This window comes from Lygodium microphyllum, chromosome 7 (genome assembly GCF_053477565.2).
Source record: "Lygodium microphyllum isolate KBCC chromosome 7, Lygodium_microphyllum_v1.1.10, whole genome shotgun sequence".
Taxonomy (NCBI): Eukaryota; Viridiplantae; Streptophyta; class Polypodiopsida; order Schizaeales; family Lygodiaceae; genus Lygodium; species Lygodium microphyllum.
In genome coordinates, this window is record NC_141141.1 from 144,777,786 (window position 1) to 144,849,874 (window position 72,089).

A 72,089-nucleotide genomic window follows, 5' to 3' on the forward strand; every position below is an offset into this window, starting at 1 on the left:
GTGCATTGGAGCTGGCCACTGATGAGTGGTCACAGGTTATGGTGGACCCACACGGTGGGTTAGAGAAAAGATAGTTCACACTTCCACCTATATGACCCGATTGGGCGCCTGTGACTAGAACTCACGCATATCAGGGTTAGACTCGCACACAGAAAGGATTGATGCCTTGAAGTGTGGGCTAGATCCACCAGAACAGACAGTTACAATCAACAAGATGGCATGATCATGAAATGCTTGTATAATGTGCATGTGTGGGCTGAAAGCTTGAAATGCACATTTCTTTGCATAGGAAAGTCACATGAAGATTCGGATACCATTTTTGCGATGTACACGGAAAAAGCTTTCATATGATACCCATATTGGGGGGGTCCCTAAATTCTAGGAGATCCCTAAATTTTAGGAGGTCCCTAAATTTTAGGAGCCTCGAATTAGCCTAAAAATGCTAGTCTTAAAAAATAGGGATGTCATTCTAAAAATAGTAAGTTCTGTACTCTGACTGTGCTTACTAAATTTGGTTGTTTCTATTCTTGACAGTATTCAACCCAAAAAGGAAGGCCATAAAGAAGAGACAAGTGTCAAGACACTTGTCACACAAGTTTCCAAGTGTCCCACCACTTGTCACATCTCATGACATGTGGCTGGACACTTGTCTTGTGCTACTCCACTTTCCCCTTTTGTACTAGCTCTCCCCTCTCCTATAAATAAGAGCTCGTTTTTTTTCATTGAGCATCATTTTTCTTTGCTGTAAACTCATGTACAGCACCCACAGATAGCCAGAAACTGGCCCCATCCATCCCCATCATCATCCCCCACTTCTCCATTATCAAATTCCTCCATATTCCCTCTTCTATCACTGCTGTTTTACAAGACAACAAGCCTGTAAATTCATTACAGCACCTCCTTCTTGAGCTCTTTCTTCCATTTTAGCTACAAGAAGCAAGCTCTATCCCTGTACTGCTGATCAACGATGGAGAAAGGCTGAATTCCCCTTTTTCTTCTCTCATACTGTAAAGAAATCAGTTCTTATCATTGCATAATAGATCATGCATGTGTGTTTGTACATCTTTGCATGATCTTGTGAGAGTGAGAATTACTTCTTCTCACTCTCAGGTTGATTGTAACTGAGCTCTTCCCTAAGGGACTTGGGTTGAGCAGAAATACATTCCTTCGGGGGGGGGTTCCCCATCTTCAACCCTCAATCTTGTCTCCATTACTTTTACATTTTTATGGCTGTAATTTTGTTAGTAATTTTCATTTTCAGCTTTAAGTGTTCATTCTCTTTTCTATTAAATCTCGAAAACAAGCAAATATCATAATTGTTAAGCATACTACGTTGTTCGAGGCGTTTACAGTGGTATCAGCTGATAAGGAAGATCTTCCAAAAAACAATCTTTATACTTTTCCAAGAGCTGAAGTTGCTCTTGGTTTTCAGCCGCATTGACTTAAAGAGTGGTTATCATCAAATTAGGGTAATACCACAAGATGTACACAAAATTGATTTCCGCACTTCATACGATCTTTATGAATTCTTGGTGGTTCCTTTCGGATTAACCAATGCACCAGCCACCTTTAATCGAATGATGGAGCGCATCTTTAGAGAGCATCGACAATATGTCGGTACTTTCTTTGATGATATTCTTGTCTTTAGCAAGAATGAAGAGGAGCATCATCAACACTTGGAAATTGTTCTACAATTACTACAACAAAATCAACTCTTGGTAAATGGTAAAAAGAGTGAATTTTTCATGCATAAAATAAATTACATTGGGCATGTCATCTCTTTTGAAGGGATTCAGATGGATCCTGAAAAGATCAGGATAATCCAAGAATGGCCTCATCTTCGTGATGTACATGAGGTGCGATCGTTTCTTGGCTTATGTTCTTATTACCGCTGCTTCATCAAGCATTTTGCACATATGGCTTCTCCACTTCATGACCTTACAAAGAAGAAGATCTCTTTCCAATGGAAGGAAAAAGAGAAGGCAGCCTTCACAAGGCTGAAAACAGCTCTTACTTCTGGACCTGTTCTTATCATTCCAGATCTGGTAAAACCATTTGTGGTGGAAGCAGATGCTTGCGGTGATTGTATTGGTGCAGTGCTAAATCAAGAAGGCCATGCCGTAGCCTTTGAAAGCCGCCGTCTAAATTATGTGGAGAAAAGGTATGACATTTATGAAAAGGAGCTCTTAGCAATGGTTCATGCTTTAAAGATATGGAAACATTATCTTTTAGGCAATGAATTCCTTATTAAAACCGATCATCAAAGCTTGAAGTATTTCAAGACTCAAAAGCATTTGCAGGAGAAACATGCAAGATGGGAAAATTTCTTGTCTATGTTTCATTTTTAAATTATGTACACTCCAGAGAAACAAAATGTAGTTGCTGATGCACTTTCTAGAGTGCCTCGCATTGCAACTATTACAGTGGCTCATCATGAAGATTTTCAAACGATGAAGAATACTTATGATGAAGATACTGATTTTGCAGCAGTTTGGTCAAATTTACAGCAAGGAGGTTCTCATCCAGATTATTCCATCAAAGATGGTTACCTTCTCATGAACAATCGCCTTTGTGTCACTCTTCCTGTTCGACAAAAGGTGCTTAAAGAAAGTCATGAACCCCCTTATGCAGGGCATAGAGGGAGGGCAGCCACTCTAAGTGCAATTGAGCGCTACTTTTATTGGCCAACATTACGAAAAGATACACATAACTTCATCGAGGCTTGTCTGGTATGCCAAAAATCCAAATATGATAGGCAGAAGATTCCAGGATTGTTGCAACCTCTTCCAGTGCCCAAAGATCCATGGGAATCTATCACAATGGATTTCATCTCAGGTATTCCAAGAACACCTCAAGGTCATGATATGATTTGGGTCATAATTGATAGATTCAGCAAACAATCACATTTTATTCCATGTCATAAAACATTGAAATCCGCACAAGCTGCAAGACTTTTCATTCAACATATCTTCCGATTACATGGTATGCCTTCTGAGATCATTTCAGATAGAGACTCCAAATTCACAAGTAACTTTTGGCGTGCTTTATTTGAGAATTTAGGAACCACTTTAAAGTTCTCCTCAGCTTTTCATCCTCAAACTGACGGCCAAACAGAGGTGATGAATCTCACTCTTTTGGATATGTTGAAAGCTTATGTTAGTGAACATAAGTCACAATGGGAGAAATATCTTCCATTATTGGAGTTTGCTTACAACAATACAGTGCACTCATCCATAGGGAAAGCTCCAAATGAAATAGTACAGGGTAAAGTGATTCCTCCTCCAATTATTTGCACTAAAGATAATATTTTTGCTGCTGATGAGTTTGCTTCAGATTTAAAAACCGCAGTGGATCAAGTTCGAGCCACTATCAAAGTTGCCCAAGAGCGACAAAAGAAGCAAGTAGATAAACGAAGAAGACCTTTGGCTTTTGAAAAAGGTCAATATGTCTTGCTAAAGTTTGATAAAAGCAGGCTCAAACAAGGTTCTCGTCAAAATTCATCTTTTCCAAAGCTCTCCAGTAGATACTTTGGACCCTTCAAAGTGATTGAGAAAATAAATGAAGTTTCTTATCGACTTGAGCTTCCTACTCATTGGAAAATACACAATGCTTTTCATGTAAGTTTGCTAAAACCTTACATAGGACCAGAACCAAAGGAACCCATTACTGAAGATCCCCCAGAAGTTGAAGAAACAGAGCAACTCTTGGAACCTGAAAAGATTTTGTTTCTCAAGGATCGAACCACGAGAAGTGGCCTTGTGACACAAAAATTCTTGCTAAAATTCAAGAATCTACCCACCACAGATGCACAGTGGGTAGATGAAAAATTCATGAAGGATTACCCAAATATTCTACAACAATATCAAGAAGATTTTCAGCTGAGGACAGTTGAATAAAAGCCAGAGGGCTGTCACAACTCTATAGAAACAGAATTTGTATCCTTTTTCATTAATTTATCTATATAATGATTTATTAAATTTATTTCCTTTGCACTAATTAGATATAAAGAAAAGTGCATTGGAGCTGGCCACTGATGAGTGGTCACAGGTTATGGTGGACCCACACGGTGGGTTAGAGAAAAGATAGTTCACACTTCCACCTATATGACCCGATTGGGCGCCTGTGACTAGAACTCACGCATATCAGGGTTAGACTCGCACACAGAAAGGATTGATGCCTTGAAGTGTGGGCTAGATCCACCAGAACAGATAGTTACAATCAACAAGATGGCATGATCATGAAATGCTTGTATAATGTGCATGTGTGGGCTGAAAGCTTGAAATGCACATTTCTTTGCATAGGAAAGTCACATGAAGATTCGAATACCATTTTTGCGATGTACACGAAAAAAGCTTTCATATGATACCCATATTGGGGGGGGTCCCTAAATTCTAGGAGATCCCTAAATTTTAGGAGGTCCCTAAATTTTAGGAGCCTCGAATTAGCCTAAAAATGCTAGTCCTAAAAAATAGGGATGTCATTCTAAAAATAGTAAGTTCTGTACTCTGACTGTACTTACTAAATTTGGTTGTTTCTATTCTTGACAGTATTCAACCCAAAAAGGAAGGCCATAAAGAAGAGACAAGTGTCAAGACACTTGTCACACAAGTTTCCAAGTGTCCCACCACTTGTCACATCTCATGACATGTGGCTGGACACTTGTCTTGTGCTACTCCACTTTCCCCTTTTGTACTAGCTCTCCCCTCTCCTATAAATAAGAGCTCGTTTTTTTTCATTGAGCATCATTTTTCTTTGCTGTAAACTCATGTACAGCACCCACAGATAGCCAGAAACTGGCCCCATCCATCCCCATCATCATCCCCCACTTCTTCATTATCAAATTCCTCCATATTCCCTCTTCTATCACTGCTGTTTTACAAGACAGCAAGCCTGTAAATTCATTACAGCACCTCCTTCTTGAGCTCTTTCTTCCATTTTAGCTACAAGAAGCAAGCTCTATCCCTGTACTACTGATCAACGATGGAGACAGGCTGAATTCCCCTTTTTCTTCTCTCATACTGTAAAGAAATCAGTTCTTATCATTGCATAATAGATAATGCATGTGTGTTTGTACATCTTTGCATGATCTTGTGAGAGTGATAATTACTTCTTCTCACTCTCAGGTTGATTGTAACTGAGCTCTTCCCTAAGGGACTTGGGTTGAGCAGAAATACATTCCTTCGGGGGGGGTTGCCCATCTTCAACCCTCAATCTTGTCTCCATTACTTTTACATTTTTATGGCTGTAATTTTGTGAGTAATTTTCATTTTCAGCTTTAAGTGTTCATTCTCTTTTCTATTAAATCTCGAAAACAAGCAAATATCATAATTGTTAAGCATACTACGTTGTTCGGGGCGTTTACACATCATACCCGTCGGAGTGCGGATAGACTTGATTACTTGCTTCACAATGCGCTCTTCTTTGGTAGACAAAACCTAGGGAGCGCGAGGAAGCTGCACTCCCCCTTCAGCACTCGACTGCGGCCAAAGCGCCTCCATCTTACCTACCTCCTTTAAATCCATTCGTGACCCTATAGTGTCTCTCTTTCCTGTGATGTGGTCCCATAGCAAGCTGCCCACATTTTTGAAAATATGCATGGGATCCAACAAGTGGTTGACCTGTAAGTGGGTCCAATATGGCAACTCGTAGAAAACTGAGAACCGCCGCATTCCATTTGGATGTGAATCCGGGTTTACCATTTTCAGCTCGTACCAGCTTGCAGCGTTCATACGTGCTGGAGGTCGTCCAAGAAAACCTTCCCTGAGTTCATGATCCTCTGGCACGAAAGCGGCGTGTCCTTGATATACCATCTTCTTCATGGTTCGTGACCTTCGGGAGTCTAACTGTGGCCCACACAATGGACATGCATGATAACCTGAGGTAACGAGACCTGCAAGGCGATCCACGACCTAGTGAATACTTGATTGAATGAAATAAAATATAGATATTACCGGCGAGAACAAAGGTCTGCTCACCTGAGCACTCTCCCAATCCCGGAAAGTCATGCATCGTCCACATGAGAATGGCTCGAATGTTGGCTGACCGCCGACCATCGCGCCTGCTCATATCTTGCACCGTGACCCCCTCCTCCCACAAAATCTTAAGCTCATCGACTAATGGACGAAGATACACGTCCATATTTTTTACTTTGTAGCGGCCCGGGACGAGCAAGCTAAGAATGAGATGTCCTTTCTTCGTAGAAAGCCATGGAGGAATGTTGTAGTTGACAAGCACTATAGGCCACACACTGTAAGAAGTCGAGCGCAGACTGAATGGGTTCACACCATCCATGGCGAGACCGAGCCGAAGATTCCTTGGCTCTCGCGCAAAGCCTGGGAAGGTAGAGTCAATGTGGCTCCATGTGTGCGAATCTGCTGATATTCGTTGCACTCCATCCGTGGACCTATTCTGCACATGCCACGTTGTCAAGCTTGCCATGGCAGACGTGCGAAACATGTGGTTTATGCGGGGGATGAGCGGAAAGTGTCTGAGGACTTTTTTAGGGATGGTCTGCCCTTGCAAGTCCTGTCGATACCTGTGAGCACCACACTTTGGGCATGTCTCCATAGTCTCGTATTCATCTCGAAACAATATGCAGTCGTTGATACATGCATGGATGTTATTGTAGTCCATGCCAAGCTTCCGTAAAACATGTCGCGCATCATCACGAGACTCAGGCATGGTGTTTGCAGGTGGCAATATATGATATTTCAATAACCTGAAAAAATCATAAAACACCTTGAAAAATCTATCCATGTTTGCAATAATACTGTTTAAAAAAAAAAACAATGAAGTCTGTGTGCAAGGTACCTGAATAACTCAGTCACACTCGTATCGCTCCAACCGTATTTTGCTTGCACACTTAAGAGTGCAAGCAATGTCTTCAACCGAGATACTCGGCACCCATCATATAATGGTATGGATGCTTCCTCTCTAAGAGGGTCAGATGTCTCAACATCCATGGGAATCAATGCATCGATCATTGCCTCCATCTCAGGCTCCAAGATTGTAGGCAAGTCGGGAAGGTTGTCTGTCTCCTCTGGCATTGACGGTATAGATGGGCCTTGCGAGTGGTCGATTGGCTCCTGCAATCCATCCATCGCACGTCCACGAACTCTTCTAATTGGCCGCAAAGGGTGCACTCCCCCTTGGGTCGAGACATCACCCCCCTGGATACAAAATTTACCAACAAGACCCAATCTTATTGTGTATGGTTTTCAATTAGCTTGAGAGTACAATGCATGAAAAATGCTAACTTCAAATTACCGTTTGCTAAAAGTCTGCAATCGCCTGATCAATGATCTCAGATTGAAACTCGCCAAATCGTCGTACGTGTTCTATAGACAATCGGCGTTTTCGTCTAATTGCCAACTTGCATTGAGAGCAAGGACATGGGACACGCTGATTAAGATACGACTCGCGGTCTTGAACAATAGGACCTTCTTCGTTTGCCATCTTATCTACATTACAGCAAACAAGGCTTAAATGGATAGCTTTATGGAGATGTACGTCAAGTTGCAAGTTGACCATAAACCTTGCATTGTATATAGTAGTCGAGAGATTTTCCGATGTTATATCTCGGCCTTGTATCATGCTCAACGATTTGTTTGTCTCGGTAGATAATTTTTTGTTATATCTCAGCTTTGAGTATAAGTAATCCATTTTAAAATTAATGCGCGCCATCTATGAAATTTTATAACTATAGTAATAAAATTTATTTCAATCAATTCTACTCATAGTCATAAGACCTGAGAGAAATTATCCTATACTCAATTTAAGGGTTTTTTCTTCTATAACAATAATTTTGGGTTCATTTTGATGAAGTACGTGGCCGTATGCAAAGCACATTGCATACCATTATCAATACGTATATTATCTTAAATTTCCTTCCCTTCCCTCTCCCTCTCTTTCTCTCCCTCTCCCTCTCTTCCTCTCTTTCTCTCACCCTCTCCCTCTCCCTCTCGTTCTCTTTCTCTCCCTCTCTCATTTCCTCCCTCCCCCTCCCTCTCCCTCTCCCTCCCTCTTTCTCCCTCTCCCTCGCTCCCTCTCCCTCCCCCTCCCTCTTTCTCTCCCTCTCTCATTTCCTTCCCCTCCCCCTCCCTCTCCCTCTTCCTCTCCCTCTCCCTCTCTTTCTCTTTTTCTCCCTCTCCCTCTCTATCTCTCTTTCTCTCTCATTTCCTAAACAAGTAAAAAATAAAGTGATTTAAACATCCTCCAAGCAAAAGGGAGAGGGAGAGATACAATGCACTCTCCCTCTCTTTCTCTTTCTATCCCTCTCTCATTTCCTTCCCCTTCCTCTCCCTCTCACTCTCTTTCTCTCTCATTTCCTCTCCTAAACAAGCAAAAAATAAAGTGATTCAAACATTAAACAAGCAAAAGGGAGAGGGAGGGAGAGAGAGAATGCACTCTCCCTCCTTCTCCCTCTCTTTCTCTTTCTCTCCCTCTCCTATTTCCTCCCCCTCCCTCTCCCTCTCCCTCTATTTCTCTTTCTCTTTCTTTCCCTCTCCCTCTCCCTCTCCCTCTCCCTCTCTTTCTCTCTTACTCTCTCGTTTCCTCTCCTAAACAAGCAAAGAAAAAAGTAATTTAAACATTAAACAAGCAAAAGGGAGAGAGAGAGAGAATGCACTCTCCCTCTCCCTCTATTTCTCTCCCTCTCTCTCCCTCTCCCTCTCCTTGTCTTTCATTTCCTCTCCTAAACAAACAAAAGAGAACGATTTAAACCTTCAACAAGTAAAAGAAAGAGAGAGGGAGACTCACCAATGAGATATGGCGAGCGTGGGCGGCTTCTCTTTGCAACGAGGGCTCCTCCTCTCCTTCACGAACAACGATGGTGGCGGTGGCGACGGCGGCGGCGGCGGCAAGTCTCTTCCTCCTCTTCTCTCACAAAGCCTTGGCTCTCTCCCTCGCTCTCTCCCTCGCTCTCGCTCTCAAAAGGCGAAGAAAAAAAAATGAAAACGGCGCTCTGGTTTCGGCCGCGCTTTTTTTCCCTACGGCGTCGCAATTGGCGTCACTATATGCGTCGCTATTTGCGTCGCTATATGCGTCGCTATTTGCGTCGCAAATGCGACGCATATAGCGACGCCAATTGCGATGCCTATAGCGACGCCGATATCCGCCGTCGCTAATCGGCGTCGCTATTGCCCCATTCCCTTGTAGTGTGACTTCGAGCATGTGTGCTTTGACTTTCTTTGACCTATCCTTTTAAGAATGCGGTTAACACTTGGACCACTTGCTTCTTACCTTAGCACCCTTCCAATCAATATTCCAACTCTACAAGGTCTCTAGCTTAATGATTCTCTTGGCCTCTAGGCCTATTGCATCTTTTCTTTTAGTTGATGACAGACTTCTAATCAAGTTTGTCGCTTTATTTGCATTCTATAAAGCTCTATGGGCCATTTGTACATTGTCGTGTATAATGAAGTGGTCATTGATGAATCCTTGACATTCACCACAATGCTGCTAATGAAGCTTTGTTGGTGTACATTGTTATCACAAATATCTTTTTACTTATCACGGTCAAACTACATTACTTTCAGTATCATCGACTCTCTAACAATGTTGTAGAGAGAGATATACAATAATAATGTGACCATGCATTTATTAGAGAGAGAGAGAGATGCAAATAGATCTCCTATCATCCACTCTATGAGAGAGAGAGAGAGAGAGAGAGAGAGAGAGAGAAGAGAAGAGTGTGTAGAGAGAGAGGGGAAAGAGGAGAGGGAAATGAGTGAGTGAGTGAGTGGGTGGGTGGGTGGGTGGGTGTGTGTGCGCGCACGCACAAGCATGCGCATGTGTGTGTGTGTGTGTGTGTGTGTGTGTGTGTGTGTGTGTGTGTGTGTGTGTGTGTGTGTGTGTGCGTGCGTGCGTGCGTCTGAAGAGAGCATAGATAGAGAGTATATATAATGATCAATAAAGAGAGAGAGGTATCCTCTCTAGTCCAATGTTGCAATCCTTCCTGTTGCCATCTAAAAATGAAAATATCATATCATGAAAACACATTTGAAATAATAAAACTATGCTAACCAAATGCATCATTTTTCTTTTTTATCATTAAATGTTTTCTATGTTAAATATTAAATGTTAGTAATTAATCTAAGGTAATATTCCATTCATATGGAAACTGGTTGAAATGAAGCTAGGGCTAATTGACTATTGTTGTTAACAATAATGGAAGCATAAATATTTTTAATGAGATAGACAATAAAAGAAAAGTGTGCAACAAGAATTCCTAAAATAAATTCAAATAGTACAAAATGCATCAACCCCTAAACTCACACATATGCATTAGAAAAAATATAATTTGCATACTGTTATGCTTGGGTGCATGTCACTTATGTTCGAGATAATCGACTATAAAAACAAAGTGTGCAAAAAGAATTCCTAAGATAAGTTTAAATAGTACAAAACACAACAACACCTAAAGTCACACATAAGCATCACACAAAATATATACTTCAGGTATTCCTATGCTTGGGTGCATGTCACTTATCTTCGAGAGGAAATCAACTTGGTGCTAAGCTTGCATGCACATTAAGTTACACACTCAAAAAAATGGGAAGGTGTGGCTGGTTTGGTCATTTCAAAGCTTATTAGAGCTCTCCAAGATGCCTTATATAGTTCAATGAAATATGCCACACATGTGTGATGAACTCGGTAGTACTTCATAATCCATGGCAAGGACATTAATGTCTCAATGGGGTTACCCCTATGATATTATCAGCTTGAAAGTATCATGTTCTTGTAGGGTAAGGGGGACCAACTATAGAACACCTAATAAAAAAGATGTATTTTTGGGGGGATTTGAATATATGAGCATGCGGGGGATATCAAGAGGAATAGAACAAGTCCAATATTTATTTTTTTATTTTTAAAATATTTTATATAATTTCAAAAATACACTTTTAAGAGGTAAGGGTACACTTGAGGGCCAGTAATGTAACACTTTTTGGCAATCAACGAGTGACACATAAGCAAGATTATAATTATACTCCTCTTTTTTTATAACATCACTAGCCCCATAGTGTTTTCTTTTTGGCACCCATTTTGCAATTGGCTCCCTTACCCTATTAATATTAGAATAACAAAATCAGATTAATAGTGTAACATGGGTGATCATTAAGGTCTCAAGCCAATTGAGTGGATTTCCTCAAAATCATGTCAATGTCTTTATGGTCTTCATTATAAGACTTACCTCCTCTCAAAGCGCCTCTTAGTGTCTACTTATCTTCCATATGCCCATTCTCTCTAGGTTTTTATTTGTACTAACAAGCCATAATTTTGAGAGCATTATTAGGAAAGTACCAATACATTGTCGATTGGTTCTAAAAAGGAATGTTTCTAAGTTTAGAAATAGGTACATAAAGCATTACAACCGTTTGTACTAGATTAGGTTGGACCCAATTAGAAAATGTTATGCCTTAAATTACACTCATCCTTTCATTCTACATATTCCAACAACATGCAAAACTATTTTCCAAACTTCATATGGACCCAATTCTATATTCCAAACTTCGTATGGAAAGATACAAAACATCAAATTATCACATGAGGAGAAAATCCAAATCGAATTTACATCTTCAAGACAATGGATTTTTTTAGGCCTGTGGCAAGCAATAAAAAGAGCAAGTTACCACAACTTTTTCTCGCAAGGTCTTAGGTGATACCCATTATAAATTGTAATCCCTTTGTAGATCTGTAGGTTTAAGAAAGCATTTTAATAATTGAATCTCATGTTGCTTTGATTTGCAACAAAAAGAGAGATATTATATCATAGGATTGAGCTTCTTTAGCAAACAAATCAAGGGATGAAAGTCTGAAACCTCCTGAGTTATATGGTTTTATACTTTTGCATATACATTAATTTTGTTTTTTTTTTTTAACGGACAAATGTCGTCACATCTTACATAGGAAGTGTTCAACTTTTTTCTATATCCCTTCATGTCCCTTTCATGCGAGCATGCTATATAAGGGAGCGGAATTTCAAGTCTTTGCACGTACATTAATATTACTTGTAGAAAATGAACAAAGCTCATCATATCTATCATATATAGGGACTACAATTTCAAGTCTTTGCTTTTTTGACACGCCCTTCATCATGTCCCTATCATGTGGGCATTAAGTCTTGTTGTTGTCAAACCTATTGTCTTTCAATTTTTCCCTTTTTTCCAATCTTATAAGGTGTAGGAGTAGACCTTTGATGATTAAGTTACAAATGTGGTTAATAACGAACTATATATGGAAGGTTCCATAAGGCATGCTTATTAATGTACTCTACATATTTTATTAGAAAGTACAACCTTTGAGTGATGACATTCCAATATTAGCCTTCTTTTCTTGTTTTACCATGTACCTTTCTCGAATTTCCTAGAAAAATCTCCCGAGTTCTCCATCATTCGTAAGCTCAAGATATGGTAAGAATGGGGATACCACCTACACCTTTGAACATTTAGGAACTAATGTTACACAAGGATAAGTTCTGATTTTGAATGGTTGTTGTTCCATGGCCCAATTGGGAGAATGGCAAGTTGAAAAAGTTACGTGTATGCTTGGTTAACCATTCGGTTCAAATTCACATTCTTGTAGGAACTTCTTATTAAACTCTTGTTTATCAATTGGCTAACATTGGGAGGAGATAGTAAGAATATGAAGATAAGAGTGAGAAGTAGCTGTTGTCATGCAAGTTGTAGCCTAGAGTGTACAAAAACATCGTAGTTAGATGGATTTTGATTCCCACATCCCATGTTTTCGATGTAGATATAATTGACATCTTAAGGGAAGGTGGTAGGGTTAGCTCATGGTGTTGTTTCAACCTCTTGGCGAAATGAAAGGGTTTTGGGGTATCACTAGGTGTATACTACTTACTTGCCACACCTTTTTGGAAGTATAGAAATCGAGTTTGCATGTGGTGTTGTTTCAGACCCTCCCTGGTGAGTGGTATGTGTTATAGGCATGATGACTGTTTTTATTTGGAAGCATAGGTTACCACAAGACTTACCATGGTTCAAGGAGGCATGGATGTCACATATTGCGTACGTTGGTGATAGTTGTTCGTTTTGAGGAATGCGGAAGTTAACGTAGAGTAAAGTAATATGTCATGTATTACGTGGCGTGGTGATAGATATTTTTGTGTTAAGGAATGTAGAAAAAGAAAAAAGCACTGTGCTCTAATATTTTTTTTAAAAGGAAAAGGTGTAAAGTGCTGGGTATCGTGCCGAGTCATAGCTCTGCCTGGCGTCATTCGTACCTTTGTAGGCTTATGCAGGCCGGCAACGCGCATCCACGTGGAAGGGCGTCGTACAGATTTTTCTTGCCAATCAAATGCGGATTGGATTTTTAGGCGGAATAAGACAAAATAACAGTAATGATGAGAGAGAGACCAAGAATGTACTGCCAGCATTGCTCGGTAATTAGTATTAAAAAGACGAAGAACGACATACAACTACAAAGCCACGCTACGGCTACCGTCTACGCTAGCCGATGCAGGAAATACCATGATAGCCTTCTTAACTGCGTTTGGCATTTTTGCGTCTGCCAAGTTCCAGAAACCCCCTCCGGAGTCCGGGCCCCACCCCCTCTCCCTGCCGCTCTTAAATTTCTTTGGTTTAAATTTCCATCATATCTGCTTTTAAGGGCTGGTTTGAATCCGAGATGTCGCCTTGATCCCAACGTGGCCTCGTCATCAATGAGCGCGGTCGGCGCTCACCGATCATCCTCTTTGATTGGATGAATCATCACCATCGTCATGACTCATCCACCACCATTATCACCCATCATCATCAATTTTCTTCTTCCACGTGGTCTTCCTTATCATCTCTTCCCCCATGACGTCCTCACATCTCTTTTAGTGCGTTCGCATATCCAAGCTCACCCTGGCCTTTGCTTTACTAGAACTCTTTCTTTTAGAATCTGACTTAACAATACTTTTAGCTTTTCTTAATACATAGTCTCGCATTACCTGCTTCTTTTTAAAAGCCTTGTAAACCTTGATGAAACCTCCCCCACCCTAGCACACTAGTCTTAGAGCCCCTCCCCACGCAAGTAAGCACACTTCCTCTGTGGACTTAGCCACTTTGTGGTCCCTATGCAACAGAAATAATAGGTGGACCCTCTAGTCGCATATGCGACACAATCAGCCAAACAATAAAAAAAGGAGGAGAGAGAAACTCATCTCTCTGTATACGAGAGAAGATCATATCATATTTGCAATAACCACATCATATTACCTTCCTTGAGTACATGAAGTATCACCAAATTTAGAGATACTTCACGAACCACACCAATTTCTTTTTTCTTTTGGGGATCCAACTCAACTGCCATGGCCTTTCACTTATCAAACTCGCTTCAATCATTTTAACTTGTGTGTGCCTTACATTAACTAGCATCTCTTCATTATATTGCAATTTTCTATGATGTAAACTTGTAAAACATGGCACTTACATACCAAAAAGCTAAGCTTCACAATTTGTAAGCTCCTATAATTAGAGCTATATGGCTAGCTACCCCATTTTGTACAAGCTATTACCATTGGAGTTATTACAAACCAAGTTATACGGCTAGTCAAAAGATTATGTTTCTCCAATTAAAAAGAAGGAACTTCCTAATCTTTGAAAATGTTTCAATTTTAAAATGTCATATCCTCCAAAGGAAGAATCAATAGACCCCCAAGTTTCATAAGATGAATGCAATTTTCCCATTGTGCCTTTTTTGTAGAAGAGAAGGAAATTGTAAAACATTTGTTTTGGGATGTAATGGAGTACGTTCAAGTTGGAGAAAACTACAAAATTGTATGGAGAATATTAGATTTCATCCCGAAATTAGTTGGAAACAGGCACTCCTTGGTGAAAAAGGCACCATGAATGAAGAATCATGGAAAGTTTGGGCTATGTCTAGAGGCAGTTTGTATAGATCAATCTGACTATCCAAAAATGCTACAGTTTTTTTGTCATGAGAGAAACACCTTTGGTGTTGTTAACAATGTTTTCAACCATGTTTTGGATGAAAGTTTAGCTATCTTAGGCATTTTGAGAAAGAAGTCTTGCTCTTTTTAGAGCTATGAGAAAGATGATTATAAAGCTAATCTTCCCCATTATGCCTTTTTCGTAGAAGAGGAGGAAATTGTAAAACATTTGTTTTGGGATAGTAATGGAGCTTGTTCATCTTGGATGCAACTAGAGAATTGTATGGCGAAGATTAGATTTCATCCAAAAATTAGTTGAAAATAGATACTCCTTGCTGACAAGGGCACCATGAATGAAGAGTCATGGAAAGTTTAGGCTATGTTTAGAGGCATTTTGTGTAGATCAATTTGGATGTCTAGAAATGCTAAAGTTTTATTCATGAGAGAAACTCCTTTGGTGTCATTGATAATATTTTTAGCCATGTTTTGGATGAAAATTTAGCTATCTTAAGCATTTAGAGAAAGAAATCTTGCTCTTTTAGAGCTATGAGAAAGATATAGGTAAAGACAATCTCATCCTTATAGAGATTATATAAATACTACTTTTCATTATAAAATATATGATCACATTACAAAAAAAGTATTACATAAGAGCAATACTTTTGCTTATGCTAGTTGAAAGAAAGACGTAACTTGTGTAAGCCTTTCCATACTTAAAAATGAAAATTTGAGCAATTCTTCATTTTTATGTCTTCAATAATTAAACTTGATATAAATGCCCCAAATCAAATGAAATTAGTAAAAGTTATAGTAAAGGAAGCAAACATTTTAGCTATATGCTTATATATTTTGTCTTCATGAAAGAAATGGATCATGACTTAATTTGAATAATAGGTCAATGGCCTTATGAAAAAACCAAAGCTCTTGAAAGTATTCATAGTTTGAGTTCATTAAAACCCAAAAATGAATGAGCTACATTAGATGTACTACCTTGAAAAATAAACAATTTCAACCATTTGCCCATGTTAATGCTAAGAATTATACATAGAAATGTATGAATGGACATGCTCCTCTCTATTTTGAAATGCTATTTTCTTGAGAGGTTGATGGACATCTTCCCCTTACTTCAAGAATTGATCAATATAAAAAGCTAGCTTATACAACCATCCCTCTATTTAAGTGCTTGCAACATTAGCTTGTACCTTGAAGCAATATTTTCAAGGTAAGCAAGTAAAATACAGCTTCTAAGAAAAAATTGTTTAATTAGCTAAGCATGTTTTGGAGAGAGAGAGAGAGAGAGAGAGAGAGAGAGAGAGAGAGAGAGAGAGAGAGAGAGAGAGAGAGAGAGAGAGAGAGAGAATACAAAGGATGTATGCCATATTTGTCAATTGAAAATGTGAAATAGCCACAACGTTTTGCCAATACATGAGCCATAATAACAATTCTATAACAACACATATATCATGGACAAAGAGAAGATGAGGTAATCACATGCATTGCCAAGAACAAATAAGCTAATTGGAAACATTGCCATCTCATGTGCCCAAAGAACCATATGACATGGGGCTAATTCTTGTTTTCCCTTTAATATTCAATGCATGTTCATTAAAAAAGTGACATTATTTCTAGAATTCTTAGATGTGAGAAGTCAATGCCTTTATTGTTGATTATGGTAATGCTTGTGCTAAAATAACTAGGTCACATTCATAATGAACACTTCCCATTAACATAATAAGATAACCCCATCCTTGTAAATGCATCAAGATGCTACATAACTAGGTCTTACCAAGCTTTTAACACACTAGGAATATTTTTGACATTATTGACAACATTCTATCACATTGTTAACAAATTTAACATTTATGATGTTAGCAACGGTGGTAATGAGAGTTCTCATGACAATGCATCCTCTAATAAACTAAATGCCCTCCTTACACAAGAAGAAAAACAAATTAGGCAAGGGCCCCTACTAGCATTATTGTTTTGGGTGAACTTTCATTTCATGAGAGACAAATAGGGGTCCCCAAAAAAGTTTTTAAATAAGAATCTTTTGAACCCCAAAACTAATTGCCCAAGGATTCAAATTTCACCATAGAAACTACCAAATCTACTTATTTTTAGACAAAATTTATGGATCCCTACATAAAAACATGAATGGATATGTTAAAGTATGTGAAAGGACCCTATGATGTTGATGAATTTTTACCAAACGTGGTACACAATTGCTAAAGGATGTATTTGGAAAACAAATCATTGGCCTTTGTTGCATGTTTGAGACTAACCTAATAAAATTGCTCAAGTCATGCACAATGAGAATATGTGGCATAGATTGAAAAAGACTACATATACAATTTGATCAAGGGTCTTGAGCTTTGGTAGTTCAAAGGAAAGGTCAAAAGGAAAATCACAACCAGTAGAGTATAGTAAGGACACATATATATATATATATATATATAGCTTGTTAATGCTCGATATATCACATACTTTATTCCTCCATACAATTCATGTTACATCTCTCCTTTTAGCTTCATTAATATGCATTCTTCAACTGTGCCTACCATGTACAAGGTACTATAAAGGAAGAGAAAAAGAATTATCTATGCAAGCAACATGTGGTAAGTGAGTGCCAAGGCTTGATGAGGAACTTTTGATATAGGGTAGTTCAACCTTACAAATTATAGTACCATCCTCTCTATCAAAGGCATCAAATTGCCATAAAAACATCCAAATGGGATCCACCTTGAGCAAATAATTTAGGTACATGCATGTACACTCAAATGCATGTGTGCATGCACATGCACGTATGCATTACTTGAGCATGTACACACATGTGCATGCATGCGTATGCATGCTCCCCCCCCCCCCCCTCCACATGCACAGACCCACACCTACCTAATACATAGTCATATGCCTCAATAAGGACATCTTAATGAATTTTTTTCTATATATGTGTAACTAGTTTAAAAGTGTTTTTAGTCTATTTTGGATGCATGGACAAATTTTGGAGATGAATCTTTTTTTAGGTCAATTTTTTTCTAATGTTGAAAAATATTTTCCATCTTTGAGCTTGATTTCTAGCTAGACTAAGTGAAATTTGGCTAATGATTACCTCAAATAGACCAAGGAGGACATCAAGGAGAACATTTTGTACTCTTATAAGCTTATCCCAGTTTGTTCACAATTTTCAAGACATAGGCATTTGCAAATTGGAAATTTGGTAGGAATTTTTAAAAACAACACATTTTCTTCCTTTTTTAAGCTATTTTAAAAGTAGCACATACCAAATTTGAAAACATATTGGAGTATTGTTTTCTTGGAAAATGCATTTTTTTAATAAAAAAGCTGACATTGGTGTTCCAACAAATTTGGGGGTGTTTATAGATTTCAAAAGAAGGGGAGCATGTCATAGCACTCAAATCATCGTGATCAATCGTTTGAGATTGAGAGTGAGGTTGTGATTAAGAGTGAGAGTGTGACTAAGATTGAGCTCTGCATGCACATGATATATGTTCAAGGGTGGAGGAGAGGTTTGTTGAGTTCTTTCTCAAAGTGCATGTTGCAAGGACATTCTTGCTGCTACTTTGTAACTCCATGGATTATAGTTGACTCTTGTATTCTCTTATCTCCATAATTCTCTTGAATCTATGCAATTTTCTTACTTTACAAACATGACTATGAAGAAGTCATGTTGTGAGTGGTATAGTTCAGATCCACAAAGATGATAGGTTTGGAGAAAAGAATCAAGGAGCCAAAAGAAGTTATTAAATGCATTCTTGCACATTTGAGAAGAGAACAAACTAGAGAAGAAGCCATGAAGAGCTTGTTATAGACTTGGGTGGTGATACCATTGTGAATGATGTGAGTGAATAAAATGGAGAGCTGCCTCAAAAGCCCAACTCACAATAAACAAACAGAGGAGAAAGATCTATTGAAGATGATACTAGTGAATCTTCTATTAACCATAATTTCAAGAAGGTAAAGTTGGAAAAACTTTGTGGTGAAAATAATATAGGGGAGGATATAGGAGCATGACTTGAAGAGCTTGAAGATTGCTTCAACATGCATACATTTTCTAAAGAATCAAAGATCAAGGTTACAAACTTTCAACTATGCAACATAGTGAAATTATGGTGGGAGTCCTACCTAAAGACTAGAACTCAAGTTGGCCATGTTGTATGGGAGGAATTCCATCTTCAAACCTAGAAAAAGCATTGCTCTCCTCATCACAATATGGAGAAAAATATAGAACTCCACCACATTATTGAATAATGTGAAGATGATAAACATGATCTTTCTATTGATGACCATAATTAAAAGTCTTTCTGACTTCATAAATTTTCTCTAGAAGTGACTATGATACATTAAAGAGCAAGTACCTTGGGGGTTTGAAGGATGAGTTGAAATATCAAGTGCACTAATTTTCTTGATGCAATGGCCAAAGTAGAAAACTATGAGAGGATGCAAATTTATAATGAGAAGAGGGTAGTTGCCTTGTCTTCTAGTCCTCTAGTAATTGCTAATGGTAACCATTCACAAAGTTCCTCTACTTCAAGACCAATAAATCAACAACTTCCAACAACAATGGCAAAATTTAGAAAAGAGACAGCCTACATATTGGCAATAGATCTAGAATTTCTAGAGAGAGTGAGGATATTGTGCTTGTGTTGTCGTTATGAAGATTAAGGAGATATCATATATTAGAATGTCCAAATAAGTTAATGGAAAAACCCTTGCAACAAGTAAAGAAGAATAAAATAACTACAACTATCGAAGATGCGAGAAGTCAAGCTAACTGCCCTTTACTCTCTTATAAGATGAAATATATCTTATGCACTGTATTTTAGGGATTTTGTCAAGAATTATGGATATTTTTTGAAATAAAAGATGAATTTATTGATTAGTCAAGTAGCATGCATTTTTTCATAACAACAAAGCTTGTCGATAGATTGGAAATAAAAATTGATGGAACAATGAAAGGATCTGTTGAGCTAGTAAAGGGGGAATTTAGTATGCATCACCAAATTTTTTAATGACCCAACTATCACCAAATTTGTATTAAGCTAACGGATATTCCAAAGACTTGTCATGCATGCATGCGTTGACTTCATGCATGGCCATCATAGCTACTAGTGAACACAAAAGTTAGGAAAGCTCTCTATTAATCTCCCTACCACTTAAAAGAATAGCCCATCTTAGCACCATGTTAGTATCTTTAGGTAGACTATGGACTCTATATCTAGATAAACATATGGACTCTATATTTAGACTAACCTTGGTGACTCCATACACATTGATCGAGAATCCTTTAAACCTTTATTCCATGTACCCTTGTGCTCATCTCTTAGCATCTTATGCCTTAATATAGGCTATTCATTGACCCCTATTGACTATGTCAATACATTAGCATAGAGACCCCTTGCATGCTATCAACATTATAATTGAGTTATTCTATGGACCATGTTTTTCTTAGGACCCTTGTCCTCACAAGATTGCTTTCCATACTAGGTATGGCTATTATGAATTCACAGTTCTAGGTTTTTGGTTGGGTAACTTACATTTCACTTTCATATGTTTGATAAATAGCATAATCTATCCATATCCTAATAAGTTCATGCTTGTGTTCTTGGATGGCATTTTCGTATATTTCAAAAATGTAGAGAACATGAAATGCATCTCAAGAAAGCTCTCAAAGTTTCAAGGAAACATAAACTCTATTCCAAAAGAAGTAAAGGCTTCTATGCCATGGGTAACATTGTATACTTAGAAATAGTTACTTCTAAACATGGGATCCATATAGATCATAAAAAGGCAAAGATTATTGCACTGGCCTACATCCAAGTATGTGAGAGGTATGAGAAGTTTCATTAGGTTATCTCAAAATGAGAACTCCCATATTTTAGACTTTTCTAAGATAGCCCCTAAGATAGTAAGTTTCTTGACTCATTTGATAAACAAGATAAAGAGTTTGTTTTTTGGATTGATGCATATCAAAGAGCTTTCAAGACTTTAAAACAAAAGATAGCTGATAAATATCCTTTGAAAATTTTGTCTTAGATCTTGTTGGTGTAGTTCATGCCTTGAAAAATTAAAGACTCCTTTTCCTTAGAGTAAAACTTGAATTGAGGAGCGACCATTATCAAGGTCCAAAGTATATATTCACTCAACCATTGTTGGACAATAGACAAAAGAGATAATTGTAGTTGTTATGTGAGTATGACTTTAAGACTAAATATGTAGTAGGAAAAGAAATATAGTTGTTGATGTTTTAAGTCATCACCCATTTGCAATAGTTTGTCTATTGTACAAACAAATTTGGTTGATGAAAATTGACTTGAAGTAAAAAAATGACCCAATGTGCTCCAAGATTCTTTTTTTCTTACGTGAAAATCCAAGGGACTTGCATGAAGAAATGCTTCATGTGCTATAAGGAAAACTTTGTTATCTAGATCATTTATATATTCCTAATGCTTCACAATTCAAGAGTGGAATTTTGAAAGAGCATCATGACTTGTATTTCTTTGCGCATCCTAGATTTAGCAAAAGATATAACAAGATCAAGAGTTTTTCTTTTGGCTATTCATGAAAAAGGACAATAGGACCTATCTGAACAAATTTTTATGCTATTAGCAAATAAATATTGAACAAGATATATGCCTAGTGAAATGCAATCATGAGACACCCCTTATCAAAATTGTGAATCCATATTTATGGATTTTGTCACAAAGTTGTTTGTTGGTATAGCAAAGGATATGACACTATCTTTGTGGTAGTTTATAGGCTCACAAAGATGGCACATTCTTTCCAATGAAAAGATGACATTAGATTAAATACAAAAAAATTATATGTGAGAAAAATATCTCATTTTCATGGTATACCTAAAAGTATTGTTTTAGATAGGGATTCAAAATTTATATCAAACTTTTGGCAATACACTTTTAAAGCCATAGATACACGGCTAACAATGAGCATCATATTTGATTCATAGATTGATAGGAAAATTCAAAGGGTAAATCATATCCTTGAGGATATTCTTAGGATGTATATTAATAAGAGAAAAAAAATTACTACTTATTCACCATTGTTTGATTTGGCATATAATAGGACTTGGCATACATCAATGAAGAGGACTTCTTTCGAAGTCATTGTGTGACTCATGTTGATATCTCTTAATGCTTCAAATAAGATAGATGAAGAACTAGTCAAAATTAGAATACACATTAAAGAAGCTCAACAAAGATAAAAGAAATATAATCATAAGATTAAAAGACCATTCAATCAAGGTGATATGATTTTTGTGAGAGTTGAACCTCGCTAGACTAAATCCAATTCTTGGAAAGGATCAAACATTGTCTTTATGTTTTACAAGGCCCTTGAATATTTTAAAGAAAATTTAAACACTTGCATACAAACTTGAATTGCTATCTTGTGTCAAAGTTCATTATGTTTTCCATGTTAGTTTATTGAAGAAGTAGGTTCCAAACTCTATTCATATTTTTTAAGGATAGTTATTATTCATGAGTGGGCATTATTGAACCTAGGGACTCATGATTATGGGCCAAAGTAGTTATCACTAGGATAATTGTAATTATTGTAAGCCATATTTTAAAAAAAGTAATACATGTTGCTACTAGAATCATCATCATACACTCTCATATGTCAAATGAGAAGAAACATTGTTTCATGGCTCAAGTCCATAAGACCACACAATGAATCCTTTTCGTAGTGTAATAATCCTTATCATAATCAACATCATGTCTTGAGTCATGTGTTAACCCTTAGACAAACAAGGTGGAAAATCCAGAAAATCTGAAGCAAAAGACAAGGCGGAGGATGAAGGCACGCCAAGAAAAAATCAGGAAACACAAGAAATGTGAAAAAGTCCTAAATCAAGGAGAGAGGTGCACAAGAAAAAGTGCAAGTCTATACTTTCATAAAAGAGCGCAAGGCGCACCTTGATTTATTTTAAGAGCACGTGCAGATTGTAACGATAGATGGGCGGTAGGAATGAAGCTAAGAAGATAGGAGAACAATGGAAAAAAGGGCCTAGGCTATGGCCGGTCATGTAAAAAGGGGATGATCGCCCAAAGGGGATTTAGGGCTTTGTATATAAAGTTCAAAAGATGAATGAGAGCTCATTCTTTTGGTGTGTGGCAAAGTGGACTCTTCTTCTTCTCTTCTTCTCTTCTCTTACTTGCTTGTGAGTGCTTGAGGGAGGGAGTGTGAGTGAGTGAGGGAGTGAGTGTGTGAGGGTGAGGGAGCTTGGAGGTAAAGCCCTCCTCCATCTCCTCTTTTCTTCTTATCTTCTCTTCTCTTGTCTTGCGCGTGGCTATGGAGGATGGACCTTGAAGGTGGAGGTTTGAGGATGCTTGAGCTTGCATCAAGAATTGTGGAGCTATTAGAGTTCTTGATAGAGGAACCAACTCAATCGGGCATCAAGGTAAGCTCACTACACTCGTAGAGAGGGATGGCGCATCGGCTATGTGAGAGGTAGCCATTAGTGCTCGCTTGAAATGCTTGAACAATAATCGGCCCGTGGGTCTTGGTGGTTGAGCTTGAGCTTGCCTCTACATTTTGATTCCGTTGTTTGCTAGGACCAACGAATTTAGACTTGAGTGCTTATGCACTTCAAATTGAGCATCGAAGTAAGGGTTTCATCCCTGAACCGAAGCTTGAGATAGATAGGATTTTTTGGGTCTTTAATTTGTGCTACAATAAGTTTTTTTGGTTTTTGATGGTTAGCTTAGTAGGAGAAATTAGTTCAGTACTTTGCTTTCAATTCTTGTTGCATTTAGAGTAGGTTAAGGTTAGAAAATCGATTGGAAAAGGGTAGGGTTTGCTATTGTAAAAGAGGCCAAAAAGGGAATATATCTAGGAAAAATGGGAAGGAGAGTTGAAGGGGGTTGAAGCCAACAAGCAAGGGGATAGGAGTGGTAAGAACCTTGTGAAGGAGGGGTTTAATAGCCAAGAGGCTAGGGGGGAGCTCATTTGAAACCCTGGTTGTTTGAGAGAGAGAGAGAGAGAGAGAGAGAGAGAGAGTGTGTGTGTGTGTGTGTGTGAGTGAGTGAGCTTCATTGCATGAACCTACTTCAATTGCATCATTGATAAGTTCATTGCCTATTGTAGGTATACCCACACCTTCTTCGTCATGCGTAGGTAGGATCTGGAGGTGCTTGACTAGTGTGAAGGCCATAATCACTCAACACGGAGAATTTTGCGTCGACTCGAAAAAAATGCATCACGTTTGGCCCGCCGTCCGAGTAACGGTAATTTTGGGCCAAGTTCGAAAACTAGCCCTTGGCCCACTCCCATTCAACCAATTAGCCCAATCGACTCAAACACTTGGAAACTCGGCCCTTGGCCCACTCGACTTGGACATGTTAGAATTTGGCCCTCCGCCCACATCTTGTATTTGGCCCTTGGTTCATGGCCCTTGGCCCAATTCCATTTGGCCATTCGGCCCAATCAGCTCTGATAAATGGAAGCACCCACTTGACTCAGACATGTCAAAATTCAGCCCTCGGCTTGGCCCTTGGCCCAATCGACTGGACATCCACCACTTGGCCCGTCCGAATTAGCCACTCGGCCCCTGCAATTCGGACTTGTTGGGCCGAGTTTAAATTTTCTTGAATTTTTTGACAATTGGACCAAACCACCTAGACATCCGCCGTACGAACATCCAAAGACCATACAAACACTTAAGACGCCTTTCTGGCGGCACAAGAAACAAAGGGATCAGCAAGACTCAAACATAGAGGTGATACTAGTCAACCATCTAAGTAATCCATCACGACAGCAGCATCAAATGTAGTTTTAGAGCACTAACGAATTATTACTGAGCGGAGGGAATAGTAGAGAACCCTATAAACCTGTGGACATGGCCAAAAATCAACGTACAAGCCTATCAGGACGAACCCACGATGAGAGTTCTAGAGTTGTCTAGGCACTTGTTTTCTCACTCACTTTGATTTCCAGCCCTCAAAGAACAATTGTGAAGAGCTAAAAGCCTAATTTTGCACAATGCACAGAAAAGAGCACACGCGCACGCGCGCGCGCGCACGCACACACATACACACACACACACACACACACACACACACACACACACACACAAAGTGAGGGTAAGTTGAGGATTGGTTGTAATTAACAAGGAACACACCTAGACTTAAGAACTTGAAGGAACCCACTAGTAAGAGAAGACCCAAAGACATAGAAGGGTGATTGAATCCCCAAAAGTAGGACCAAGCGAAGGACATAGCCAAAAAACTGAATGCAACAAGGACAAACAGACAATATTGTGGAAGTGGATCTACCCGGACTTATCGACTTGATTGACAACTTGGCAGAATAGGAAGTCCTAGACATGGAAGAGGGCAGCTCAGGCTGTAGAAGTAATGAGGAGCTTAACCTTGGAGACTTTCCTGAGGTCTTCCATGAGTTAGTGAACAAATACAATGCTCAAACTCGGCTAGAGTATCGTGGTAGACCTATAGAGGACATCATAGCAGATCTCGAGGAGGAGAGGAAGCTAGTACATAGGGCTCTGCAAGGCCTAGCCATGTACAACTAGGATCAGCAAACTAGGAACTTACACCAGAGCTTAAAAATGTAAGAGATTCTAAGAGTGCTAGCCCTAGCAGGTAGAAATTGGTTAGAGAGCGAGAGAGCGCTAGAAGGAGACCTCACACTGAGCGAGCTCTTGACAAAGCAACTGCTAGATAACATGGTAACAGAGCAAAGCGCTGCAGCATTAGCAACATCATTGTTAGCAAGGTTAGGGGTTAACCAAGGCTCTAAGAACCAATAAAAAATTCATGTGGTGGCGAAGAAGCTAGAAAAATACCAAGCTAATGATGACCCATACAGCTTTGTGGAACAATTTGAGTAGGTCTACAAGGCCAATGCACCCACATGCCCAATGTATGCATTATGAAGAGATGATGAGATGGCCAATGCACCCACATGCCTGATGTATGCATTATGAAGAGATGATGAGATGGCCAATGCACCCACATGCCCAATGTGTGCATTGTGGTGGAAACCACTTGCTAGCCGAGTGTGAAGACCGTGTGCTAATTGTGGTAGGTTCAGCCGTGACACCATGCATTGTCGATTACCTTGGAGGCTCCCATACCTGTAGCCTTACGGTCAACCCTACCTTGTGAATAGGCCATCGAACTTCTTTTGGAAGGTGAGCCCCATTGGCTCTCCTAGCACCTAATGACACTAAACTGACTATCCCTAGGATGGAAATAAATCCTAAACATATCCCTAGACTGCATGGACCCTACGTGACCCATCCACCTAGTGATACTCTAGTCCAGTATATGGATGAGCTGAGCAATGACAAGCCTTATGTAAATCCATACGTGTCATACCATGAGGAAGGAAATGCTATTCTCATGGACTATCAACCAGTACTGGTGATGGCATTAGGTAGAGTGAGAGGCAAAGGCCTAGGAGGGAAAACCTAAGAGCGGACTTGTGGTCACCCACGTCATATTTCTTTGCACTACCCCGAGAGGGAGCATGCAAATAGAGATAAGACAAACCTAAGATGTGCTGAGTGTGGAATCACTCATCTATTTGTTGATTGCCCTAGGTGGAGGCCATCCTCTAGTTCGGTAAACAAGCCACTGGTTCCATTGGGGTTGTTTGATGTCAAGACACTTGACGGGGAGGCCACAGCTATCCCATTGCATGTCATGACCCATGTGCAGACCAAGCAGGCCAGCATATCATTGCCACGGCCTAGCAACCTTGATGTAACCTCAATTGGAAAGACGAGTCAGAGATGAAGGAAGAATAGACCAGACTCTAAGGTCACCCTCAAAACCAAAAGTGCCATGACACTACTGGTTGGAGGGAAAGTCATTGATACAGAAGAAGAAATGTCGGCTCCTCGGACGGTTGAAAAGGGAAGTTCTTAGGTAAGGGAGTACCCCAACCCGAAGCTCCGATTTGAAGCCATCAAGAAGGTGAAAGAATGGATGAAGGAGGCCGAGGAGCACCTAAAGGATGCTGAGTCCATATTGAAAGACAAGATCGATGATCTCTCAAGCATAAGCACCCCAATGTCTCTCCCACAACCAAAATCAAGGGAGGCAATGGCACCACAATCTAGGCGACCTAAACAAAGTCTAAATGCTTTGGGCTAGCAAGCCAATCAAAGCCATTGGCCAAGAACCGCAAACTTAGGAGAGAGGCAAGCGACTAGCAACCTCTTTAATACACTTGTGACCACCCTTATAACTCTATGCTTAGGCGACCTACTTAGGCAGGATCCAACGCTATGGCTGGAGCTGAAGCACTAGGTTGAAGAACCAAATGATCCAATTACCACAGACTTTCCTGAGCTTGCTGATGCAAAAACTCAAATACCGAGTCTGACGTTGCACTCCATGCCTAAATCCTTGCATGTCAATGCTTTTTGGGAAGGCAAAAAAATGCATGTAATCTTACTAGTCCTAGCTCTGGGGGATATCACAAGAAAGGGAATTGTAGACATAGGGGTAGGAGTGAGTATGCTAAACTATGTAGTACTCCAAACTTGGGGTAACCCATCAGTCGAGACTACTAGGTTCAACATCGCTCTAGCTAACGGAATGAAGGTGAAACCATGTGGAGTGTTGAAAAATTGGCCTGTGAAGATTGCAGGAATCCAATTCGCGATTGACTTTATAGGCATGAAGGAATTGGAGTACGACATCCTGGTAGGCCCAAACCTGGATTTGCAACGCAAGAGTCATAGAAGACTGGGGAAACAATCTTATCTTCTTAAACAATAGAACAGAGGCTGTAAGGGTAGAGATGGACACTTGGCAGACTACGCCAGTCGACCTAGACTCCATCTCCACCATGATGAAGGGAAACACACGGACTAGGGGATCCTCTAGGGCCCTTACCAAGTATATCCCGTGCCCTGAGGATGAGCGAGACTGGATGCATGTCCTTGCTACCATTGATCTGCCATTCTCAGGCACTGAGGAGTGCAAACACGCCATCAAGGCAACTAATAAGCTCAAGGATGCACCTTCAATGCCAGTTTACATGATGACTGGGAGCCTACGTGAAAGACCCAATCTTGTTACATTTTGAATCCCAAACAATAGACAAGAGCTCCTTGAGATTCTAGGGTACTTGAGCGACAAGTCGGGAGGCAATCCAACAAAAGATATTAAGCCACTCTGAGACCTCTTGGTCACGAGCCTAAATGGCAATGGTCCAAGATACACGATTTGAACTTGAGATAAAATTGGGCGCTAATCCTCAACCAACAAGAAGAGAATGTTAGAACAAGGAGAACGATGAGCAACCGGACAAAGACAGATCTGGCAGTGAATATGAGGACTGTTGCTCCTTCAATGATGATGAGAGCGAAAGGGAAATCAATACTCTAGAGTATGACACTAGGGGACGTATAATCAAACAAATATGAGTAGATCCTAGACCACGCAAGCAAAGTGCACTTAGAGTAGAGAAAGGAGTCAAATGCACGGGCTGCAATCACTTGGTTGGAACACACTAGTGCAATCGATTATGAGCAGGCATGCCTATCCCAACTGAGTGACACCCCATTGTTGCGAACGGACTCACCTTGAAATACCTTGGCCTCCTAAGACTAGATGCGCACTAAGGGGGACCTGCCCATCTACCTACGACACCGACAGGTAAGGGAGGAACGACGGACACTGAGCAACGAAACGCGGTCACAAGAACAATGAAAATTGCAAGACCTGCCAAAACGATTCATGAAGTTCAAAAAGGGAGAAAGGGTGGTGATCTTGCTGGGAGCCAAACGACAAGGGTAAGACAGTGAACCAATCAAGGGACTCGTCGAGGTCAAAGAGGTCAATTTAGCCAGGGAGGGGGAGACCCCACGACTTGTCTTTATAGCCGATGACTTGGTTGAGCAAGTTGAAGCAAGTCTCATTACTCTCTTGCAAGAGTATGTAGACATCTTTGCTTGGTCCCTAGAAGAGCTCAAAGGGGTAGACCCAAGTGTGGTGACTCACAACATACCCATGGCACATGACGCAACACCTGTCAAACAACGACCATATCCCATGAATCCAAAGCACACCCATGCTGTTAAGGAAGAAATCGACAAGCTAATGAGAGTAGAATTCATCTATGAAATTGAACACATGGATTGGGTTTCCCCCATAGTTATGGTATTAAAGAAGAATGGAAAGACTAGAGTGTATGTTAATTACAAGAAGGTAAACACAGCTACAAAGAGAGATAATTACCCACTACCGTTGTCGTATTGCTGCGCATTCGAGGTGTGTAAACCACCCAAAAGTTGTGCATGGGATTTGGTACTTTGTACATACTTAGTTGTTGTGATTACATTTATTTTCTGCGTATGAGTATAGTAGCGAGTATGAAGGATTGCTTTCAGTCTATGTTGAACAGGATCAAGGAGACACGACATTACAATTATTCAAACAAATGCATGAGGAGGATATCTCTTTGGATAGTATCACAATTGTATGCACCTTAAAAGCTTGTGGCATGGCTGGAGCTATAAACAAGGGCCAAGAAATACATGCTGAGATTGATAAGATAGGGCTATTGAAGACAAATGTGGATGTGGGCATTGCATTAATTGATATGTATGCTAAATGTGGCTGGCTGGCAGAGGCACAAGCAGTGTTTGATATGTTTCCTTATCGAGATCTAGACACATGGAATGTCCTAATCACAGGATATGCACAACTTTTGAAAGGCCACGTTATAATTCTGTAGTGATCTTTTGCTTCATCATGTCGAATGCATGAATCATGCGATGACATAGATTTTCCGAGTCAGGGCGGATCTCTGTAACTGGGAAATAGAGCTACGAAGGCTAAAGAGGGGATTTTGAAAGGCTAAAGAAGGAGGGAAAAGGAGAGCCGTGCTTTGAGGGGAAAAAGGAGAAGCTTTTGAGCTATTTTTAAAAAGGAGGCATTTTGGGGGGAAAGCGTAGGCAACTGCTGCAGAAATAGGGGAGTCGACACGCAAGGATGGAAGCGTGGACTGAGGCGGAATCAGGGAGGCATTGAGCCTGGTTTTTTTTGTGAGACAGTGAGTGAAGGGCGCAGAATTCTGGAAAAAGGAGGAAGTCGTCAACTGGAAAGAAAAAAATCAGAATATCGAAAGGAAGAATAGTGGTCACTGGTATCTCTGAGGGTACGAATTCTCTACCAGTTCGGCTTAGGCGAGAAACAGAGGATTGATGGGGAGGGGAACAGGGAGCGCTGGGGTGGCAATTTTGACGTCAAGGAAGGCACGGGAGGTGACGAAGGAAACGTTGAAGAAGAAACTATAGTCGAAGAAAAAAAAATCGCGAGTCATCGTTGAGACAACGAAATTGAGAAGAAGACCTTAAGTCGATGGTGTAGAGTACAAAAAGAGGAAAGCCGACGATGATCGATGCTGCTGTGACAGATGTGACGGAGGAACGAGGAGAAAATGGAGAGTTCGTGAGCCGCGTTATCGCCTGTGCATCGGTGAACCTCGTCTCGCTGCAGTGATCGGGCCAGTAAGATGGGGCATTCGGCCGTGTGGAACTCTCATCCCAAGAAGTATGGAGCAGGATCTCGCGCATGTCGTGTGTGCAAGAACGGCCATGGCTGGTTCGGAAGTACAACATCATGTGCTGCCGTCAGTGCTTCCGGATTTATGCCAAAGACATCGGCTTTGTGAAGTACCGTTAATGCGATGGAGAGGACTTACTGTGGGTGGATTCTACAGCTTGGAAGTAGTTGGGGTATTTCTTTCAGCCTGTTAGCCTGAAGGTGCTGCTAGGATTTTTGTATGGATTGCCTGTCCAGTGACTTAGAAAAGAACAATTTTGGAGCTACTCGTTAACCAGTGGCAGAACATGTATAGATGAATTCGTGATGTACCAGTGAGCCGAGATGCGATTTTGTGATATCACTTGTGTTTGATAAGGCTGTACTTGAGCCTACATTTTGTCCTATGTATGCACAAATGTGTGTCCAACTTAGCAAAGTGCCCGTTCTACAACTAATTGCTGCAGCACACATAGGATTTGCAAAGTGCTTGTTCTCAAAAGGCTTGCAAAACCAGCAGAAACAGAAGATGGTGTGAGCACGAGAAGCCAGCCTATGACGAGGCAGCAGTGAGCATTGTGGCCTCACTTAATGCCTGTGCTAAACAGAAGGATCTGATCGAAGGTGCTAGGCTACATGCAAATGTTTTGAAGAGCGGCCTGCTCGGAAGTAACCGCCATATAGTGAACACTCTTATCAGGGCTCTGAGGGTGCAGCATAAAGATGCTATAAATCATACCTATATTCATTTCCTGAAGATGTTATGCTTGGCCAACTGGTCTCTTTCTCTCTGAGTTCTTGTTTACTTATCCTGCCATGTTTACTACGCGCTGCTGTTTGGAGATTGGTGCTGGTGTGGAGGGTAAGCAATATCTGCTTGGCTTACTTGAATGTTTCAAAGAGAGCTGCTAAAGCCATCCTGGTTCACGCGAACGCTGCCTGAAGTGCTATGAATGCAACCATGGACAACAACAATTATACACTCTGAACAGCGTACTAATGTACCAACCCGTTATCATTTCCAGCATGTCAATGCCTCATGAAGAGCCATTAGTTTTGTCTTGATTTAAATACCATTTGTCCTTGAACCATACCATCAAACTAACTTGAAGAAAGAAGTCGTGCTGTCCAAATTTCCAGCTCACCGATTGCTATTTCTGCTTTTATGCCTGTATATCATGAATGATGAGAAAACATGAGATTTCAAGGCAGATTCTAAGCGTTCCTTTGATCATCCATATTCCTCAATAGAAATTGTGTTTGTTCCTGATAAAGAGTGCCAGAAATCTGATTTATTAGCCACAATTGATGAATATCTCTGGAACTGACAATTCAGAGGCTGTTCAAGTTTCTTCTTCTTGAAACAGTGTCTTGGGAACAATTTCTCATCTTGATTAGTCACCTGTGATCTTTTATCTTGAAATTAGTCAAGGTCTTCTGTAGACACGACTTTGCTTTGCTTTGGCAAATCCTTCGACATCTTTGGTGAACCCGACGTGAAAGCGTCGCAGAAATTTCAGGATGGGAGATTCTTCAGCCTCTATTTCAGCTTCTTCTACAACTCCAGCTGTGTCTACCTCAGCTCCATCAATGACTGCTGCGTCAAGTACTTCAACAGAGGATCTAAAACATATTTTGCAGAATATGTCCATGTATATGCAGCTCCAAAATCAGCAAACACAAATGTATATGCAGCAGCAACAACAATTGCATCAACAGCAGTTGTCTCAGCAAAGGCAACTCTATTCGGAGCAGGAGAATGCAAACAGCGCGACTAAGGCTATTGAAGCAGTTGAGAGTGAGAAGAAGCTATTTGACGGGCGTAATGTTTCAGCATATTTGAAGACATATGAGATCAAGATGGGGTTTTTTGGAGTTCCTGCTGGACTTATGAGTAAGTACTTCCTTCGTCTTGTCACACCTGCTTTGAGGACAAAGGTGACTGATTTATTTATTCAAAATACACATTGGCAAGATTTTAAGGCTCTAAAAGAAGAATACTTCCTTGAGGACTTTGGTATGGCTACTCGACGGTCATTCCGAGAGTGGGTCTACATGCCAAACAAAGGTCTTGCTGCTTCGGAGTTGATTCGAGAATTCGAAGAGAGGTATAGTCAGCTTGATGCCATTGAACAAAGAGCATTGGATGTTGAAAAAGTTGAGCTTTTCTTGCAAGCTGCAGATCCTGCTCTTCAAGAAGAATTGGGTGAGCTTCTTGAAGATCGCACGAAGCCTATGGGTCTTAAAACTGATTGGCAGGATGCTCAGGATGCAGTCTCGACTTTGACTAAGAGGAGGATATGGAAGACTCGCCTACAGAATGGTTCCATGACACCTTCACCATCATCTGTTCCTATGCCTACTTCTATCCCTGTTATTTCTTCTCCTCCTCAGCCAGTTTCTTGGCCTATGCCAGTGCCTACTGTTTCTACTCCACCTATTCCTCCTGTTCCACGACCGATGCCTACACCTTCTGCTCCAAAACCATCTGCTCCATCGGTGCCTACCTCTATTGATGACATAATCAAAGGCATCACAGATTTGACACTTGAGTCAGTCAAAGCAGAGTTAGTGGGAAAGTTGAAGGAGCAGTTTGCTTCAACTGTACCTACTACTTCTTCCAGTGCTCCTACTGCACCTAGGAGTGCTCCTAGTGCTCCTAGGAGAGATCGGAGATGTATTTGGTGTGATAGTACGGAGCATCAGCATTGCAGGGATTGTGACTCTTTCCAGGATGCAAGAAGGCAGAATTTGGTATATTGGGGGCAAGATGGTAAGATTTGGTTGACTGAGACAGGAGCTCCACTTGCTACCAACTTTGGTAAAGGTGGAATGAAGAAGTTAGTGGAGGACATGGCTGCGCGTACTTCTTATGTGATGGCTAGAGGTGATGCTTCTGCATATGGAGTACAGATTGAGAAGGGATCGGAGACTCAGTCCGCACTATGGACTTATGCTATGGAGACTGCAAACAAGGGAAAAATTTAGCAAACTGTTTTGACTAGTGCAGGCTCTAGCATCAGATCAGAGACAGGATGGGACTCGCCTATTGACAGGTATTCTATTTATGCTTATTTGGCTAAATCTCATGGTGCAGATGTATTTGTTGAGGAGAAGCGTAAGAGGGATGAAGAAAATCCAAGTGCAGCTAAGAAGACTAGAGGGGGTGAGTTTGTTACTCCACCTACTGCAGGACCGTCTTCAAGACCAGGGCCAGATCGACAGATGGAGGATGCTCAAAAGAGAGAAAAGAGGCAAGAGCCTAGAGAGAGAAAGCAGCCAGGATTCAGATTGATGTCCGATATTGAGACATCTACAGACATGAAGAAAATCTTTAATGATAAGATACTTGGCAGTGAGGTGACTTTCACTATTTCTGAGATTTTGGGCATCTCAAAAAGAGAGTTTCAGGATCAGTTTCAGGAGGTCTTGAAGAGGAAAAGACATGCATTGGCTACCACTGATACACAGGGAGTTTTGATTGGAGAGTTGGATGAGGATGATGATGAGGTTATGGTTGATAATGCTTCTGTTTTGCCACAGGTAGAGAAGAGGGTTCAGCCTATGCATTATGCTGAAATTGATGAGCCTGTTTTGATACCGCGTAGTCACTTTTCGCGGAGCCATTGGGCTAGGGCAACTACAGAGACGATGGTAAAGGTTGGAGAAAAACAGGTGCCTTATGTTGCATTGGTTGATCATGGTTCAGAGATTAATCTCATTGTTCGTGGAGTTTATGAGAGTAACAGATGGCCTATGGATGTAGAGCATGGGTGGCGTATGAGAGCCGCCAATAACACTACAGGTGATTTATATGCTGCTTGCCCTAGTGTCAGGGTTTCTATTGGTGATGTAGAGGAGGATTTTCATTTCTTTGTGCAGGATTCATGCTCTTATCCCATAATTCTTGGACAGCCATTCGTTACAGAGATGCGCATGGAGACAAAGGTCATGGATGATGGATCTGCTTATGCACGGATTCGCAGTAAAGATGGTATGAGAGCAGTTCAGTTTATGACTGTATGTGTGAACCATGTTAGAAACAGGGATACTCTCAGAGATGCACCCTTACCCACTGTGAGGGATTCGGGTTTTCATTAGGTACCGCCATTTCGCGAGACGACGGTGGTACAGAGGAGAGGAGATTGGAGTTCTCGCCTCCTGGCAGCAGTGTTTTCTCCTCCGGTTATGTTGTGATTTCAGCAAACAGTTCGATGAGCTATCAGAAGACTTCTAGATTGTCTAGAGCTGCCAGGCAGTATATATGCAGGAAGGAGAAAAATTTGAAAAATGTAGGAATTTTGGAGGATGATGAGCACATAGATGGTATGTATGACAGTGTGATTTGTACAGATACGATGACAGAGATGGGAGATATGCTGAAAATTGATATGCTGAATTGTCATGGTAATGTATTAGTGCAGTCCCTGGACATGTTTCATGAAATTGCAGATTTTATGTCACAGATTGAGTCAGAGGCTGAGGTAACTCAGCAAAGAGTGTTGAGTGCTGAAGAAAATCAGCAAAAAGAGTTTCCAGCTGGTTATGATCAGCTTTCAGAGAGACAGAGGGCTGAAAATTTTCAGCCAACAGAGTTTACTGCTGAAATATTTCAGCATTCAGAGTTTGGGGCTGTTTCTATGCAGTCCATAGAGCAGAGGGCTGAGAATATTCAGCCATTGGAGTGCAGAATTGCTGATTTACAGCAAGGTTTATGTAATGCAGAAGAGCATAATGAAGCCAGGGTTGACACGAAATAAAAAACTGTGGATAAGAAGGTGAAGCCGGTTGCTGTACCGCTTCCACCTGACAGTGATCAGCAAATAGAAAGGGCTGCTAAACAGCAAATTTTGAGGAATCTAGAGCATATTGGTCATAAATTTTCAGCAGAGACACTTGCTGAATTGAAAATTGGAAATGGTGATTTCTTGTTACCCATGGAGAAGCAATGCTTTCAGGAGATGCTTGAGCGTCATGGAAGGGGATTTGCTTTTGTCCCACATGAGATTGGATGTGTGAATCCTGATATTGTTGCTCCTATGGTCATCTTTACTATTCCTCATATCCCATGGAATCTCCGACCTATTCCAGTGCCTAAAGCACACTTGCCAAAGCTGATTGATTTATTGAATGAGAAAATCAGGATGGGAATCCTTGAGCCTTCATCTGCACCATACTCAAACAGGTGGTTTACAGTTCCAAAGAAGAATGGTACTCTTCGATTTATTCAGGACATGCAGCCAGTGAACAGGGTTACTATCAGGAATGTTGGTATTGGTCCAGTTGTGGATGAGTTTGCAGTGGCATTTGCTGGACGTGCCATCTATTCTTTGGGTGATTTATATTCAGGTTATGATCAGTTTCAGCTGGCTTTGGAAAGCAGGGACATAACCACCATGAGAACTCCTATTGGGCTTGTCAGGATGTGTACCTTGCCTCAAGGTGCCACTAATTCTGTTGCGCATATGATGAATGCCATGCATAAGGTCCTTCGTGATTACATACCTCAGCTTACTATGCCTTTCTTGGATGATGTGCCCATTAAAGGGTGTGCAGAAGAAGAGAAGAATGAGAGCCTAAATGAGCAGGGATGCAGATACTTTATGGCTGATCATATTTCAGCATGTGAGAAGATTTTGGCCAGGTTAGAAGAAGTGAACTTGACACTTTCAGGGCAAAAATCTGTTTTTGGAGTGAATGAGGTTGTCATTGTTGGGCATATGTGTGGATATTATGGCAGGAAACCCTCACCTGATAAGGTGAATGCTATAGGCAAGATTGCAGAGTATTGTTCTACTACTTCAGAGGTACGGAGATTCATTGGTGCTTGTGTGTTTTATATGATTTGGATACCTCATTTTGCACACATTGCAGATTGTTTGTATCAGCTGCTTCGAAAGGGGCAGAAATTTTATTGGGATGAGAGTCACACTAGAGCCATGCGGAAATTGAAGAAGTTATTGCAGAATGCTCCTACTCTCAGGAAAGCGGATTATAATTGTGATAGGCCTATTGTATTGACAGTTGACACTAGTCCAATTGGCATAGGTTGGGCTGTGGGTCAAGATGATGCAGATGGAAATAGGTATGCTATTCGGTTTGGGGCGAAAGTCCTAAACGAGAGATAGAGGAGATATCCGCAAATCAAGAGGGAGTTATTGGGGATTGTCACGGCTCTCAAATGTGACAAGGAGTACTTTATTGGAGCTTCAGTTGTGGTAGAGACAAATTGCTTGCCATTGATTGGTATGATTACGAGTTGTTCTACTCCGGATATAGCTATGTTGAGATGGATTGCATACATCAAGTCATTAAATCCGGAATTTAAACACATAGCAGGGAAGGATAATCCAGTGGCAGATATGTTGTCTAGAGCCAGATATGATGATGAGGAGACTCTACTTGCAGAAGAGGATGATGCAGAAATTTCAGCCACTATGGTTGATCATGTTTGTCATGTCTATGATATTGTGGCTTTCACAGAAGAGCTCTATGTTGGAGATTGGTTGCAGATTGGCAGGTACCTTAGTACACTAAGAAAAAGAGATGAATGGACAGATGAAGAGTTCAAGAAGATCAGAAGGAAAGCCTATGGTTATTTTCTCAAGGACGGATTTCTTTGGAAGCATCCGAAGAAAAGAGGCGGATTACCTTTGCGGGTTGTCTGCGATAGAGAGACACAGTTACAGGTGATGAGGGAGTTTCATGAGAGTCCTTGGGCTGGTCATAGAGGAGTATGGGCTACTTATGAGAAAATCAAGGAGAAATATTGGTGGAAAGGCATGTATAGAGATGTTTCTCACTTTGTTGAGACTTGCAGAGACTGCCAGATGTATTCAGTAGTGCGTCATAGAGATGAGCTTCATCCGACCTATCCGCTATGCATTCATTATAAGTGGGTAGTTGATTTGGTTACCATGCCTATGGGTCTATGCCAGATGAGGTACATTGTTTTGGCTAGAGAGGATCTTACCAATCATGTTGAGGGCAGATCTTTGAGAACGAAGACCACTAGTGCAGTGTGTAAGTTCTTATTGGAGGAAATTTTCTGCAGGTATGGTTGTGTGGGTAAGATCACTGCGGATCGTGGTGAATTGGATGCAGATGAAGCTAGGGAGTTTTTCTCTCAGCTAGGAATCAATTTGGCTCTAACCACAGCATACAATCCAGAGGGAAATGGGAAGAGTGAAAGAGGGCATCCGCCAATAGTGAAAGCATTAGCCAAAGCATGCAGAGGACGGATTGGAGAATGGCCGAGACTTCTACCATTTGCTTTATGGGCTGATCGTACGACTCATAGTGTTACTACAGGATATATGCCTGCAGAGTTGATGTATGGTCAGAAACTTGTTATGCCGATTGAGACTTGTGCTTTGACTTGGTCAGTTTTACCTTGGTAGGAGGATTTGACGAGAGAGGAGCTCTTAGCTCTTCGGATTCGACAGTTGGAGAGGAGACCTGAGGATATTCAGCTAGCTATTGACAGGTTGAAAGTTGCTAGACTAAGGAACAAGGACAGGTTTGATAGTAGGCATCGCTTGCGGCCTAGAGCAATAGAAGAGGGAGATTGGGTATTGGTCTTTGATAGCAGCCTTGAAAATCAGCATAATGCACTTCGGAAGATGGTGAAAAGATGGTTTGGGCCATACATAGTCAGACATGTCTTTGATAATGCAGCATATGAGCTGACAGAATTGGATGGAACAGTGCTTAGAGTGCCTATTGCTGGAAAAAGAATCAAGATTTTCAAGAAAAGAGATGATGAGGATTATGCTTTGGAAGAATTTTCAAGAGAAGAGCAACGACAAGAAACTCCAATGGAAGAGACAGATGATATGGCTGATAATCTTGTTGATCTACCGGAAATGCAAAACGAAGAGATTGATTTGTTTGTGGATCTTGATGATAATGATCATGGGTAGTTGGCCCATCCGGAGGATGCGCAGGATTAGAGGGGGTGGATGTCGTATTGCTGCGCATTCGAGGTGTGTAAACCACCCAAAAGTTGTGCATGGGATTTGGTACTTTGTACATACTTAGTTGTTGTGATTACATTTATTTTCTGCGTATGAGTATAGTAGCGAGTATGAAGGATTGCTTTCAGTCTATGTTGAACAGGATCAAGGAGACACGACATTACAATTATTCAAACAAATGCATGAGGAGGATATCTCTTTGGATAGTATCACAATTGTCTGCACCTTAAAAGCTTGTGGCATGGCTGGAGCTATAAACAAGGGCCAAGAAATACATGCTGAGATTGATAAGATAGGGCTATTGAAGACAAATGTGGATGTGGGCATTGCATTAATTGATATGTATGCTAAATGTGGCTGGCTGGCAGAGGCACAAGCAGTGTTTGATATGTTTCCTTATCGAGATCTAGACACATGGAATGTCCTAATCACAGGATATGCACAACTTTTGAAAGGCCACGTTATAATTCTGTAGTGATCTTTTGCTTCATCATGTCGAATGTATGAATCATGCGATGACATAGATTTTCCGAGTCAGGGCGGATCTCTGTAACTGGGAAATAGAGCTACGAAGGCTAAAGAGGGGATTTTGAAAGGCTAAAGAAGGAGGGAAAAGGAGAGCCGTGCTTTGAGGGGAAAAAGGAGAAGCTTTTGAGCTATTTTTAAAAAGGAGGCATTTTGGGGGGAAAGCGTAGGCAACTGCTACAGAAATAGGGGAGTCGACACGCAAGGATGGAAGCGTGGACTGAGGCGGAATCAGGGAGGCATTGAGCCTGGTTTTTTTTGTGAGACAGTGAGTGAAGGGCGCAGAATTCTGGAAAAAGGAGGAAGTCGTCAACTGGAAAGAAAAAAATCAGAATATCAAAAGGAAGAATAGTGGTCACTGGTATCTCTGAGGGTACGAATTCTCTACCAGTTCGGCTTAGGGGAGAAACAGAGGATTGATGGGGAGGGGAACAGGGAGCGCTGGGGTGGCAATTTTGACGTCAAGGAAGGCACGGGAGGTGACGAAGGAAACGTTGAAGAAGAAACTATAGTCGAAGAAAAAAAAATCGCGAGTCATCGTTGAGACAACGAAATTGAGAAGAAAACCTTAAGTCGATGGTGTAGAGTACAAAAAGAGGAAAGCCGACGATGATTGATGCTGCTGTGACAGATGTGACGGAGGAACGAGGAGAAAATGGAGAGTTCGTGAGCCGCGTTATCGCCTGTGCATCGGTGAACCTCGTCTCGCTGCAGTGATCGGGCCAGTAAGATGGGGCATTCGGCCGTGTGGAACTCTCATCCCAAGAAGTATGGAGCAGGATCTCGCGCATGTCGTGTGTGCAGGAACGGCCATGGCTGGTTCGGAAGTACAACATCATGTGCTGCCGTCAGTGCTTCCGGATTTATGCCAAAGACATCGGCTTTGTGAAGTACCGTTAATGCGATGGAGAGGACTTACTGTGGGTGGATTCTACAGCTTGGAAGTAGTTGGGGTATTTCTTTCAGCCTGTTAGCCTGAAGGTGCTGCTAGGATTTTTGTATGGATTGCCTGTCCAGTGATTTAGAAAAGAACAATTTTGGAGCTACTCGTTAACCAGTGGCAGAACATGTATAGATGAATTCGTGATGTACCAGTGAGCCGAGATGCGATTTTGTGATATCACTTGTGTTTGATAAGGCTGTACTTGAGCCTACATTTTGTCCTATGTATGCACAAATGTGTGTCCAACTTAGCAAAGTGCCCATTCTACAACTAATTGCTGCAGCACACATAGGATTTGCAAAGTGCTTGTTCTCAAAAGGCTTGCAAAACCAGCAGAAACAGAAGATGGTGTGAGCACGAGAAGCCAGCCTATGACGAGGCAGCAGTGAGCATTGTGGCCTCACTTAATGCCTGTGCTAAACAGAAGGATCTGATCGAAGGTGCTAGGCTACATGCAAATGTTTTGAAGAGCGGCCTGCTCGGAAGTAACCGCCATATAGTGAACACTCTTATCAGGGCTCTGAGGGTGCAGCATAAAGATGCTATAAATCATACCTATATTCATTTCCTAAAGATGTTATGCTTGGCCAACTGGTCTCTTTCTCTCTGAGTTCTTGTTTACTTATCCTGCCATGTTTACTACGCGCTGCTGTTTGGAGATTGGTGCTAGTGTGGAGGGTAAGCAATATCTGCCTGGCTTACTTGAATGTTTCAAAGAGAGCTGCTAAAGCCATCCTGGTTCACGTGAACGCTGCCTGAAGTGCTATGAATGCAACCATGGACAACAACAATTATACACTCTGAACAGCGTACTAATGTACCAACCCGTTATCATTTCCAGCATGTCAATGCCTCATGAAGAGCCATTAGTTTTGTCTTGATTTAAATACCATTTGTCCTTGAACCATACCATCAAACTAACTTGAAGAAAGAAGTCGTGCTATCCAAATTTCCAGCTCACCGATTGCTATTTCTGCTTTTATGCCTGTATATCATGAATGATGAGAAAACATGAGATTTCAAGGCAGATTCTAAGCGTTCCTTTGATCATCCATATTCCTCAATAGAAATTGTGTTTGTTCCTGATAAAGAGTGCCAGAAATCTGATTTATTAGCCACAATTGATGAATATCTCTGGAACTGACAATTCAGAGGCTGTTCAAGTTTCTTCTTCTTGAAACAGTGACTTGGGAACAATTTCTCATCTTGATTAGTCACCTGTTTGATCTTTTATCCTGAAATTAGTCAAGGTCTTCTGTAGACACGACTTTGCTTTGCTTTGGCAAATCCTTCAACACCGTACAACGAGCACATGCTTGAGAGAGTGGTTGGCAAAGAGGCCTACAGTTTTCTAGACAGAGTCTTTGGATACAATCAGGTGCAAGTGCACCCTAATGATAGGCATAAGACTGCATTCGCCCACTGAATGGGGAGTCTTTGCATACATAGTCATGCCTTTTGGATTGACTAATGCGCTAGCCACTTTCCAACAACTGATGTATACAATATTCAAGGAAATGCTAAGGAAGGAGTTGGAGGTCTTCATGGATGACGTGTGTTTACTCTACTTGGCGAAAACAGTTAGATAGGCTCTGAGTGGCCTTTAAACAATGTTGGCTATACCACCTCTCATTGAACCCCTTGAAGTGCCAGTTATGGGTGAAGCATGGATGTATCCTAGGACATATGGTGTCAAAGAATGGCATCGCCACAGATTCCCTGAAGATCAAGGTCATTGTCGATCTTCCACCCCCAATTGATTACAAGGGTTTTCAATGCTTTTTAGGACATATAGGGTATTATCGAAGATTTGTGTTAAACTATGCATTGATTGCTAGACCTCTATACAAGCTATTGATTATATTCGAATGGACCAAGGAATTCCAACGTGCATATAAGGAACTAGAAAAGGTTCTAACCATAGCATCGATACTATGAGCCCCAGATTAGATACTCAAATTTCACGTGCACATCAACACTTCAAAATTTACCGTGGGAGCTATGTTGTGCTAACATGGTGAACACAACCTGGACTATCTAGTGAGCTTTGCTAGCAGACAATTCACTAAGACTGAAATGAATTACTTGACAAACAGAGAGAGGGCTTTGCCATGGTGTTTGCCGTAAATAAATTTTGACATTATCTTCTGGCTATGCCTTTTACTTTCTTTGTTGACCATCAAGCCTTGTTGTATCTGGTTAACAAACCATGTGCTACAAGACACATTGCTAGATGGCTTCTTCTACTTTTGGAGTTTGATTTCTCCATGATGGTGCGTAAAGGGAAAAAACATTACATGGCTGACCATCTGTCTCGCATCCCCATGGGAGAAGCGGCTGGACAAGGCATTGTGGATGAACTACTAGACGCATATCTATTCCGCTTATCCAGTGAAAAAGATTTATTTAGAGCTGACATGACGGCATATTGGGCAAATGACATAGTTCAAGTGCTTGAACATGGACTTCCGAAGGAACGGCCGATAGAAAAAGCTCAGGCAGCTCATCCTAAAAATCCAATCCTATCAGTTGATAGCTAGCCAACTTTGCAAACTGGGGCAAGACGGGCTATTGCACAAATGCATGTGTGAGCACGAGATGCACGACGTGTGATAGAGGCACACGGCGGAATTGCAGGGGGATATTTCAGTGGAGACACGATAGCCCACAAGAAGGTGTTGTAGTCCCAGCTATGGTGGCCCACCCTCTTTCGAGATGCAGCACGATTTGTGAAGCACTGTGATGAGTGCCAAAGGACTAAAGTTCCAATTCATAAGGATCACATGGAGCTAACCCCAATTATCGTACGACAACCCTTCGATAAATGGGGGATTGACTTCATTGGACCCATTAGTCCTACATCACAATATTCACAAGCCAAATATGTTATTGTGGCTACCGATTATTTGAGAAAATGGGTAGAAGCACGAGCTATGAGAAAGAATGATGCTCGAAACACTGCTAAGTTCCTATGGGAGAAAGTGATCTCACGATTTGGCTGCACCATCGAACTAGTTAGCAACCAAGGAACACACTTCATCAACGAAGTGATACCTCACCTCTTGTCATCCTTCCTAATCATCCATTGGAAATCCTTGCCTTATTACCCACAGACAAAGGGTCAAGTCAAATCAACAAATAAAATCCTAGTAAACGTCTTGACCATGGTCGTCTCTGCTTCACACAGTGATTGGGATAACAAGTTGATGGCGGCCTTTTGGGCCTACTGCATGGCTTACAAGAGGGCTACAGGACAGACCCCTTTAGATTGACATATGGTACAGAGGCAATTCTTCCCTTAGAATTCTCCATACCAAGCCTCAAGATAGCCCTTCAAGAGAGATGGGATGGGAAGGGGGCATGGACGAAATGCTTGATTGAACTCGAATGCTTAACAAAAACCTAGCTTCTAGCCACCCATGCACTCATATGCGAGAAGGCAAGACCGAAAAGCTAGTTTCATAAGCATGTCAAGCAATGCAGCTTTGAATAGGGTGACTTAGTATTGTTATACTCAGTCAACGGACATAAGCAAAAGCTAAAGTTTCGGTGGCTAGGACCTTTTAAGGTTTGAACCATTAGCCAAATGGGCAATGTAGAACTAGAAACCCTAGAGGGTGAGGGCATAGGCTTCTTCAATGGTAGCCGCATAAAGAAGTATTTTCCTCCCACGCACCCATTGCATGAGCCACCAACACTAGCACCCCTTGTCCATGTACGAGGGCCACTATCACTGAGGTGGACGGTGAGGATGAGGAAGTAGTACCACTAGCTTACTCAACACTAAGAATATAGGCATAGAATTACTGTTAAGATGAGAAGCAGTACCACCAATTCTAGCACCCCCTGTCCATGTATGAGTGGCCACTATCACTGAGGTGGACGGTGAGGATGAGGACAATCACTGCTAAACACACATGCACCATCAATGCATTGATCGATGAAGGGGCTAATTTTAGTAACTTGACTCATCACCATTGCACCCAAATTGTCAAACTGCAGTTGCATAGCCCAATAATGCTAATCTCACCCCTTATGGAGGCCAACCCTACACATTGTTAGGAAAGTGCAAGGTTGTAGTTTCTATCGAGTTTGAAAGTGTGTGATAATCTTCTATGTGTTTCCTAACACTAAGAATACAGGCTCACAGTTGCTAGTAGGACAAACTTTCAAGAAGCAAGCTCGTTGCAATGTCGACTATCAGTCGCAGTGCATCCACCTGGTCCTGAGCAACATTACATTGTTACAACTTTTAGTAAGGGTAGCACGACTCTTTCCAAGACCACAAAGCCACTGATAGAGGAACCTACCATCAAGAATAAGGAGGGGGGTCGTGGCTTGTCGCAACCTACCAACCCTCAACACCAGCAACCCACTAGAACCAACGTCAAAGCCCACGAACCCTAGTTCAGATGGGTATCTAAACACGGAGCGCCACCTAGGAATAGCAACCCATGGCCTTGCAAGGCTAATGATCCACACCCGAAACCTAGGATGCCAAGGAGACACTATAAATACCAATGTATGGTCAAATCCATGATGGGTTCCCAAGGCCTTATTGTAGGTGCAAGGCTACTATGCGGGTAGCATCTGGATTTGGTTGCCTAAAACCAAAGCAACCAAAGGCCCTACACAAACACCACCCTCAAGCTTGACCACACAAACATCATGCTAGAGACACTCACAATACAAGATAATCACACCGCTAAGTCCATAGAACCTCCAAAGCCTAGCTCAACAGGGCTTGAACCAATCTATTGCCCAAAATCACATCCTGCTACTACTAACAAAATGCCCAGTTCTAGCACTGATGATGCCCCTCAAATCTCAAATGCATATAGTAGTGAGACAACCGCAACCACCACCAAACCCATCAAACATGAGGCTAAGCTCCAACCTAAAGAGAAAACCAAGCTACAACTATTAGCTTCTGAACTCTCTAGTCATGTTAAGCCTCAACCACCCACCGGCCTTCGATCCTTTGATGAGTGACGATCAATTCAAACCTTGGTCATGGACTTAGTTGAAAATATGGGAGATGACTTGGTTGCTTGCCTCTGACACTTGGACACTACTTTCATGACCTTGGCTAAAAGCTACGATCGACTAAACTTAGGCCTCTTGGAAGAACCTATAACAACGGAAGTACGATCACTCCCTTGCTCTTGGGAGGAGTCAGAATTTGTAATTGTTAAGGCTTCCGAATCAACTCAAGAGTTAATTGAAACTGAGATAACCTAGGAGCAAGCAATTAAGCAGCATCTCATTTCGTCATATAGCAAGAATACAATCATGGCCACAAACCAAGAAATCGAGAAGTTGAAATAGCTTATCAACCATGACTCTTCCTTCTTGCAAAAATGGTACACTTTACACCTGCAATGGGAGCTAGAGGGATGCCAAATAATGACCAACACTGAACAACGACGCACATTCAAGGCATTTGAATATGACCCAACCTATTTCACTCCAACTTCATATAGGGTGTTGACTTCCATTTGTAACCGACCCCTGGAAGAACACATTAAGGGACATCCTTATTTAGATCGCATCCTTACTAAGGAGGAGTTGCATGTTGCTAGTCAAGTGGACTTCAGTGACTTCTTACTTGACGTTCTCACTTACATTGTGCACGTAGACATCCGCCCTTTCGATATGGATAGCTATGCTAATTTTGAGTATAATGTGAATTTCTATGCCTAGCTCATGTGAAGGTAAAGCACTAAGATTATGTGCTAAACACACTTCATCCTCTAACCCTTTAATCCTAGGAAGGATTCTTCTCAATCGAACGAGGGGGGAGGTAAGGTGAATCAAATCAAACACATAAGAAAAACCATAAAGGAAGATCACACATGAGGGACCTTAATGGTAGGATGAAGTAACTTGTGACTGAGGAATTGACAATAAAATTTGAAAGCAATAGTCTTAGACTACTTGGAGGAAAAAGTCTAATTCTACACTAAAAACAATTTAATCTACTAAGTATGAAGTCTTTTCTTTCAATGAGTAACTATTTGCACTAATGGAAAACCATAACTTATGACAGGAGCTGAAGATGTTGTAACAAGACTGATTCCATCGCCTACCCTTCATGGAAGAGTAAAGAATGAAGTACGGCCTCTCCCTTGAAAATCAGGCGTACAACTAGCTCAAGTTTAGGAGCATCCACAACATTGAAGGGGTAGTGACCATCAAGGAAGCCGTCAGGAGGATCGTGAATCAGTGCAACCTCACCACATATATCGAAAAGCTTAGGCGTGTGGAATTCTTGAGGACGTATGACCCTAACAAGGAGAGTGGGATAGTGTCCTTTAGCAACAATCAGAGAAGGAATCAAGCATGTCCAAGTCCCCTCAACAAGGCCTTAGTGGAGAAGGCATTGGGATTGGAACCGAAGGTGGAAAAGAGGCATAAAAGAGATGTATATGCCATGCTGGGGATGAAGAAGGAAAGTGTCTTAACGAATGATGGCATAAGTATATAGGACATTCCCGACGCGGATGTCAGATTGCAAGCCAAGGTGATCCACGCCCTCTTCTCCAGCCTAAGATACAATTCACTCATGCATAGGATCAGCGTGCCTGTGTTGGAGAGTGTGGCAGCTCATTCATTGCATGAAGTGGATTGGAACTGCTATGTCATGAAAACCATAGACCAATCAGCCAAGACACTTGACCTTGGAAGTAAACTGACAAGTGGAGAATCCCCAGCATCAAAGGGAACTGATAGGAAGAAGCCCTCAGCTAAGGCCTCATTCATAGGGTATGGAGAGTCTTGACCGCCCTTATTCGAGAGGCGACAAAAGAGGTGCAAGATGGGGAAGAGGAATCAGATGAAATACCTGAGAGGTCACCTCCTCACCATAATAGAGAACCATCCAGTTTGGTTAGTGAAGAAGAGGGAGAGCAAGAAGCTCAATCCAACACAAGAGGAAGGCAAAGAAACCTAAAAAGAAGACGACAAAGAAGAAGTAAGAGGAAGAGAGGAAGGAAAAAGAGGAAGCGGACCTACTACAGGGCTGAGTCAAAAAGAGCTGAGGAAGAGAGAAGGAGAAAAGCTACTAAATAAGAGCAGTTGAGAAGGAAAGAAGAGGAGGACTTGGCACAAGCTGTGTACATGTCCATAGAACAATAGTGCAGGCAGGGGGAGCTAGCAGTAATGAGCTCGCCTAGGCAACAAGACAGCCAGTGCCCAAGCCTCAGAAGACTTACCTCCACCCGTCCCAGAAGGAAAGGACAAGGACACACTCCACCTAACCCCATCCACCCTCTTGCCCAATACCCCAACCATCATAGCAACGCCAAGTACCCCAACCACAGTGGACACCAGAAACCTCATGGCATGGGTGCAATTCTTAGTCAATAAGGCAAATACTCCAATGCCCACCTCTAGTGTGAAAACCCCAACGATAGGAGTGAAAATATTAGCTAGACTGCTGCAAACACCGAATCTCAACAGGTGCCCAAGTGACCAAGAATAGATGCTACCACCATGGACCCACAGCCCATTGACCAGGATGAGCATGTTAGGGAGCTCTACGCTCAGTTAGAAAGGGAAAAGGAGGAGAAGAGAGTGGCAGTGGTGAAGCTGGAAATAGAAAAGGAAATATCAAATGCCTTCCAATTAGAGAAGACCTGCCAACTGGCCTTGCGACAAAAAGAAATCCACTCGCTAAAAGTAGAATAGAGGGCCAAGGAAGACAATGAAGAACAATGGAAAAAAAGACTGGAGGAAGAGAACTAGGAGCTCGTCCTAATGCAAACGGAATACAAACTCTTGGTTCTACAACAAGCGAAGCTCGAAACACAAATGAGAAAACTCCATGAGAGCATGGAAGAGCTCGCTGCGCTGGAAGCAGAGAGAGTATAAGAGCAAGAAGAACGGAAAAAAGAGAAAGAAGAAGCAGAGAGTGGAATGCAAAGACAAAGGGAGGAACAAGCAGCATGGCCCTATCACAAAGGCAAGGTGAGAGCTTGGAAGAGATGAACAAGAGGGCAGAATAATGGGCTATCTAGAATGAGAAAAGAGTCAACCTTGGTACACCATCTCGCTCAAGCCAAAAAAGAAAAGATACTTGTTGACAGCAGAGTGATAGCCACCCAAGTGAGCTTCCAAACCCAGCAACGCACCTTCCTAGATACCCTAGTGGACTTCACTCAGGTAGAGGAAGGAGAGCCCATAGAAACAATAAAAAAGAAACTAGGATTGGCTCATAGAGCACTAAAAGCAGGACTAGTCACATATGCCACCACAACACCTAGTGGAGTTGGCCCAAGCCTGGAAGAGCAATGCCATTATCTCCTATTACCAGGCCTAACCTCACAGGAAGTGGACACACTCAGGCTCATCGAAGGAGAACAGTAGGGGCAAGACAGGAGAGAGAAATGGATGAGAAATTTGGAATGGGATCATACGAAGAGGAGCTGGTCCCACTACCTCCTTCCCTGCGACTTGAAGAGCAGCAACACGCAGCTCCGTAGAAAGAAATACGGCACTGAGGAAAAGAAGGAAACAAATTGTGGAGGAGACAATGAGAAAATGGAATGCCAAGGGAGTGAGGGCACCACAGGCACCTATTCCACCATGTGCAGATGACACCCCAACAAGCTTCCATGCTGACCTTGTAATCCCAGAGAGGCAAGGAATGGCCACCAGGAGCCCCTTCAACCTTAACTTCCAACTCCTCACCACCCTGCGGAGGATTTTACCCATCAAGGTGGTGGAGGAGGTGATTAACATCGGAGGAAGGCTTGGGCAGAAATGACTAGAGGAGAGAGTGTAAAACCCCACATTATGGGCCACTGAAGATGCTGAATTTTGGCAAAATAATTTTTTTGAAGTACCAAGGTCAATGCCTAGCTACAAATGCCAACCTACCTAGAGAAGAAAGGTCTGTGACACCAACTTGGACACTTGGATGGCCTTTTGCAACACTCAACCCTTTGAGCAGAATGACCCAACCTTTATGCCCTACCCTCAAAGGGTAGGAGTGGAATTTGACTCCAGTGTCCACAGTCGCTATGACTTCTATTTAATCTATAACCCTCATTGCACTACATATGAAGATGCCCTCGTCTTCAAATTAGAAAACTTGTATGATATCCTAATCTAATTCACCAATGAATTCTCTTCATGCCCTGAACCCACCTTTATTACTACTTGTAATTACCTTAGATTGCTTAGGATACTCCTTAAGCAAGATCCCACCCTGCAGGAGCGCGGCCTCCCAGTACTCCATTTTGATCCTAACGCTAATGATGTGGGCTGCTCTATTACCTTCATTTTGCTTAGGTCTACTAGAGAACATGAATGATAGCCACTTCACCCACTGCAATCATCCATTCCTCTCCACCACCCCCCTTTAAGTTTGCCTAAACCTCAAGGGGTATCTCCAAAGCTGCCAATTCCTTAATAAATCTATTAATCCTCCTTCTCCACCTCACTCCGATGATGAAGATTAAAACTTCTGTCATGACTATGTAACTTTATAAATTATTTATTTTTAAAGGGGAAAAGATATCATGCAAAGCCACCACAAGTTGCACATCGGCCACAGTCACTGCACCTAGGGGTTGTCAAGTTAGGTGCATTCGATGACCCCTGGTCAGTCAGCTCTGTCCCTAACCCCCTAGCCTCATTTTAATTTCCCCTTCACGCTTAGGGCACATTAGGGCAGGACACACCTAGGGAGATAACACTCGCCTACAGTTTGATCTGTCACCCTCAGCCCCTTGCACCACAACTCCCTTATGCACCAACTGGGTTCTCAAGTGTGGGACAGCACCAAGGGCTTGCCCAAGGTAGACCCATCTTCCAGTTCCACAAGCACCGACACCACGCACTCCATGGTAAGGTAAGCACACCCCTAGGTAGTACACCTTCTTTTCTCCCCAGGTACAAACAAAGGCTCCCACCACCAACTCTAAAGACCCCATCATCCATGTAATGTGCTCCCCATCTTATGCGACATGTCACCATGCAGGCACAACAAAGCTAGGGGTAGACGCAATTGCCCCAATCAAAAAGTGAATGAAGAATCTCATTTGGAACATCGCAAGAGAATAAAACTGCAAGGGGCTAGGCGATGTATCCATCTAACACCATATTCAATTTTAAGGATGGATCCACCCATCATTATCTCCTCACGCAGGGATTTGTCCAACTTTATCTTCAAGTCCAACAGCATAAATCCCTTTAGCACCAGGGATCATATCCAACATAAGGGCCTTTCAAGTCCACAAATCCCCCCCAGGACTAGGGCTCATTCCAAACTCCATGGCCTTTCAAGTCCAATGACATAAATCCCTTTAGCACCAGGGATCATATCCAACACAAGGGCCTTTCAAGTCCACAAATCCCCCCAAGACTAGGGCTCATTCCAAACTCCATGGCCTTTTAGTTCCATAAATCCCTCGCTCATTCCAAACTCTAGGGCCTTTTAGTCCCATAAATCCCTCCAATAGGTCCATAAATCCCTCACCGCTAGGGATCATATCCAATGCAAGTGTCTTTCAGTTCCATAAATCCCTCCAATAGGTCCATAAGTCCCTCCAGCACCAGGGATCATATCCACTATGAGGGCCTTCCAAGTCCATAAATCCCTCCAAGTCTAGGGCTCATTCCAAACTCCAGGGCCTTTCAGTTCCATAAATCCCTCCAACTGGCCCATAAATCCATCCAACACTAGGGATCATATCCAACGCAAGGGCCTTTTGGTTCCATAAATCCCTCCAACACACCTCCCAACACGGCTTGTATACAAACTCAAAAAACTACTTGGCTACCCCAACAACACCGTCCAACTCACCACACAGCAAGTGCCATGGGAATGGCACTCAACTAGAAGGGGGGTAATGTTAACCCTTAGATGAACAAGGTGGAAAATCCAGAAAATCTAAAGTAGAAGACAAGGCCAAGGCAAAAGTGGAATGGAGGACGAAGGCATGCTAAGAAAAAATTGGGAAACACAAGAAGTGTGAAAAAGTCCTAAATCAAGGAGAGGTGCACAATAAAAAGTGCAAGTCAATACTTTCGTAAAAGAGCACAAGGTGCGCCTTGATTTATTTTAAGAGCACTGGGCTCTGACCCCCGTGCAAATTGTAAAGGTAGATGGGTGGTAGGAAGGAAGCTAAGAAGATATGAGAACAATGGAAAAAATGGCCTAGGCTATGGCCAACCATGTAAAAAGGGGATTACCGCCCAAAGGAGATTTAGGGCTTTGTATATAAAGCTCAAAAGATGAATGAGAGCTCATTCTTTTGGTGTGTGGCAAAGTGGACTCTTCTTCTTCTCTTCTTCTCTTCTCTTACTTGCTTGTGAGTGCTTGAGGGAGGGAGTGTGAGTGAGTGAGGGAGTGAGTGTGTGAGGGTGAGGGAGCTTGGAGGTGAAGCCCTCCTCCATCTCCTCTCTTCTTCTTCTATTCTCTTTTCTCATCTCACGTGTGGTTATGGAGGATGGAGCTTGGAGGTGGAGGTTTGAGGATGCTTGAGCTTGCATTAAGAATCGTCAAGTTATGGGAGTGCTTGAGAGAGGAAGCGACTCAATCAAGCATCAAGGTAAGCTCATTACACTCTTAGAGAGGGATGGCGCATCGGCTATGTGAGAGATATCCATTAGTGCTCACTTGAAATGCTTGAACAATAAGCAGTCTGTGGGTCTTGGTGGTTGTCGCCTCTACATAGTCCAATCCTCTCCCAAATTGACAACACACTCATCCTCATCATCTCTCAGATTCTCATAGATTGAGTAGTTGTAACCCTTATGGAGGTGGTGATGCTATCTTGCCATTGTGACAATAGCCCTCATCTTAGTGAAGCCCCCTTCCCTTGTCACCATAGGCTAGACTGTCTTCTTTAGTCCCTCTGTCCATTGGTTTATCCGGACCTCCTTCACCCACTCTCACACCAAGGGCAACAATACTTGACTTGCCCCTAAGGTTTTATATCTACTACCTTGGATCAAACTCTTACTCCCCCACTACCTTATCCAAACCTTTGTGCCCATTGACCCCTTCCATCATCATACTAGCCTTGTTATTAGCGATAGCCCCTCCTCATCTTCTACACCTTTAAATATTAGAATACTAGTGCCTCCTCCCAACTTCTCACACTTGATTGACCACTATACATATAAGCTCCCTTCATCATGAACGATGAAGGGAGGATATTCATTGTTAGGCTACAAGAGCTTTTTGTGTAGATATACAAGCATAGCATAGTAGAGAAATGAAATTATCAAGACCCTAAGAGATTGGATTATAGTGTAAGCACTTTCAATGAGTAGTCTCCATAGTCCTCTCTACACCATAGATAAATTTTATGATGATTAGATACAAACACATATTTTGAAATACTTCTCCCAACTTTGTTTAGAAGCATGTGATGCCTATAATAATGGGTTATGAAAGACTATATTTCTTGACTAGGGATAGTGAGAGAAGATAAGTACAAAAAAAAGGGAAATCCCAACAAATGGAGGCTACAAAAGGAGATGGCAAGTTGCAACTAGCTCATCATCACATCTTGGGAGTGGTGGTTGGGCCTCTTTCCAGATGAACTCTATAAGTGTATTTCTTCAACTTTCTTTGTTCTAGATTAAGATTTTTAAGTTTTTTATCAATAATCTATCCAACTCCTCTAATATGTATAATGTGTCTATTGTCTTTCTAGTTTTGGAAACTAGTTGTATGGTGATCAAATGGGAGAAAGATTATGTGATGCAACATGGGATTATGGTACTCCTAGAGAGGCTACATGCAATGGTTCTTATATGCGTATTCACTTGTGTTTTATGTACCTCTTTGGTTTTTCCTTGGGAGCCCATGCTACCTCCTCAAACCATTTTAGAAGTTCCTATTCCTAGGATTGCCAAGCTCAAGAAGCTCCCCTTCCTTAACTTGATAATCCAAGGAATTCACTTACATTTAATACTTCCCTAAGTCTATACATTATGGTTTCTCTCAAAAGAATATTCAATGCTAACAAATAAGTCTTGATTGTTTGAGGAATTGGACAATATATGTTTTTTAATGCTCACTTTGAGGCATTAAAAAAGAGCAAGTCCTCTCATACACTCTTTGATGTAATAAAATTGGAAAAATTATTAGGGCTGTAGGGGGATAATACTGGTTGCAAGTCAAGGTGAATATGGATGTTTTTTTGAAAGTTAGATTTTTTCACAAGGATTCCTATCTATCCACCTTCAGTGATACTAGGGAAGGAGGAGATTGTAACTCTAAAACTTGAACCCAAATAGAGAATGGATATGTTAATTTTAAGCCTAAATCTCCTTTAACTAAGAAATACCAAATGAAGACCTCTAGACCTCTTCACAAAGACAAAGGGGAAGAGATTGTGCTTGAACTACGAGGAGGCATACACACTCGGATCATGCCAACAAATTTGAATAGGTTGATTATTTTTGTCCTTAAGTTCCCAAAATTAACCTATTGAAATCCCTTATCTTTCTCAAGACTAAGCTTGAATACGTGATTATTAATTTCTTTTAACTTTTTCTAGTAAGATACAACTATATTAGGTACTTGAAACAATCATTATGAATATTTTTTATAAATTATCTCTATATTATTGAATTTAGCACTTGTTGAGTTTTTGAAGAGAACTACTCAAAATCTAACCTACCACTGTAAGGACCTAGAAATTCTATTTGGTCCCTATTTTTATGAGAACCTTTGAACAAAAATTCTACTAAGGGATCTTTAGCATAATCTTAGAAGGGATAGAATATAGCTTGAATAATTTTTAAGTTGATTCTTCTTAGGGCTATTAGCATCAAGACCTATTGCCCAATAAATAAGGTTAGTGAAGAGTTTCTTATCATCATTCAAGAATGACTTTGTATGTTGTGGCTAGAGTATCCAACTCAAATATGGAAACAATATGGCTATTAGATATTGAATAGCTTGTCTATACATACAATCATAAATACCCATGCTAAAATTGGTTTCTAGCCTCCTTAAAACATCAATCAAGGTATGGCTAGAAACTTCTAGTCCATGTGGTTTGGATTGAGGAAGTTAGAGATTGAGTGATTGAGTGACTTAAGTAAGTGAGTGTGAGTGCAACACAACTTCTTCATGATCATGTTAGTCAAATAAGAAAATGAAGCAAATTCAAAGTTATACAGTAGTAGTATTAGTCTCCTCAACATGCTTGCCTAGAAGGAACTAGAACCTCTTATCCACCCACAAGCATAAACCATGTACATGTGGATCTCAATCTTATTCATCTCACTCTCAATCATATTGCCAATACCAATTTCACTCTCAATCTCAATTTGTTGATCACGACACTTTGAGAATCATGATGTATTTCCCTTTGTTTAACATTTGCGAACACTTTCAACTTTATTAAAAAGAATGCTCCAAAATTAGTGTATCAATATGTTGTATGTGTCAAAGTAGCTAAAACAAGAAAGAAAATATGTTGCATTTTTTAGTCCTAAACAATTTTCCAATTTTTGGACATCAATTCTCCAAAATTGTAAATTATTTATATGAGCTTGCATGAAGAAACAATATTTTCCTTGATGTCCTCTTTAGTCTCGTTGTGATAGCCCTTAGCCAAAATTTACTTCATTTGTGTAGAAATCAAGCTCAAATAGGAAAATATTTTTCAATATTAGAAATTTTTTAAAAAGGAAAATTAGTCATTATTCCCAAAATTTATCCATGCATCCCAAATGACCTTTAAAACACACCTAAATATTAGTTACACACATGTTACTTTAAAAAGTGGGTGTGTCATTATCAAGGTACATCACATTCTCTCCTTCTCCTAAAAACTTTGTCCTAAAAGTTGAAAAGAAGGATATTTTGAGTGTAGAACATCTAAATGTATCCAAGTTGTGTCTTCTATATGATATGCCTTGATATGTATATTCCTCTAAAATGTGCAAATAAAAGAAAAGTTTCACTTGTAGGGTAAATTCAAATAGTTCTAGTAACTTTCTTGATATATGTGCTACAATAATCATTAGTATGTGTATCAAAAAAAGTGTTGAGAAATTTGTTAAAATATTCAACTATGTATTATCGATGCATATATTGACAATTATTCCAATGACAATAGTAAAGGAAACAACGACATGACTATACAAAAAGTTGTTTTTTAAAACATTCTCATTAACTTGTGTCAATATCCCTACCATCTATTGTAATGAAAACTATAGGCATGCCAAATCTTTGCTTAGGGGATTCTTTTGGGTAGTATAGCATTTTTAACACATGGTTGTAAACTGCCCTAAGAAATACCTTGGAAATGATCTATTAATGGATCATTTGTCCTATTATTGGATTTTCTTGGTTATTAATACAGAGCTTTAGAGGGCCTAAGAAGTACCTTGGAAATGATCTATTAATGGATCCTTTGTCCTATTATTGGATTTTCTTGGTTGTTAATATAGAGCTTTAGAGGGAACCATTGCTGAGACCTTAAATATTGTGTGGATTCAAGTATTTTTCCTTCATTGGGCAAGAGAGTTCTTGATACACAATATTCCTTGGACCCTTAATACTCAAACCTTAGATTAGTTGGTCTATAAATGAAGAAATAGATTAAATATTTAATTTTATTTATGCATCATCATCCTAGTCACAAGACCAGAGCTAGGCTTCTAGGTCTCCTTTAGATTTGAATCCTCTTATTTCATCATAAGTTGTTGTTCACCTAAGGTAAACATCATTTCCAAAACGTTACATCCAACATTAAGTCTTATGCATGGACTAGAATATCACTTTAAAAATCCAACTTCTTTGTGAGAAATTCCTTATGCACTTACTCAACCATAGATACACACAAACATGAATGTGCATGCACATGTGCAAACACACATACACACGATATGTATACGTATGTATTTGTGTTTGTGTACATACATATATGCATATATACATAGATACATCCATATGAGGAAAAAGCAATGAGCAAGTAAATGTGATAAGAGCTTCATTGACATCAGAACATGAGCAATAGGAGTTGTTTCTTTAGGTACTAGATCATTCTAGTGCTCTAATTTTTTATTATGTATTCTAGCATCCAATGATGATATTGACTCTACTACATGTCTATTATCTACTTTTTCCCTAAGTATTTATTTGTAAAATAGACAAGGGACCACCATGCTAGCCTTTCCCACTATAACAAAATCAAAGCAGAGATACATATGCTTGATTGCATTTATGGGCACATTTAAACACCTGTGAAATATCCCATTTAAGCTATTGGCATTTGAACATTGATGTAATTCTAATTAAACACACATATACCCATGATAAGGTGCAGGCACATTTAAATTAACATTAAATAACTAGTATATATTGTTAACTAAGAAAATTCAAGTTAATTGTCACACATGCTTTAATACTATGCCTTCCTATTGCTTTCGTCCCTTCATAGTTGTGCACTTAAGTGCAATTGGAAACCTCCAAAAACCTATAGAGTACACCATCATTTTGTTTCAATTTTAAACCTTCTTTTGATATTTGAAGGCTTCAAAATTGCAACCTTCAAATGGGCCACTATAGTTTTTTTAACATTAGGAAAAAAATAAACTCACAAATGGGCCCTTAAAAATAATATAGTTTAAGATGTGGGCCTTTTGGATTGTCCACCAATAAGAAGGCTAGATGTTGACATCCATGGAGGGTGAATCTTCTCTCTCCAAATCTTGGGTTTTCTATTAAAAAAAGGGATAGTGGGGGATTTAAAAAATGGAGAATGAATACTACACAAAATTTGAGTTTCTCTCACCTCGTATTTTTCCCTTTTTTGGTGAATTTTCAATTTTGATTTTTTTCTCTCATGAAATCAGTTTTGACCCTAAAGTTAAGCAATGAACCACTTTCCTTCTCTTCTCTATACTCATGAATTTTCGTCTCCATTGAAGCTCCTTGTTGAGAGTAATTAGGGTTTTGAGTGTTTTGCTTACCTCTGCACTTTCTTCTCCATGCAGCTCCAGATTTTGGGCAAAACATAGGTGCCCATCTCTCTTTGCATTTTCTCTTGTTCGTTATTTTTCCAATAGGGTTTGATGTCGTTTCTTGCTGTTATTGTTGTTTTATTGCAAAGGTTGTTTGGGGAAAGAGACAGAGGTGCTCATCTCTCTCTCTCTCTCTCTCTCTCTCTCTCTCTCTCTCTCTCTCTCTCTCCCCTTTCTTTCCCCCCTCTCTCTATTTGTTGTTTCTCTTTTATGTTGTGTTTTCAATAGAATTTGATGTTGGTTCTAATTGTTGTTTTCTTGTAGAGTTTATTTGGAGCAAGAGGCAAAGGTATTAATCTCTCTCTTTGTTTTTTTTTTGTTGATATCTTTTCAATACAACATAATGTTAGTTCCAACCCTTGTTGTTGTTTTATTGCAAAGATCATTTTGGATGACATTGCATAAATACTCATCTCTCTCTCCCTCTCTTTCTCTCTCTGTGTTTCCTCTTTTCTACTGTTTTTTTAGTATACCTTCATGTAAATACTAACTCTTGCTATTGTCTTTTGCAGAGATCAATTTGGGCAAGATTTGATAGATGCTCATTTCTTTCTCTCTCCCATGTACTCACAAACTCTCTCTTTCTTCCTCTTTGCATTATCCCTTTTCTACTATCTTTACAATAGGGTTTGATGCTAGTTCTAACTTACAATAGGGTTTGATGTTGTTTCTAACTTAAGGATCAATTGTTGCTATAGCACTTAACACAAGGTAGAGCAGAGATTCTGTAGCTCAATTTACAGGTAAATTTGCCATATTTTGTGGTGTCAAAATGTATTCATTTAATTAGTGACTTTTATATTTGATGGGATTGATGTTTTCTTATGTCCGTCATTTGCAATGGGTTTTGATTAGCAATGATTCAATCTTATCTTCAGTAGATCAGCTTATATGTAAATTGGCCTTGTTTTGTATTGCTTCTATTCATGTAGTTATCTAGATTTTTTTGCTAAAAGGGATTCATGGAAGTATTTTTGTTAAAAGGGATTCATGCAGGTGTTTTTTTGTACATGCAAGTATTGTATAAGGTTTAGGTGAAGCTGATGCCAGGAGGCATATTCCACGGTGGATTCCGTAAACTTAGATGACCGGGGCTCATACGCAAAGAGGATTCTTTGTGCGAGAAGTTGATGGGGACGCCTGTCCTTTTCGGGCGTTTCATTAATTTAGTGTGTACATGGGTGATTCCATAGCGGGTGATTCCGCAAAATGCATATTAAATTAATAAGCGTTTATGAGTTTAGAGTGCGCACTCGTAATAAATTAAGGTTAGGATTTATTTCTAACCAGTTGATTTATTTATGTAGCTGAAGACTGCTAGGTATTCACTTTTGTCGGTTTAATTGTGTTATTTTACTAACGATTGTGAATGCTTCAGTTGATGTGTAGAGATAGCAGCAGTGGCGGAGGAAAGCATTGGAGTCTAGCGGGTTTTCGACCTTTGGACTATATTTTGATAGGCGTCACGCCTATATTTTGATTATGTCTATAGAGACATCGATTATTTATTATTATTTTGTATGCGCTTATGCGTCTGGATATGTTATTTTTATTTGGACATCGAGATTGGGCGTGCCAGACTCTTTGGGCACCGTCCATTAGCTTTATTTTCCTATTTTTGGTAGAAAGCAAACTCAAAAGCTAAAAGCTTGTCATATTTTTGTAATTGGGCTATTTTTGAGCAAAAAGATTGGAAATATATATTAAATACATGCTTTGTGAAGCGCTCACACAAGGCATGGGGGAGATTCAACCCAATTTGTCTCTTGTCTCATGTCGTGCTTGTTTTTACATTGGTTTTTGTGCTAAAAAGTAGAGTGCTTTGTTCTTGGGGACCTTTGGGAATTCACTACGTGAGCTACCTGCATCCGATCTGCGCACCAGTGGTATCAGAGCGGAGCAGAGATCAAGGGCTTCCAATCGCTACCAATCTCGGGCGAAGGCGGAGCTCCAGGAACAAACGACCTCTACAGTCAATCTCGTCGCGAACCGTCGATACAGGCAGACTTCTGGCGATCAAGAACCCCTATTTCCACTCTCAGATCACGAAGGACCACTCTCTGTCGGCGGAGGACCACTCCCTCATCTTCATGAACAAGTCGTGATAAACCAGTAAGAGCCATATCTCTATTTTCAAAAAGCTTAGTGTAAAAGCTTAATACAAAGCTTGAGATGCTTAAAAAGCTTCAAATCGTCAAAACGTGGCCAAGAGGAGGGATTCCGAAAAAATCCGCGTGAAGAAAAACGGCCCCCCCCCTCACGATCAAAAACGGCGGACTTACTGACTTACTTAAGCTTATTAAGCTTTAAGCTTAACTAATTAAGCTTAAATCCTACTATACTCTGCAAGTTCTACTGGACAGACAAGTCGGCAAACTCTCGGTCACGCACTCCAGAAGACAAGTTCCGTAAGTCACTTGGAATCAAGTACTGCAAGTCCTGCAAATCGGCTAAGTCCAGCAAGTCAACAACCCTGCAAGTCTGTTAAGTCTGCAACTCTGTAAGTCAGACTAAATCAGAATTGACTATTGCTTAAAACTCCTAGAAGACTTGTTCGTTTGCAAAAACTCAGAACTGGAAAGTTGTTCGCAGCAAGCTGTTTTACCTATCTGCAAGTTCGTTGAAGTACTTTCAGCAAACAGAGACAGAAATATTTCAGAATTTCTGAAAATTGAAGAAGAAAATACCCAAAAATACATAGCCTTGTAACCCCAAATTTGAGCTACGCTCATCCCGCTAATTGATTTTGAGTGAGAAAGGTTTGTTGAGTTTTACAGGATGACTACCCCACATATGGATGATCCTATGGCTGAAGACGACCTACCCGAGCCTACCATGGAACAAAAGCTGGATCTTATCATGTTGCAATTGGACGAAGAGCGAAGAGCTAGGCAAGCCTTGCAAGCGCAATTGACAAAGCTACAAGGAGCGTCCACTGATAAAGAAGAACCTCAAGCTGAAGATTTGATTCGCCGTACCATCGACGCCACTCTTGAAGCACAAACCATTCGCAAGGAATCCAAGATAAGTAAACGAAGTTTCAAGTTTCGCACTTTCAATGGCATAAGAGAAGGAAAGACTGTTTTATCATTCATTAGCTAGTTTGATGACTATTTCCATGAGGAAACTTATCCTGAGAAAGATAAAATCAAGTGTGTTACTAATCATCTGATAGATAGAGCATCACTTTGGTGGACTGTCGTCCGCAAGAGCATAGAACGTCTTGCTACATGGGAAGATTTTAAGAAGAAGTTCATGCAAAATTTCCTTCCACCGCAATTTCATGAGAAGGCTATCAAGCAATGGGATTTACTTCAACAACGCGACCGTGAGCCTATTCCACAGTATACAGAGCGTTTTTGGAATGCACTCCTACAGCTACGCATGCTTGAAGACGTACCAGAGACGACCCATAAGCGGAAGTACATGTCTGGACTTCTTGGACATTACTACGCTGAGGTGAATATGTTCAAGCCTGCTACCCTTGAAGATGCCATCTCCTTAGCTCACGACACTGAAGATAAGTTACGTGGAAGAGATCGACGACCACAGCCATTCCAAGCAAACGGTAATTATGGATCTAAACAATTCAATTCAAATTTCAGAAGGTTTAATCCAGGTCGTTTCTCATCACCATCTTTCCGCAAGAATTGGCCTAAACCACCTGCATTACCATCCACTATCAATCCAAATCCTAAGCCTATCCAACAAGCAAATCCAAATATACCCAGACTCCCAGCCATTGCAAATAATGTGACCAAAGCCAAGCCTATCGTATGCTATAAGTGTCACCAGCCAGGCCATCTCGCAGCAAATTGTCATTCAAAGAAGCCGTCAGCACATATCAACTACCTTGGAGCTATGGACGAGGACGAGCATGAGGATATGCCGGACTTCACTGAAGAAGAAGATGATCCTACTACTACTTCCGACACTTTACCAGGTATGCCTACTTTACATTCATTGTTGACTATGAAATGTATGGTGCATGGAAAAGAAAGAACTATCTTGCATGATGACGGTAGTACGCATGACTTTATTTCAGCAAAATTGGTAAAGGAATTGAAATTGCATACTGTACCTACGCACTATCGCATAAAGGCTGCATTTTTAGGCACTAGGTACAATGGCACACAAGAAGTTCAAAATTTAGAAATTCAAATTGGTCCATATATTGAAAGAAGAAATTTCTTAGTTGTCCCATTACAATCTAGCGACATTATTCTAGGAATGCCATGGAGACACCAACATAATCCCAATATAGATTATTCCACACACACAATGAATATAAAATTTCAAGGAAAATCTATTACATTATTTGGTATGCATGCATCTCATATGTTTCCACTGCTTTCGCATACTCAAGCAAAACGTGCACTACGCAAGAACACTAAATCATATCTCATTTGGGTGAATGAATTGCACGCAAAAGAAACTCATATGCACCCTAGACATAAGGAATTTCTTGCATATTTTAAGGATTGTTTTGCAGAAGACCTGCCACCAGGTTTACCTCCATCACGTCCAGAAGACCATAAGATTGACCTAATACCTGGCACACAACCACCTTGCAAAGCCCCATATAGGCACAATCAAATAGAGCAAAAAGAAATCCAGAGTCAAGTTGAAGAATTACTAAATAGAGGTTTAATTCGACCTAGCAGTTCTCCATTCGGTGCACCTGTGCTCTTAGTCAAGAAAAAGAACAATACTTATCGGATGTGTATTGACTACCGAGCATTAAACAAGATCACTGTAAAGAATAGGTATCCTATACCTAGAGTTGATGACCTTATGGATAAACTGCAAGGATCTTCTATATTTAGTAAAATTGACCTTAAATCTGGATATCATCAGGTGAGGCTAGATAGATCCGACATATTTAAGACTGCATTCAGGACACAGTTTGGCCATTACGAATTCTTAGTTATGCCATTCGGATTAACTAATGCACCTGCCACTTTCAGTAGAATGATGAACCGTATTTTTCTAAAATATCAGTATTGTGTGATTGTTTTCTTTGATGATATTTTAGTATTCAGTCAAAGTGAAAAAGAGCATTATGAGCATTTATCATTAGTTTTTCAATTACTGAAAGAAAATCAATTGTTTGCAAATCCTGACAAGAGTGAATTCTTTAAGACAGAAATAGAATATCTAGGTCATATTGTATCAGAAGAAGGAATAAAAGTTGATCCTAAGAAAATTGACGCAATATTGCATTGGCCTATTCCTTAAAATGTACATGAATTACGCTCATTCCTTGGTCTTGCTAGTTTCTATAGGAAGTTTGTACGTAATTTTTCATTACTTGCTTTACCACTGACCAAACTTCTTAAGAAAGGCATTGTTTATCAATGGACTGAAAACCAGCAGAAATCCTTTGATTTACTTAAACGTGCATTGACCAATGCCCCTGTCCTACAATTGCCTGACTTTAACAGACCATTCTTTTTAGTTGTGACTGATGCTAGCGGATCAGGAATAGGAGCCGTGTTAATGCAAGATAACCATCCAATAGCATATTCTAGTTCTAAGCTGAAACCCTCTGAGCTTAAATATTCCACTTATGACAAGGAACTCTTAGCAGTTGTCCAAGCATTGAAACAATGGAAGCATTATTTAATGGGTTCAGAATTCATGATAAAGACTGACCAGCAAAGCATTAGACATCTACTTAGCCAACCCCAAATTTCTGACCGCCATATCAAATGGGCTTCATTCATTCAAAGTTTCCATCCTATCATTCAATACCAACCTGGAAAAGAAAATGTAGTTGCTGATGCATTGAGTAGAAGACCTGCAATTCATAACATTTCTGCCAGGAGGCATATTCCACGGTGGATTCCGTGAGGTTTTACGGTGGATTCCGTAAACTTAGATGACCGGGGCTCATACGCAAAGAGGATTCTTTGTGCGAGAAGTTGATGGGGACGCCTGTCCTTTTCGGGCGTTTCATTAATTTAGTGTGTACATGGGTGATTCCATAGCGGGTGATTCCGCAAAATGCATATTAAATTAATAAGCGTTTATGAGTTTAGAGTGCGCACTCGTAATAAATTAAGGTTAGGATTTATTTCTAACCAGTTGATTTATTTATGTAGCTGAAGACTGCTAGGTATTCACTTTTGTCGGTTTAATTGTGTTATTTTACTAACGATTGTGAATGCTTCAGTTGATGTGTAGAGATAGCAGCAGTGGCGGAGGAAAGCATTGGAGTCTAGCGGGTTTTCGACCTTTGGACTATATTTTGATAGGCGTCACGCCTATATTTTGATTATGTCTATAGAGACATCGATTATTTATTATTATTTTGTATGCGCTTATGCGTCTGGATATGTTATTTTTATTTGGACATCGAGATTGGGCGTGCCAGACTCTTTGGGCACCGTCCATTAGCTTTATTTTCCTATTTTTGGTAGAAAGCAAACTCAAAAGCTAAAAGCTTGTCATATTTTTGTAATTGGGCTATTTTTGAGCAAAAAGATTGGAAATATATATTAAATACATGCTTTGTGAAGCGCTCACACAAGGCATGGGGGAGATTCAACCCAATTTGTCTCTTGTCTCATGTCGTGCTTGTTTTTACATTGGTTTTTGTGCTAAAAAGTAGAGTGCTTTGTTCTTGGGGACCTTTGGGAATTCACTACGTGAGCTACCTGCATCCGATCTGCGCACCAGTGGTATCAGAGCGGAGCAGAGATCAAGGGCTTCCAATCGCTACCAATCTGGGGCGAAGGCGGAGCTCCAGGAACAAACGACCTCTACAGTCAATCTCGTCGCGAACCGTCGATACAGGCAGACTTCTGGCGATCAAGAACCCCTATTTCCACTCTCAGATCGCGAAGGACCACTCTCTGTCGGCGGAGGACCACTCCCTCATCTTCATGAACAAGTCGTGATAAACCAGTAAGAGCCATATCTCTATTTTCAAAAAGCTTAGTGTAAAAGCTTAATACAAAGCTTGAGAAGCTTAAAAAGCTTCAAATCGTCAAAACGTGGCCAAGAGGAGGGATTCCGAAAAAATCCGCGTGAAGAAAAACGGCCCCCCCCCCTCACGATCAAAAACGGCGGACTTACTGACTTACTTAAGCTTATTAAGCTTTAAGCTTAACTAATTAAGCTTAAATCCTACTATACTCTGCAAGTTCTACTGGACAGACAAGTCGGCAAACTCTCGGTCACGCACTCCAGAAGACAAGTTCCGTAAGTCACTTGGAATCAAGTACTGCAAGTCCTGCAAATCGGCTAAGTCCAGCAAGTCAACAACCCTGCAAGTCTGTTAAGTCTGCAACTCTGTAAGTCAGACTAAATCAGAATTGACTATTGCTTAAAACTCCTAGAAGACTTGTTTGTTTGCAAAAACTCAGAACTGGAAAGTTGTTCGCAGCAAGCTGTTTTACCTATCTGCAAGTTCGTTGAAGTACTTTCAGCAAACAGAGACAGAAATATTTCAGAATTTCTGAAAATTGAAGAAGAAAATACCCAAAAATACATAGCCTTGTAACCCCAAATTTGAGCTACGCTCATCCCGCTAATTGATTTTGAGTGAGAAAGGTTTGTTGAGTTTTACAGGATGACTACCCCACATATGGATGATCCTATGGCTGAAGACGACCTACCCGAGCCTACGATGGAACAAAAGCTGGATCTTATCATGTTGCAATTGGACGAAGAGCGAAGAGCTAGGCAAGCCTTGCAAGCGCAATTGACAAAGCTACAAGGAGCGTCCACTGATAAAGAAGAACCTCAAGCTGAAGATTTGATTCGCCGTACCATCGACGCCACTCTTGAAGCACAAACCATTCGCAAGGAATCCAAGATAAGTAAACGAAGTTTCAAGTTTCGCACTTTCAATGGCATAAGAGAAGGAAAGACTGTTTTATCATTCATTAGCCAGTTTGATGACTATTTCCATGAGGAAACTTATCCTGAGAAAGATAAAATCAAGTGTGTTACTAATCATCTGATAGATAGAGCATCACTTTGGTGGACTGTCGTTCGCAAGAGCATAGAACGTCCTGCTACATGGGAAGATTTTAAGAAGAAGTTCATGCAAAATTTCCTTCCACCGCAATTTCATGAGAAGGCTATCAAGCAATGGGATTTACTTCAACAACGCGACCGTGAGCCTATTCCACAGTATACAGAGCGTTTTTGGAATGCACTCCTACAGCTACGCATGCTTGAAGACGTACCAGAGACGACCCATAAGCGGAAGTACATGTCTGGACTTCTTGGACATTACTACGCTGAGGTGAATATGTTCAAGCCTGCTACCCTTGAAGATGCCATCTCCTTAGCTCACGACACTGAAGATAAGTTACGTGGAAGAGATCGACGACCACAGCCATTCCAAGCAAACGGTAATTATGGATCTAAACAATTCAATTCAAATTTCAGAAGGTTTAATCCAGGTCGTTTCTCATCACCATCTTTCCGCAAGAATTGGCCTAAACCACCTGCATTACCATCCACTATCAATCCAAATCCTAAGCCTATCCAACAAGCAAATCCAAATATACCCAGACTCCCAGCCATTGCAAATAATGTGACCAAAGCCAAGCCTATCGTATGTTATAAGTGTCACCAGCCAGGCCATCTCGCAGCAAATTGTCATTCAAAGAAGCCATCAGCACATATCAACTACCTTGGAGCTATGGACGAGGACGAGCATGAGGATATGCCGGATTTCACTGAAGAAGAAGATGATCCTACTACTACTTCCGACACTTTACCAGGTATGCCTACTTTACATTCATTGTTGACTATGAAATGTATGGTGCATGGAAAAGAAAGAACTATCTTGCATGATGACGGTAGTACGCATGACTTTATTTCAGCAAAATTGGTAAAGGAATTGAAATTGCATACTGTACCTACGCACTATCGCATAAAGGCTACATTTTTAGGCACTAGGTACAATGGCACACAAGAAGTTCAAAATTTAGAAATTCAAATTGGTCCATATATTGAAAGAAGAAATTTCTTAGTTGTCCCATTACAATCTAGCGACATTATTCTAGGAATGCCATGGAGACACCAACATAATCCCAATATAGATTATTCCACACACACAATGAATATAAAATTTCAAGGAAAATCTATTACATTATTTGGTATGCATGCATCTCATATGTTTCCACTGCTTTCGCATACTCAAGCAAAACGTGCACTACGCAAGAACACTAAATCATATCTCATTTGGGTGAATGAATTGCACGCAAAAGAAACTCATATGCACCCTAGACATAAGGAATTTCTTGCATATTTTAAGGATTGTTTTGCAGAAGACCTACCACCAGGTTTACCTCCATCACGTCCAGAAGACCATAAGATTGACCTAATACCTGGCACACAACCACCTTGCAAAGCCCCATATAGGCACAATCAAATAGAGCAAAAGGAAATCCAGAGTCAAGTTGAAGAATTACTAAATAGAGGTTTAATTCGACCTAGTAGTTCTCCATTCGGTGCACCTGTGCTCTTAGTCAAGAAAAAGAACAATACTTATCGGATGTGTATTGACTACCGAGCATTAAACAAGATCACTGTAAAGAATAGGTATCCTATACCTAGAGTTGATGACCTTATGGATAAACTGCAAGGATCTTCTATATTTAGTAAAATTGACCTTAAATCTGGATATCATCAGGTGAGGCTAGATAGATCCGACATATTTAAGACTGCATTCAGGACACAGTTTGGCCATTACGAATTCTTAGTTATGCCATTCGGATTAACTAATGCACCTGCCACTTTCAGTAGAATGATGAACCGTATTTTTCTAAAATATCAGTATTGTGTGATTGTTTTCTTTGATGATATTTTAGTATTCAGTCAAAGTGAAAAAGAGCATTATGAGCATTTATCATTAGTTTTTTAATTACTGAAAGAAAATCAATTGTTTGCAAATCCTGACAAGAGTGAATTCTTTAAGACAGAAATAGAATATCTAGGTCATATTGTATCAGAAGAAGGAATAGAAGTTGATCCTAAGAAAATTGACGCAATATTGCATTGGCCTATTCCTAAAAATGTACATGAATTACGCTCATTCCTTGGTCTTGCTAGTTTCTATAGGAAGTTTGTACGTAATTTTTCATTACTTGCTTTACCACTGACCAAACTTCTTAAGAAAGGCATTGTTTATCAATGGACTGAAAACCAGCAGAAATCCTTTGATTTACTTAAACGTGCATTGACCAATGCCCCTATCCTACAATTGCCTGACTTTAACAGACCATTCTTTTTAGTTGTGACTGATGCTAGCGGATCAGGAATAGGAGCCGTGTTAATGCAAGATAACCATCCAATAGCATATTCTAGTTCTAAGCTGAAACCCTCTGAGCTTAAATATTCCACTTATGACAAGGAACTCTTAGCAGTTGTCCAAGCATTGAAACAATGGAAGCATTATTTAATGGGTTCAGAATTCATGATAAAGACTGACCAGCAAAGCATTAGACATCTACTTAGCCAACCCCAAATTTCTGACCGCCATATCAAATGGGCTTCATTCATTCAAAGTTTCCATCCTATCATTCAATACCAACCTGGAAAAGAAAATGTAGTTGCTGATGCATTGAGTAGAAGACCTGCAATTCATAACATTTCTGCCAGGAGGCATATTCCACGGTGGATTCCGTGAGGTTTTACGGTGGATTCCGTAAACTTAGATGACCGGGGCTCATACGCAAAGAGGATTCTTTGTGCGAGAAGTTGATGGGGACGCCTGTCCTTTTCGGGCGTTTCATTAATTTAGTGTGTACATGGGTGATTCCATAGCGGGTGATTCCGCAAAATGCATATTAAATTAATAAGCGTTTATGAGTTTAGAGTGCGCACTCGTAATAAATTAAGGTTAGGATTTATTTCTAACCAGTTGATTTATTTATGTAGCTGAAGACTGCTAGGTATTCACTTTTGTCGGTTTAATTGTGTTATTTTACTAACGATTGTGAATGCTTCAGTTGATGTGTAGAGATAGCAGCAGTGGCGGAGGAAAGCATTGGAGTCTAGCGGGTTTTCGACCTTTGGACTATATTTTGATAGGCGTCACGCCTATATTTTGATTATGTCTATAGAGACATCGATTATTTATTATTATTTTGTATGCGCTTATGCGTCTGGATATGTTATTTTTATTTGGACATCGAGATTGGGCGTGCCAGACTCTTTGGGCACCGTCCATTAGCTTTATTTTCCTATTTTTGGTAGAAAGCAAACTCAAAAGCTAAAAGCTTGTCATATTTTTGTAATTGGGCTATTTTTGAGCAAAAAGATTGGAAATATATATTAAATACATGCTTTGTGAAGCGCTCACACAAGGCATGGGGGAGATTCAACCCAATTTGTCTCTTGTCTCATGTCGTGCTTGTTTTTACATTGGTTTTTGTGCTAAAAAGTAGAGTGCTTTGTTCTTGGGGACCTTTGGGAATTCACTACGTGAGCTACCTGCATCCGATCTGCGCACCAGTGGTATCAGAGCGGAGCAGAGATCAAGGGCTTCCAATCGCTACCAATCTGGGGCGAAGGCGGAGCTCCAGGAACAAACGACCTCTACAGTCAATCTCGTCGCGAACCGTCGATACAGGCAGACTTCTGGCGATCAAGAACCCCTATTTCCACTCTCAGATCGCGAAGGACCACTCTCTGTCGGCGGAGGACCACTCCCTCATCTTCATGAACAAGTCGTGATAAACCAGTAAGAGCCATATCTCTATTTTCAAAAAGCTTAGTGTAAAAGCTTAATACAAAGCTTGAGAAGCTTAAAAAGCTTCAAATCGTCAAAACGTGGCCAAGAGGAGGGATTCCGAAAAAATCCGCGTGAAGAAAAACGGCCCCCCCCCCTCACGATCAAAAACGGCGGACTTACTGACTTACTTAAGCTTATTAAGCTTTAAGCTTAACTAATTAAGCTTAAATCCTACTATACTCTGCAAGTTCTACTGGACAGACAAGTCGGCAAACTCTCGGTCACGCACTCCAGAAGACAAGTTCCGTAAGTCACTTGGAATCAAGTACTGCAAGTCCTGCAAATCGGCTAAGTCCAGCAAGTCAACAACCCTGCAAGTCTGTTAAGTCTGCAACTCTGTAAGTCAGACTAAATCAGAATTGACTATTGCTTAAAACTCCTAGAAGACTTGTTTGTTTGCAAAAACTCAGAACTGGAAAGTTGTTCGCAGCAAGCTGTTTTACCTATCTGCAAGTTCGTTGAAGTACTTTCAGCAAACAGAGACAGAAATATTTCAGAATTTCTGAAAATTGAAGAAGAAAATACCCAAAAATACATAGCCTTGTAACCCCAAATTTGAGCTACGCTCATCCCGCTAATTGATTTTGAGTGAGAAAGGTTTGTTGAGTTTTACAGGATGACTACCCCACATATGGATGATCCTATGGCTGAAGACGACCTACCCGAGCCTACGATGGAACAAAAGCTGGATCTTATCATGTTGCAATTGGACGAAGAGCGAAGAGCTAGGCAAGCCTTGCAAGCGCAATTGACAAAGCTACAAGGAGCGTCCACTGATAAAGAAGAACCTCAAGCTGAAGATTTGATTCGCCGTACCATCGACGCCACTCTTGAAGCACAAACCATTCGCAAGGAATCCAAGATAAGTAAACGAAGTTTCAAGTTTCGCACTTTCAATGGCATAAGAGAAGGAAAGACTGTTTTATCATTCATTAGCCAGTTTGATGACTATTTCCATGAGGAAACTTATCCTGAGAAAGATAAAATCAAGTGTGTTACTAATCATCTGATAGATAGAGCATCACTTTGGTGGACTGTCGTTCGCAAGAGCATAGAACGTCCTGCTACATGGGAAGATTTTAAGAAGAAGTTCATGCAAAATTTCCTTCCACCGCAATTTCATGAGAAGGCTATCAAGCAATGGGATTTACTTCAACAACGCGACCGTGAGCCTATTCCACAGTATACAGAGCGTTTTTGGAATGCACTCCTACAGCTACGCATGCTTGAAGACGTACCAGAGACGACCCATAAGCGGAAGTACATGTCTGGACTTCTTGGACATTACTACGCTGAGGTGAATATGTTCAAGCCTGCTACCCTTGAAGATGCCATCTCCTTAGCTCACGACACTGAAGATAAGTTACGTGGAAGAGATCGACGACCACAGCCATTCCAAGCAAACGGTAATTATGGATCTAAACAATTCAATTCAAATTTCAGAAGGTTTAATCCAGGTCGTTTCTCATCACCATCTTTCCGCAAGAATTGGCCTAAACCACCTGCATTACCATCCACTATCAATCCAAATCCTAAGCCTATCCAACAAGCAAATCCAAATATACCCAGACTCCCAGCCATTGCAAATAATGTGACCAAAGCCAAGCCTATCGTATGTTATAAGTGTCACCAGCCAGGCCATCTCGCAGCAAATTGTCATTCAAAGAAGCCATCAGCACATATCAACTACCTTGGAGCTATGGACGAGGACGAGCATGAGGATATGCCGGATTTCACTGAAGAAGAAGATGATCCTACTACTACTTCCGACACTTTACCAGGTATGCCTACTTTACATTCATTGTTGACTATGAAATGTATGGTGCATGGAAAAGAAAGAACTATCTTGCATGATGACGGTAGTACGCATGACTTTATTTCAGCAAAATTGGTAAAGGAATTGAAATTGCATACTGTACCTACGCACTATCGCATAAAGGCTACATTTTTAGGCACTAGGTACAATGGCACACAAGAAGTTCAAAATTTAGAAATTCAAATTGGTCCATATATTGAAAGAAGAAATTTCTTAGTTGTCCCATTACAATCTAGCGACATTATTCTAGGAATGCCATGGAGACACCAACATAATCCCAATATAGATTATTCCACACACACAATGAATATAAAATTTCAAGGAAAATCTATTACATTATTTGGTATGCATGCATCTCATATGTTTCCACTGCTTTCGCATACTCAAGCAAAACGTGCACTACGCAAGAACACTAAATCATATCTCATTTGGGTGAATGAATTGCACGCAAAAGAAACTCATATGCACCCTAGACATAAGGAATTTCTTGCATATTTTAAGGATTGTTTTGCAGAAGACCTACCACCAGGTTTACCTCCATCACGTCCAGAAGACCATAAGATTGACCTAATACCTGGCACACAACCACCTTGCAAAGCCCCATATAGGCACAATCAAATAGAGCAAAAGGAAATCCAGAGTCAAGTTGAAGAATTACTAAATAGAGGTTTAATTCGACCTAGTAGTTCTCCATTCGGTGCACCTGTGCTCTTAGTCAAGAAAAAGAACAATACTTATCGGATGTGTATTGACTACCGAGCATTAAACAAGATCACTGTAAAGAATAGGTATCCTATACCTAGAGTTGATGACCTTATGGATAAACTGCAAGGATCTTCTATATTTAGTAAAATTGACCTTAAATCTGGATATCATCAGGTGAGGCTAGATAGATCCGACATATTTAAGACTGCATTCAGGACACAGTTTGGCCATTACGAATTCTTAGTTATGCCATTCGGATTAACTAATGCACCTGCCACTTTCAGTAGAATGATGAACCGTATTTTTCTAAAATATCAGTATTGTGTGATTGTTTTCTTTGATGATATTTTAGTATTCAGTCAAAGTGAAAAAGAGCATTATGAGCATTTATCATTAGTTTTTTAATTACTGAAAGAAAATCAATTGTTTGCAAATCCTGACAAGAGTGAATTCTTTAAGACAGAAATAGAATATCTAGGTCATATTGTATCAGAAGAAGGAATAGAAGTTGATCCTAAGAAAATTGACGCAATATTGCATTGGCCTATTCCTAAAAATGTACATGAATTACGCTCATTCCTTGGTCTTGCTAGTTTCTATAGGAAGTTTGTACGTAATTTTTCATTACTTGCTTTACCACTGACCAAACTTCTTAAGAAAGGCATTGTTTATCAATGGACTGAAAACCAGCAGAAATCCTTTGATTTACTTAAACGTGCATTGACCAATGCCCCTATCCTACAATTGCCTGACTTTAACAGACCATTCTTTTTAGTTGTGACTGATGCTAGCGGATCAGGAATAGGAGCCGTGTTAATGCAAGATAACCATCCAATAGCATATTCTAGTTCTAAGCTGAAACCCTCTGAGCTTAAATATTCCACTTATGACAAGGAACTCTTAGCAGTTGTC

The 72,089-nt window shown here is 40.6% G+C and overlaps 2 pseudogenes; both read left to right on the forward strand.

Moving 5' to 3' along the window:
* Positions 1-30,371: 30,371 nt before the first annotated feature.
* On the forward strand, positions 30,372-30,642 carry LOC148034049 (small ribosomal subunit protein uS14 pseudogene; annotated as a pseudogene).
* An 8,976-nt stretch (positions 30,643-39,618) lies between these two features.
* Positions 39,619-39,988, forward strand: LOC148034050 (small ribosomal subunit protein uS14 pseudogene; annotated as a pseudogene).
* Positions 39,989-72,089: the final 32,101 nt, after the last annotated feature.